This window comes from Lactuca serriola, chromosome 5 (assembly GCF_051521515.1).
Source record: "Lactuca serriola cultivar US96UC23 chromosome 5, Lser_US96UC23_V15, whole genome shotgun sequence".
NCBI classification, from domain to species: Eukaryota; Viridiplantae; Streptophyta; class Magnoliopsida; order Asterales; family Asteraceae; genus Lactuca; species Lactuca serriola.
In genome coordinates, this window is record NC_136412.1 from 217,642,125 (window position 1) to 217,714,213 (window position 72,089).

Sequence of the window (72,089 nt, forward strand, 5' to 3'; positions counted from 1 at the left end):
TCTCATGGTAAATCATGAGTGTATTGTTTTGTCAGAGGTTTTGTTGTCAAGCAGCGGTTACAGACTCATGGTAGCAACTTGTTAGAAACATTATACTTCGTCGCTATACAAGTATTAATGTTAAGTATAAGTTTCCCCTACTTATACCCTAGGTACTACTTGTATATTAAGTAGATAATTATACCTAACACACATACTCGTATAGAATTGAAATAGATTTATACGTAGCGGTTTTACTCGTATAGAATTGAAATAAGATTTATACGTAGCAACTCTCGTTTGTATGGAATTACAAACACTTATATTCATAGTATATGAGACTTATAGGCAAACTACTTATTTGGTAAGTAAACTTTTATACCTAGGATACATATACTAAACATTGGAGAGTCAAAATGATACTTTCAAAACTATACTTTTGAGCTTGGAAAAAGTATTATTTTTATATGGAGTCAAAACCTGTGGACTCACCAACTTTATTGTGACATCCCCAAAATCACGGTCAGAAAAGACCGATTTCATTTATGCTTTTTAAAATAATTTCAGAGTAAATCCTTTTGATTTAAAAGTGTTGCAGAATTTGTTCCCAAAACAAAACATGATAAAATAATATTTATCAAATCATTTCATCAAGAGATGCATTTCCATTATATAATCAAAACTCAGGATGTCATGTTCTGATACATACCATAAAGCATAAACGATAACATTACAAGTCATTCAACAAATATATACATATACAGACTTGTAAACAAAACAACTCAATGATTCATCCATCTTACGCCCTTGCGCCACTTCCTGTAATACAAATAAAACTGAGTGGGTCAGGCTTGGAAGCCTGGTGAGCATATAGAGTTTTCAACCCACAATAAATAAATTATATTTAATTTCACCAACCAACAATAACCCGATTACCCATTCCCGTTATCCTCACTTTACGTCCCTAAAACAACATCTATCTCAAGGGACCTAGTCTAGGATTTTCATCGGGACGGACATTACTGCTAAGGGGTTTCCTCAACAATAGATATTCCGCTGAATAACTAGATCAACAACAACAACAACATCGAGGCCTCTCATCTGTTTATTACACACCAACTATCTACCCATGTTCTACCCAACATATTAGTAGATAAAAATATATATTTTCATACATAGTTTAAAAACCTGTATAGCATGCTTTAATCAATACATATTCCACATAACAGATGAGGCATACACACATAACACGTATTTCATAGAAAATAAATCAGATATATGAGATAGAAGAGAATGAATATACATTCACACATATAACAACAAAATTATACACATAACACGTATTTCGTATAAAATACTTCATAATTATGCGTTAGAAGAAAGTAACTACACACTCACGCATATAAACAACAATATACTTAATACACTCAAATCATACTTGTATTATTATCGTGTTTATGAAAGGTAGTATACACTCACTTGATCAGAAGATGATCAGACAGCACTACGGCTTGTAGAAGTAGTATCTCTCCGCAGATCTGGAAGATCTTCACAAAAATCGAACTTCTTGCGGGCAGAGCTTCGGTTCGGGAATCACACTCTTCGGGATTCTCGGGGCTTCGGATCTTGCTTCGGGACTCGGGAATGATATCGGGGCTTCGGGGTACTTCTGGCACGCAAATCGATGCAAAACGGGAGAGAGAAGAGAGAAAAAGAGCAATTGAGTCGGCTGCCCTCGCATCCTATTTATAGGAGGCTGGAGCCTCGGAGTACGCGGGGCGTACTGGTCCGAAATCGTCATTGCTTACGTATCCGAAGTCACTTGAGTGTGAGGTGCGTCATGCTTCGCGGTACGCGGGGCGTACAGCAGTACGCTGGGCGTACTTCGGATGAGTCCGATGGCTCCTCTTCGGATAATACCAAGATTTAGAATTAAATTTAAATATTAAATATTTAATAAACTTCGGAAATTCATATCTTCTTCATACGAACTCCGTTTTCGACGTTCTTTATATCCACGCGTAGGTGAGACTACGCTCTACAACTTTCGTTTAGACTCCGTCGGCTAATTTTGACTTTATTTTTTATTAATTATTTTTAGTAGGCCGGGACAGAAAAACTTCGTTATAAATTTATAACTTCTTCGTTTGACGTCCGTTCTCGCCTAACTTTTCATCGCTTCGATACCAACAACGAGATCTTCGATTCTCGTTTAGATCGATTCGACTAAAAACCGCTCGATCTCAAATCGAGTATTTCGGGTTGCATACCGCTAAGTTGAAACTTCAATAAATCATAACTTCCTCATACGAAGTCAGATTTGGGCGTTCTATATATATCCGGAAACCTCGTTTCAACTACTACAACATTATCCAAAGATAACGAGCATATCTAATACTTTAATTTTGACGCTTATTTTTATTCTTAATTAATCGAACCACATAATTAAGCAATTAAGCACAAAACACATAATACTCAAATAATATACTTCTATTATTTCAAAACGGGTTACAAAGGTTAGCCTAGACTATTACATCAAAGATAATGCCTAGCCTGGAAACGCGGATGTTACAAGTGGGTTAGATCTGATCCCACATCGTCTGGGAAGGAGAACTAAGCATTCCTTATAAGGGGTGTGGATACCTTCCTTATCACAACGCGTTTTAAAGCCGTGAGGGCAGCAGATCCCATAAGAACTCTGCAGTTAAGCGTGCTCGAGCGGGAGTAGTACCAGGATGGGTGACCCCCTGGGAAGTCCTCGTGCCGAGTGGCCCAAAGCGGACAATATTGTGATACGTGCCAGAGGGGGATGTTACATTTATGTTGACGTATTTTAAATTGCATGTGTTTTCAGGAAGGTGATAACTATGATACAAGAAATGACGTTACACCACTTGGTGTTTCCGCCGACGGTCGGGGTGTGACAATAGATAGATAGATGTAGAGAGAGAGAGAGAGAGAGAGAGAGAGAGGACTGGAGAACAATCAAAACATTTGTGATGCAGTGAGTTTGTCTAACACGGGTTAAAGATTTCTAATGGCTCGTGGTATCAGAAGCCCTAGAGAGAAGAAAATTAGTGATATGTTTAAGGATAGTGGAGTCAAGGCACTATGCATTATGATGTTATTAGCGGGGATGGCGATGACGGTGGTGGTGGTCATAGGCAGTAACCGGTGATGATAGTAGTGATGACATGGTGGCGGTGGAAATGACAGGGTTTATGGGGTGGCTAAGGTAGAATTCGATTAGGGTTTCTTTTATAGAGGATGATGATAATAGTGTGATAATTCCTTGTCTCCTTCCATTAACAACAAATGGTATAAATATGCAAAGTGATGGGCCATCCTCAAGAGGGGCCAAATATACAACACAAGTACATAATGGGCTAGACAAGGTATAATACCTATACAATGTACACTAATATGCCCCCATAATTTGAACGGGAGGAGGATAGATGCTTAAACTGTTGTGGAAACTTCGAGAAAAGTGGAAATGGAAGCCCCTTGGTGAAGATGTATGTGTATTGAAATCGAGAGGGAACATGAAGAACACGAACGTGACCGATAGCGACTTTTTCCCGGGCAAAGTGGATTCCGAGCTCTATGTGTTTGGTACATTGATGTTGAACCGGGTTTCCATACTTGTATATGGCACTAATGTTGTCGCAGTAGACAAGTGTAGCCGAGCGCGGAGACGAGTGAAGTTCTCAGAGAAGGTTGCAGAGCCAATTCGTCTCGGCTACAACATTTGCTAGACCCTGATATTCTGCTTCGGCACTAGACCGTGATACCATGTTTTGTCACTTCGAAGACCAAGAGACTAGGTTATTACCGATAAAAACGCAGTAGCCTGATGTGGATCGACGGGTGGTAGGGCATCCATACCAATCAACATCAGAGTAAGCTGTGAGAGTAGATGCAGAAGAGGCATATAATTGTAGGTCATGATATAGAGTACCACGAAGGTAACGAAGAATGTGTTTGAGAGTGTAACATCCCGATGATGAGGTATTTTCAATTTTAACCCTATGTATGAAGGAATATTGCATTTAGACCATTGTGCTTGAGAAAGATTGCAAAAATGACCCATAGTGGCATTTTGGTGATTTAGCCAAAGTGTTAGTACGTTGGGCGTACATTGTGTAGGTTGGGTGTACTGGGGTGGACCCTAGTACGCTGCGCGTACACCGTGTACACAGGAAATACCTGATAAAACCTTAAACCCTAATTTTTAGGGTTTTGTTCCATATATAAGCAGCATTATCACCACATTTCTCATTCCCTCATCAACCTCCACCTGAAAAAAAAAAAAGAAAAAAAAACGTCCCTCTAGCTAACCCTATGTGAGAAGAGTGCATCTTGAGCTCATCTTTGTGTTTTGGTGACATTCTTGAAGAAGAAGAAGGTGGTAGGAAGACCTTGAAGCTTGGAAGCAACTTAGATCTTGGATTCTCTCCTTGCTAGCAACCTTCGGGAGGTAAAAAGCTCCTTGCTTTATCATCTTATCTTGTAGATTTAGCCATTTCTTCATTTAGGGTGTTTTTGGTCTCAACTATGTGTTGGATATAGTGTCTAAGTCCATAACTATATTTGGTGTATACTTGACCCGACCCGGCATGGTCCATTTGGGTTGCACTTCACCCGAACAATTTATGGATAATATTTGAGAATAGTACAAGTTATGATTTATTAATATATTTTAAGTTCTAATATATTAATATAAGATCATATTATTTAATTAGTAATGATCTATAATTAATCTAGGATTAATTTAGTGATCAAAGATATTACTAATTAAATATGGGCTTCTATATTTATATAGTGTTTATGCTTATTTGGAATGGGCTAGGCTTGGATGGAGAAGTCCATGGATACTCCATGGAGCTTTGACCCATGGATCTCATGGAAATGAAGAGACATGGGTATTAGGGTTTACATGGATGTAACCCTAATCCACCACCCTATATAAAGGAGGCTTTGGCTCTTGAAATCATGCTAGTTGACACATGTTGAGGTGAGGGCCGATTTCAAGAGAAGTGTGACTATTCTCTCAAAGTTCCAAGTTTGTGGTGATTTGTGACTTTCATTTGAGACATCCACATTATTGGTGCTAGGCTCTAAAACTCCAAGGAATCAACTACAACTACAAGGTAAGTGTTTCTACTAGCTTTATTTGATTCAAGTTCCCCATGCCATGCTAGTTAGGATATAAGCCTTGGAAAAATAATTATTTGCATGTATCTTAGACAAACATAGATCCAAGGTTTATTAGGGTTGCATGTACACTTAGGAAGTGTTAGAATGCTCAAAACCCTTCACTATGATGATTCTTGAGCATGGCATGCTCTTAATCGAATAAGTCGTCCTTTCAAACCTAATGAGGGGTCTCGAGTCATAAAAATGTGGTCTTGATGCTTAGTTTTTCCCTACGTATGCTTTAGAAGGTCTTAAGTGATGGGTTTTTAGCATTACAACATTCCTATGGTGCACATGCAACCCTAATGCTTTGGATCTAGGTTTTTCTCAAGTTATACATGCAAATCAATTATCCAAAGCAAAACCCTAGATCTAGCATACATAATTTCGAAATTCATAAATATAAAAGGGTTGGAAGATTACCTCACTTGTTATATTGTAATAACAAGAGCAATCATTGACTCTTGAAAGCTTAGTGCCCCAGGTGTTGCACCTCTAATGGAGTCACAAACACTCAACACAACAAGGATGACTTGGAAAGATGATGAAGTCGACCAGGTCCTCTTAGAATCACATGGGGGCTGAAATCCTTAGGGTTCAGGAGGTTTATATTTGGCTAGATTGCTTAACCTTTAAGCTGGACTTGAGTAAGGAAACCCTAGTTCCTAACTTAAACCCAATGCAACCCATAGACCTCCTTGGTAGGGATGAGCATATGGACCGGGAAACCGGTCTCGGAACTAGAACTCGATGGAACCGGTCGGGCCAGGACCGATACTATAATTTCGTCAATTTTTGGAACCGGGACTCGGTAAGAACCGGTCGTTGGAACCGGCCGAAAATCGGGAACCGAACCGGATAACTCACTCAAATTTTGAAAGTTGCATAACTCATTCAATTTAACTTTTATTGACCTGAATCTTTTTCCTACATGTAGATTATGATTTTTAGTTAATTTTAGACTATAAACACGCTTGATTTGGTTAAAAATTGAATGAGTTACAAGCCACACAAGGAAGGGTGTCAAATCAATTTTTTTTTTTATGTTTCAGCAATTAAATGTAATCTGACTTTGTTGTTAAAATGTGCATAATTAATTCAATTTAACTTGTTTTGGCCTAAATCTTTTTCCTACATGTATATTAGGATTTGTAGTTAAGTTTAGACTATAAAAACGCTTGATTTGGTTAAAAATTGAATGAGTTACAAGCCCCGCAAGGAAGGGTGTCAAATCAGAATTTTTTTATGTTACAACAATTAAACGTAATCTGACTTTGTTGTTCAAATGTGCATAAGTCATTCAATTTAAGTTTCTTTGACCTGAATCTTTTTCCTACACTTATTTTAGGTTTTATAGTTTAGTTTAGACTATAAAAACGGTTGATTTGGTTAAAAATTGAATGAGTTACAACCCCGCATGGAAGCGTGTCAAATCAGACCGGTTCCAAAATCAAAAACCCAGCAAAAACCGGACCCGAAACCGGAACTAGAAGAACTGGAACCGGTAGAACCGTCGGGCCGGTTTGGTTCTTGATTTTGGCCGAAGCCGGTTCCCGGGTCGGGTCCAAGTCGGGCCGGTTCGGTCCGTTTGCTCATGCCTACTCCTTGGTAAGCCCTTGGACAAAATCTTATGGGGTTATCCATAAATTTCGTCCAGTCCACTTACAAGCAGTCCTAAGCCCAGGTTCACAACTATCAATGATTTGCAAAACTGATGGGTTTTAGCCATAAGAACTTTCCTATGTGCGCATGCAAAACCCTAATGCTCGGATCTAGGCTTTCTAATTAAACATGCTTTGAATCCAAGACTTCTAATGACTAAATGGGAATAAGAACAATACTAAATCAGATCTAGAATCATACCTTTGAATCTCTTGTTTGATCTTGTTGTCTTGGAGCTCTAGAGTCACAATTGTCACTCCTCTAATGGCTTACAAACACCAAATAGCAAGGAGGATGATTTGGGAGAGAGGAGAGGGGAGGGAATTCGGCCAGGGGTTCTCTACTTTAGATGAAGTGCCGATTTCCCTTTGCCATAGGGTCTATTTATACTTGTAGACTCCTTAAGGGTTACAGCTTAAACCCTAATTGGATAATCTTCTCTTAAAGCAATCTAAATCCATTCCTTAGATAACCTTGGACGATTTGAAGCTATCCATAGCTTCTAGAATCCGTCCACTATCTATCCAATATGGATTTACAGTCTAAAGTTTAACTATCAAACAATTGACAGTTTATACCCTCTTATTTAATTAATATCTTTAAGTCACCAAATTAATACTAATTAATTTATGACTTATATTAATCAAATAACAATATTATTATTCTTTATATTAATAATATTTATTCTCTCTTAATAAATCATCATATCAAGTTGCTATGGTGAAGGCAACTCAAAAGGACCATGCACAATCGGGTCAAATACTTGCCTAATATAGTTGCAGCCTTAGACACTATTCCAACAAAAACAACCCCTCCATTATTAATCAATTCATTTTAATCCCAAAATTAACATCAAATTAATTTCTGATTAATTACTAATTAATAATATGATTTCCAAATAATATATTAATCTTATAATATATTAATAAAATCATTATGAGTACCAATTTATTATTCATATAATAAATCATACTCTCTATCTCTCATCAAATCAAGTATACACCAAATATAATTATGGGTTTAGACACCTAATCCAACATTAAGGTGTTAAAAAGTTGGGATTTTATGCATTAAGCACTTATTAGGTATGCAAAGTCATAAAGTTGGAAACTTTATGACTCTTAATGGTATTTTGGACTTGGATCTACATTTGGAAGTAATAAGTCGCAACTGCATGATCTCGGTCAAGGCTCGAGTACGCCCCGCATACGAGGCATGAGTTGATTCGTTGACTTTGACCTTTGACCAGAGTTTGACCAAGTTGACCTAGGGGTATTTTGGGTATTTGAGTTGTTAATTAAAGATTAGGTTCTTGGTTTTTTGTGACATCCCCAATTTCACGGCTAGAAAAGACCGATTTGTTTATGCTTTGTTTTTAAAATCAGAGTAATCGTTTAAAGAAAACTGTTGCGGAATTTGTTTCCAAAAACAAAATTATGATAACCATTTATCCAAACATTTCTCAAAGAGAATGTATTTTCATTAAATAATAAAACCTTGGGATGTCATGTTCGATACAGACCAAAAGCATAAACAATATAAAATAGACCTTATAATAGTTATTTATAACTACTGATCTATAATCCAAAATCTCTCGTCAAGTCCACCAACTTATACCCTTGTGCCATTACCTGTAATGAAAAGAAAACTGAGTGGGTCAGGCTTGGGAGCCTGGTGAGCATATAGGGTTTTCAACCCACAATAATATAATTATTATATTTAATCAGCAAACAATCAACCCAATTACCCATCCCCATTATCTTCTTAAGGTTTTACCCTAAGAATCAACTATCCTTCATTCATTTATTCCTAAGGAATTGGCACGAAATCCATTGCTGCCAAAGTTTATTTATCAAGTACTAAATCCATAGCTATCAGGCTCTAACTCCATAGTCACCAAGGTTCACTTAACAACCGCTAACTCCATAGTCGCCAAGGCTTACTCAACAAGCGCTAACTCCATAGTCACCAAGGTTTACTCAACGTGCGCTAACTCCATAGTCGCCAAGGTTCATCAAATAGGCACGAAGTCACATCGTCGCCAAGGTTTATACAATAGGCGCTAACTCCATAGTCACCAACTATCCCATCTACCCAAGTTCTACCCAACATTTTCGTAGATATAAATACTTACACAGTTTAAATCATTTAACACTTGTATAAAACATCCATCCCACGCCCATCTCAAATAGACAAATAATATATAAACACATAGCACGTATTTCATAGCAAATACTTTATATTTATGTGTTAGAAGAAAGTAACTGCACACTCACTTGATTAGAAGATGATCGGACAACACTACGACTTGTAGAAGTAGTATTCTTCGGTAGATCTGGAAGATCTTCACAAAAACCGGGCTCCTCGCGGGCAGAGCTTCGGCTCGGGAATTTCACTTCTCGGGATCTTCGGGGTCTCGGGACTTGCTTCGGGGCTCGGGAATGATACCGGGGTTTGGGGATATTTCTTGCACGAAAAACGATGCAAAAACGCGAGAGAAAGAAGAGAAATGAGCAAATGAATCGAATGCACTAGACTCCCTTTTATAGGGTCTGGAACTTCGAATTACGTTGGGCGTAATCTTATGTTACGCTGGGCGTAACCTGGATAAGCCCGGTGACTCCCCCCTTGGATAATATCGAAAATTTATATTTAAATTTAATTTCGAAAATATTTAATAAACTTCAAAAATTCATATCTTCCTCATACGAACTCCGTTTTCGACGTTCTTTATATCCCCGCGTAGGTGAGACTACGATATACAACTTTTGTTTAGACTCCGTCGGCTAATTTTGACTTTATTTTTATTATTTATTTTTAGTAGGTCGGGACAAGAAAACTCCGTTATAAAATCATAACTTCTTCATCCGACGTCCGTTTTCGCCTATCTTTTTATCGTTATACTACAATTAATGAGATCTTCGATTCTCATTTAGATTGTTTCGGCTAAAACCGCTCGGTCTCAAATCGAGTATTCGGGCTGCATACCGCTAAGTCGAAACTTCAAAAAATCGTAACTTCCTCATACGAAGTCAGATTTGGGCGTTCTTTTTATGCACGCTCATGGTTTAACGAACTCTACGACTTTTGTTTAGATTGCTAAGGCTAAATATCACTCTAAAGTAAATTCACTTTTTACGTCATTCAGCGTCGTATCGGTTCTGTCGCGAAACTTCAACAAGTCATAACTTCTTCGTGATAACTCGGATTTCGGCGTTCTTTATATGTACAGAATCCTTGTAACATATACTAAAACTTAGTTAAGATTATTCATCCTAAATAATCTTCTATTAAAAAGTCATTTTTGACGCTTATCGTCTCTAAATTGACTAACCCTGATCTACGGGGGTTACATTTTTGTTAGGTGATTGTTGAGCCGATTTTTAGAGCAAAGTTTTATTTAGTTTGCATTCTGACTGAGAGACGAGTTTCCTTACTGTTCTTATGGGTCGAAGGCACCAATTACGGCCCCTTTAATTATGTATCATGGTATATAGGATATTATTATACGTTAGTGATTTTTTAGATCTGTACGCTAGTTTGTTAACTTGTTATATGATTATCTGTTTCTAGATATATGTTAATCGTTATGTATATGTCGACATGGTATGGTGGGGTTAAGACTATACTGCATTGTGCTATCAATCAACAGACCAGGGCATTCCAACAGAAAGGTTGTGGGCCAGGGCATTCCAACCGAAAGGTTTTTGGCTGGGGGTGATCCAACCAGGAGGTTTTGGACCTGTTATGTATGGGACAAGCCAAAGGAAAGGTTGTGGGTTGGGACATTCCAACTGAAAGGTTGTGGACCGGGGGTAATCCAACCAGGAGGCTGTGGACCCGTTATTGTGACATCCCCATTTTCACGGCCAGAAAAGACCGATTTTGTTTATGCTTTATAAAAATCAGAGTATCTCTTTTAATAAAAAGGTTGCAGAACTTGTTCCCAGTAAAACATTATAAATACGTTATCAAAGCATTTCCGAAGAAAAGTATTTTTATTTATTTTAAAACATTTGGGATGTCATTGTGAATACAGAAACATAAGCATAAACAGAACTTACATTTATTATCACTAGTGATTTATATCTCCTTGATCTCTCAGTGTAATGTGACTTCATATCGACACCTGTGATATAAATAAATTGAGTGGGTCAGGTTGGGAAACCTGGTGAGTACATAGGGTTTTCAACCCACAGTAATATAATTATTATGGTTAAACGTCAAACAATCAACCCAATTACCCATCCTCATTATCTTCTTTACTCTTAAGGGTCTACCCTAAGAATCAACTATTCCTCGTTCATTCATTCCGAAGGATCATCCTAAGGAATCAGCATGAAGTCCATCGTTGCCATGGTTTACACAACGGGCACTAAGTCTGCATAGTCGCCAGGGTTTAGGCATCAAGTCTGCATGACCACCAAGGTTTAGGCATCAAGTCTGCATGATCACCAGGGTTTAGGCATCAAGTCTGCATGATCACCAGGGTTTAGGCATCAAGTTTGCATGATCACCAAGGTTTAGAGTACACAGGGTGAACACATCGTTCATAACACTTACAGGTTGTGAGCCTGCTAGTGTTCCACTGGACTGTCTAGAATAGTCCGTGGTTATCATCCATACTCTGCTGAATGACGGGGCCATCGTTTGGGAAAAGGCTTCTCACATCGTCCACCTTTCACCCTCACCTCGTGGTCTATAACACCTCTCAACTCATCATCCAACTCATATTACATCTACCCATGTTTTACCCCAACATTATCGTAGATATAAAATACATATACAGTTTAAATCATTTAAAACATGTATAAAATCGTTCATCCAACATAGACAGCAAGTATTCAGATAATATGCACAAATAGCACGTAGTTTATATAAAATACTTCATATCTATGTGTAAGATGAAGTAACCATGCACTCACTTGATACAGTGGTGACTCGGTCCTCGGACAGTACTTCGTAACTCTTAAAACAATTTTCCTCGGCAAAAACCTAGTACCATTACCACTAGGGTTTAGTTTAATATTCACCGAGACTAATTTAATAGTCTAGCTATTATTATTATTATTATATAAGCATTAAACAACACTATATAACTCATAATAATAGCTCAAATAATTATTTTAAGGACCTAATAACATTACTATAATTATTCGAAAGCTATATTAAAAATTGCGTAAGCGTAACTCACTTACAGCGGGTTTTAAAGAAAACCGGGCTTCGCTTCGAGCAGCGTATCGAAACCGAAAGACCCTTTTTCTTGGGACTCCGGGAGCCTCGGGGCTTCCCTCAGGTGCTAGGGGGTTTATCTAGGGTTTAGGGGGGTTAGGAGCCTTAGAGAGAGAAACTAGTGAGAGAAAGAAGTGAGAATGGAGTGATTTCCTCGGCAACCTACGTAGCCCTTTTATAGGCGCAAGCCTCAGACTACGTTGCGCGTTCGGAAGGGCTACGCTGGGCGTAGTTTCGGATAGGATGCGAGGTGTCGATCTCCGGGTGGTGCGACGTGGAGCTTGCTGGGCCGAGGAGTGCGAGGCATATGCGGCGTGTTCTGAGCTTTATACACAGGGCGTAATGCGAGGACATGTGTCTCCATCCGAAGCGACTCCGTGTTCAGCAAGCGACGACCCTGATTGAGCCACATCATCACTTTGCAACAGATTTCGCAAATTCACACTCCGACTTCTAAAAATCATAACTTTCACATATAAGCTCTGTTTTTGACGTTCTTTATATCCACGCGTAGGCGGGAACGTACTCTACAACTTTTGTTTAGACTTCGTCGGTTAATTTTTACTTTATTTTAAAAGTTATATTATTTAACAGGCCGGGACAAGATTAGTCCGTTAAAAATCCATAACTCCTTCATCCGACGTCCGTTTTCGTCCATATTTTTATCGTTACACTACTTTTAACGAGATCTTCGATTCTTGTTTAGGTTATGTCGGCTAAAAACCGCTCGATCTAATATTCGAACTTCGGGTTGTACACTGCTAAACCGAAACTTCGAAAAATCATAACTTCCTCATACAAAGTCAGATTTGGGCGTTCTTTTTATGGATGCTCTCGGTTTAACGTTTTCTACGACTTTTGTTTAGATAACTAAGGTTAAAACTTGCTCTATCGTAAATTCACTATTTACGCTTCCCGGTGTCGTGTCGGTTTTTCCGTAAAACTTCGGCGGGTCATAACTTCTTTATTATAACTCGGATTTCGGCGTTCTTTATATGTACGGAAACCTTGTGACATATTCTACAACTTGGTTAAGATTATTTATTCTAAATAATCTTTCGTCAAAAAGTAGTTTTCGACCCCTATTATCTCTAAATTGACTAGCCCGAATCTACGGGCGTTACAGTTATCTGTTTGATTATATTTTTGTGTGGTGGTACTTTGGGGAAAATCACTCAGATTTGGCTTATAGTTTTAGTTTATGGTTTCAGGTACTTCCAGGGATCATGGGAAGGCGAAGGCGTGATCGTATATAGCTTCTTATTTTTATGTCTTTGGGTCTTGGGAAAACTCTTAATTGAAATAATGTTTTTGACACAATGACTCTTTTTGTAAACAATAAAGATTCAAGGTTGGTTTTGAAAATTTTAAATTTATGGTGATTTTAATTTTTGGGATGTTACAAGTTGGTATCAGAGCCTTGGTTTGAGAGAATTGGATGAACATTCGTGTGAATCCATACTCAAACTAGGGAACTGCAAAAGTTTTTAAACTGATTTTCAAAAAAAAATTGTTGTTTTCAAAAGTAAACAAGGAAGGATGCGATGTGTACGATTATGGGAGCAAGAAAGTATACCCCAAATTACCCACACTGTTATTCATTATTATGTTTATGATAGAACAACATGCTAGTGATAGGCTAGGGATCTTCAGGAAATGCATGATAGAATTGTCTGATAATTGATGCTTGATAGCCAAGGGTTTCTTTCTTGTATGGAATCGACATCATTACTATAGTTTCTTAGTGCATGCATCATAGTTGTACATAACTAAGAATCTATATCCTGAGAATGTTTGGTTTAGCCTTATTTTATGTTCTTGTTTTAGGAAGGGCTTAGGGTTGAATCGGGTATTCAAATGTCTATAGGATCTAGTGTTATTGTAACATACATGTTTTGAAATCGTGTTTTGTAATGAATAAAATTGTGAAATACTATGTGAAATTGAGTGTTGAGTTCTAACAGATAGTTTTTACTAGAAATGAAGTAAAACTATGTTTAGAATCACTCAGAAAATATTGGAAGTCTTATGAGATTCCAATTAAAAGTCAAATAATGAAATTTAGCGAAAATATAAAATTTGAAATAAGTAAAATTTTATTATTGAAAGTTGTAAATAATCTCGTTAGAAACTTGTAGGCGAAAACCTCGTCGAAATCCGAGTTATAACGAAGAAGTTATGACGAATCGAAGATTCGCGACAAAACCGACACGGCGCCGAATGACGTAAAAAGTGAGTTTTTGATAAACTACTTTTTAGCCTTAGTGGTCTAAATGAAAGTCGTAGTATTCGTTAAACCGAGAAGTTCGATAAAAAGAACGCCAAAATCTGACTTCGTATGAGCAATTATGATTTTTCAAAGTTTCAGCTTAGCAGTAAACAGCTAAAAACTCGAATTTTAGATCGAGTGATTTTTAGCCAACACAACCTAAACGAGAATTGAAGGTCTCGTCATTAGTAGTACAACGGTAAAAAGTCTGACAAAAACAGACGTCGGATGAAGAAGTTATGAATTTTTAACGGATTTTCCTGTCCCGGTCTGTTAAAAATAATAATTTAAAAATTAAAGTCAAAATTAGCCGACAAAGTCTAACCGAAAGATGTAGAACGTAATTTTACCTATGCGTGCATATAAAGAACGTCAAAAACGGAGCCCGTATGTGAAAGTTATGGATTTTAGAAGATTTTAGTTCAAAAACCGAGAAATAAGTGGATAATATCGGAAATGTTTGCATGATCAGCACTCAGCCACGTCACCTCGCATAAACAGTAGCCGCTCTACCCGGATTCGACGCGTGTTGCCTTCCGATTCGTCTGAAGCCGCGGCCCAACCAGCTTCCGACGCGCCTCGCATTCGTGTCACCCTTCCAAGCCTTGCACCTGGCCGCCTCGCATGCTCGACGTCTGGCCTCCGAACCGAGCTCTTGTTGCCGCGTGGCCTTCGCAGCTGCTGACTCCTCCAGCCTCGGATCTGACCCTCGCAATTTTCACCCTATAAATAGAGGGCTGCGAACCCTCCCAAGGAAAATGGGAAATTAACCATTTCACCCTCCTTTTTCATATTTTTGCTATTTTGACATCCTCCGAAGCCCCGATATTAATTTTAGCACCCGAAATACGTCCCGAAGTTCCCGTGAAGCCCGGAAAATTTATCTTTTCAGTTTTGAATCCCTACCTTCGCAGAGCATGGTTTTCAATTAAGCTCCCGGTTTTCAACATAGAAAGTCATATTTAAAGCCGAAGTGCTGCCCAAATTACTATTTTGACCCCCGGTTAATTCAAGGTGAGTTCAATATATAGGAACAATTATATGTTATGTGCTATATGTGCTATGTGCTTTTCAGTGTTATTATTCCGAGTTATTTTCCCGTGTTATTTTATTCGCTATTTTTATAGCAAAAATAATACCTTTGACCATGTGATCAATGAAAGGACTTAGATTCACATTGGTACTGGTACGTAGCCTCTGGCCATGTAGAGCATGTCTCCGTAAGAGAATGACTTCTATTCTATGGCATTGACAAATGGTTAGACAGGGCTATAAGCCTGAAATATACCAAGATGTTAATCAGAAATCTTATGTCTTCTATGTCATTTGGGCTGAAGCTTTATTGATGTATATCAAGTATGGAAATTGTTATTTCTCATTGATTGTATACCTTTGAATCAAGTCATTGTTTGATATGGAAAGCTTAACACATGATTCACAATGCCTTTGTTGCTCCTTGATTCTCTTTGCTTCTGCCATATTGAAGTAGATATGTATGACATAACATTATATTGTATCTATTATTGAACTCACTAAGCGTCGCCGCTTACCCTATCAATGTTTAACAATTGCAGGTGATAACTAACCAGTATAATTATATATTGTTGAAAGAATTAGAATAGTTTGTAATAATACTTTTGTACTTCAGTTCATGTTTGTATAAATTACAATATCCTGGGTAGTTATGTAATATATAACACTTTGTAATAGTCGGTTTGTATCCAGTAGTTTGTAACCTCTTTATCAATGTAAAATATTGCTTTTATGAATATGCAAGTAGCATGTTTTGGAGTAATAGTATTGTGAAGTATGAAAGTTTGGGTCTTTCAGAAATACAAAAGTTGGGGTCTTTCAGTTATGTATGATTAGCATACACGAGTGTTTCAGGATTGGTGCTAGGGTTTAATTATCAAACACAAGAAGCATCAATATCTAATATCCATAAATCGAAATCGACACTATAAGATCAGGTTCATCTTCATCAAACAGAAGTATAAAGTTTTTAGCCTCTCATAGTAACAGAAAAACACACAAAATCCATGCAAATTAGACTAGACATAAGTATATTTAGCAAACCTAATGTTCAGATATTTATAGTTGCCATTTATCCGATCACCACGTCGTGGTTGAAAGGCACCACGTCGTGGTCTTTATGCATATCCAATATTCTCCAAGTCAGCTCTTTGGTCGAGAATCTTTCGTTTACCACGTCGTCGTGGATGATCACTACGTCGTGGTCCTCTGTCTTCAAGTCTATCTTTTTTCTTCTTTTTGTTCTAGCTCCCGTTTTCCTGCTTCCAGCTCCTTGTTTGCTTCCATTTTGTCTCGAGCATGTCTTTGCAACTACAAAACAAATTTCAAACATAATAAATACCTTTTGTCCAAAACTAAGCATGATTGTAGCTAAAAGTATTAGAAATATGCAGGAAATACATGATTAAATATGCACATATCAGTAAAATTGAAATAAAAATTGTTATTTTTAATTAAATTTAACATGTGTATTACAAATCAATTTGCTATTCAATATTCAATAGTTAACTGTAATAGGTACCTACAAATCATATATATATATGCAAAATCTAATGTAACATGTGTATTCAACACAAAACAAAATAGAATGGTAAATGGTCATTTCCAACACTCAACACAACCAGTCAGATACGTAATCAAATAACATAGTTTCAGTCAGAGCAAGATGCAACCAGAGCTTCAAACCCAATCAGACATGACTAATTCATATCTTATTCAGTCAAAAATTATTAAACAACCCCTTACTAATTTAGTATGAAATTAATTTATCAATTTTTGACACCCCCCCCCCCCCCCCCACACACACACACACACACACACACACACACACACACACACACACACACACACACACACACACACACACACATATATATATATATATATATATCGGATCAACCACTATAATTAGTCTCTTATAATCATTTCAACTGAAACGTTATTAATAGTGAAATTAAAAATAATAATCATAATAAAGTGGGATGGGTACTCACTACCAAAATGAGTGGAAGGTGAGTTTCTTTGGCGAACAAAAAATTGTCTATGAAGCAACCACAATCTATACATCTAAGCAACCCCATATATAATATATTACATCTTGTCTTTCCTAACTATTTTTCCATATTAAATAAAAAACGATCTGATCTTAGTACTTTATATATATATATATATATATATATATATATATATATATATATATATATATATATATATATATATATATATATATATATATATATATATACTTTTACATGCTACATTTAGTAAATTTTAATTTTGAATAGAAACAACTAAATTGGTATGATTGAATTTAACATGACAATATTGATCCATGAAGATAAATTTAGAATAAAGATAGAAAAGAACATGTCTTCGCAGTTGAAAGACTTAAACACGGTTTATTAGTTGTGTTTACTTTTTATACATGTGTTGATAATGTGATACTAGTTGATAACGTGATACTAGTTTTTAAAATTCCCATATGTTTTCAAACAATGTTAGATGCAAATAATGATAATAATAACAATAATAATAATAATTTATTTTCATTTCTATTTTTGTTTTTTAACGGCAATGTTAGCGGTTAGAAATTAGTGTTACGAAATCTTCAAAACTTGAAACCTCCAATTTAAGAGGTAAAATCTCTACCAAGTGGGCTAGTCTCATATATATATATATATATATATATATATATATATATATATATATATATATATATATATATATATATATATATATATATATATATATATATATATATATATATATATATATATATAGGTTATAATGTGGATGGACAATTATTGTACGGACGTGTGGACAGTGTTATTCTATGAAAATTACTAAGAGAATAAATTGTTTAGTAATGCGAACACGTTCAACCTTACAAAAATATCGTCATTTTTATGCATTCACACTAATTTTTATTTATTTTTGTTTTCATATATCGTTTTTCATTCATTTTTTATTCTGACAGAATACGACTCAATTAACATTCTATAAACATTCTGACAGAATAAGAAGAATAATAAAAAGTCTATAATAACCTTATATACAATTTAATTCGTGAAAATATGTGATAATGACAATAGTCATGTAAGATTAAACATATTCATATTATCAAACAATATATTTTCTTTGTCATTCTCATAGAATAACATTGTCCACATGTCCACAAAATAGATGTCAATCCACATTTGAACCTAGTTCTCTCTCTCTTTCTCTCTTTCTCTCTTTCTCTCTCTCTCTCTCTCTCTCTCTCTATATATATATATATATATATATATATATATATATATATATATATATATATATATATATATATATATATATATATATATATACTATTAATGTTTGAGGGTACTATAGTTTGAAAAGTGGGGGGAAAATAGGCTAATTTAGTTATTATTTTTCAATTAATGCTAAAAATTAGTTAAATGTCTAAATTGTACTCTTTAAAAGTATCCCGGTATTTTGGGTAAACTAACGAAAAGTCCTAAAAATTCTAAATATAAAAAAGACAAAATTGCAAAAATGGTCCTTGTGGTATGTATTTTTTGGGGGTTTTAATTCAAACCAAGATTTTTTTTGGATTGATGGTCATTTTGAGGTAGTTTCGTTGCGTTTTTGGTCCCTCAGAATAGTGAAATGACTGTAATACCATTGAGTTTTTTATTGTTCATTTTTATTTCATTTCTTTTTAAATATAATACTAATATGTTTATTATAAATAAGAAGGATCCCACCTTCTCTCTCTCTCCATTTACCCTTAACCCCAAATTGAAACTCGATATTTGATGATTCTTTTGTTACAAATCCTATCTCATCCACAACAATTTGATATCTTGGCATCCCAATTTGTTGGGAGAAATTCCCCATAATCCCAAAAAAGAACGTGCATAAGAAGAGCAATTTGTCTCAGCATCTCCTCGCCCTGCCACCATCCGTCATGCGACCCATCAGTCACCGACAACGAAGAAGAAAAGTAGCCGTCGGAATTTCAGAAAAAAAAAACCCATCTTTTCTAGTTGGTAGACTTGAAGCAGATGAGGTTTATAGAAATCCGAACTTAGCATGAGATGTTTATCGATTTCTTTTCACATTGGGTAAAATCGGATAAACCTTGAAGATAATATGTTTTTACACAATTTAAACCTGTTTTTTTGCAATATGTTTTTCGAAGATTTTTAACAAAAAAAATTTTATATATATATATATATATATATATATATATATATATATATATATATATATATATACACACCCACACGTGTGTGTGTGTTAATTTTTGCAAATTACATCTTGAAAATTAAGACTTTTACATGGCAAATCTGTAAAAATCATTGATTTTATTTTTATTTTTTATTTTTATTTATTTATTTATTTAATATTTATAGGTTAAAACTACAATAGAAAACATCTTTTTGTAGTAAAATTATGTCTTTAGTTGTACACAATCACAATTATCTTTTTTATTTTTCTGCTTAAGATGTTTTCTGTAACACTCTAAATTTTAAAATAAAATTTTCATTTTTAAATCCATACAAAACACAGTTTAACACTTCTCGTACTCAATTTATAAAATTGTTTCAAACACAAGACATAAGATTGTTTGTCAAATATCTCATAATCTTCAAATTACAAATCAACTAGATGGCGTGTAAAATCAAGTTGGTGCCTACCTGGGATCCTGAGAGGTACCTGAAACACATTTTACACAACACTGTAAACACAAAGCTTAGTGAGTTCCTCAAAATACCATACACAATAATTAGCTTATCGTGGTTATATCTCGATAAAGAATCTTCGGTCATGTGTCTCAGTGAAGACCCTCTGGTCTCACAACTCAGTTGGACCCTCTGGTCCTATCTCAATAAATGCACAAAATAATATACAACATAAATCACAAAGATAGAAAGCATAATATCACATGTCTCAATATAAGCACATAAGACCCTATGGTCGATAACATAAATAAGTCCCTCCAGTCGCTCAGTGATTACCACTCAGATAACTATAGTGAGAAGACTCGCCTCGTAAGTAAAACAAGTATGTCTCGTACTCCAGCTATCGATCTAGAATCCGCTTACATATATCACAGCCATCTCTAATTAATAAGTCGACTTCAAAGATGTTAAGCTAATTCCTCTACTAAATCTCAGAAAGGGTGAAAGACCATTTTACCCCTCCATGCTCTCCAAAGTCCACAACTTGACCAAAACCTAAAAGTCAACAGAAGTCAACACTCAAGTCAACAGTCTATGTTGAGTCAACTCGTCGAGTGCATCTATGTGATTCATCGAGTTCCTTCTGTTCTCAAAAAATCTGGAAGATTCGAGTCAACTCGCCGAGTTGTCTCTCCAACTCATCGAGTTTGTATAGTGTCCAGAATATCGAGGGAAAACCCTAACCAACTCGTCGAGTTCCTTCAGACCTTTCTTTCATTCAGACGCTTTTAAGCAAGAATAAGGCCCCAAACTCTAGATCTAGCCTTCTAGGGATGAGATACAACGTAAAGCTGCAAGCTTTACATCCATGCATGGCATTTAGGGGCTAACTTTGTCAATATAAGGCTCAACAAGGGGCTTAAGGCATGGAGATTGGCCAAAGATTGATAAAGGTTGAGTCTTTAGGCTTAAAGGGCCTAATAATGTCCAAATCTGAGGTCTTAGCTTCAAAGCATGCTCCAAACCAATAATAGCTCAAGAAGAAGCTAGAAATGGCCATAAACTCTCTAATGGAGAGATCTAACAAACAAGTGATCAAAGTTATGACTTTTTACCTCCAAATGGCTGCTATAATTGAATGGATGCCAGATCCAAAGACTCCTTCTTGTTCCAACCCCCTTTACTCTTCAAATTTCTTAAAGGAATGCACCAAAACACACACTCTCAGCCTTACACACTCTCAAAATGGAAAATAGCTTGATTAGGGTTTGTCTCTGGGTGATAAGGTGATGAGGGAGGCATGGTAAATGACTTAAGGTCCTTTAAATAGCGTGTAAACCCTAAAAATTAGGGTTTTCACACTCAGATCCAACTCGTCGAGTTGGGTCCTCCAACTTGTCGAGTTGATTCCAAAGTCTACGCGACCATCTCAATCTCTACTCGACGGGTTGGGGCCTCCAACTCTTCGGGTTGCCCTGTCAAAATGAATATAAAACACTTTAAATTTATACATGGGAGTCGGGATGTTACATTTTCATTCTTATTTTTTCTGTTTGTAGCAACAATGATTATGTTTCATACTTAAGAAGTTAAAAGTTAATTTCATCATTGATGTCTCGATCAACACCAAGTTATAATATTACATTTTACAGAAAGACCATGCAAAACAAATTTGAAAATTAGTTTATATTACAGATGAACATGGTATGCCACCATTTATTTTTCCCCATACCGAATACCATACAAACTATAGTTGATACATATTTTTGCTACAAGAGTACCATAGAAACTATAGTTGGTACATATTTTTGTTACAAGTACCATACCAAGTAAATTTGGTATCAACTTATTTGGCTATCAATAATTTTGGTTGATACAAGTTAGTAGTTATTTATACCATCTTTGTTTTACTTATTTATTATAAGATTTAAGAACCAACAAGCACATCGGGTAATCTTGAATTCAGTAAATGAAATTAATTTAATTATATTTTTGATTTACTAAAGAATTTAATTGAAGTAACTTTCACCCAACTTTTTAATTTTTTAATTTAAAGTGGTAATAATTGTCGACTAATGTGGCTAAATGATTTATACTTGTGCTTTTAGAATTGAAATATACGATTTTATGTGTTTATCTGTGTAACTATGTGTGTGTGTGTCTATATATATATATATATATATATATATATATATATATATATATATATATATATATATATATATAGGCTTAGGTTATTGTATTCTAATTAATTATTATGCGGATGTAGGAATGAATGTAGACCAATGGTTTTAGTTATATTAAGTAATGAATTACCTATCTTTAAATTAGGAAACACATGTTTAATTGATGAAAATTTCGGGTTTTAAGGGATATTGATTCTTTTAATTTTAAATTCTGATTTTTTTAATTAATTCATTTTTAATTTTAACATAATTTTTAATTTTACTCAATTTTATTCTTTTATAATGTAATTATGTTAGAACGATATTCTATAAAAATGCAAAAATATATTTTGATATAGTACATATTTTGATTGAAGTAACTTCTTGTGGAAAAACAACATTCTTGAACCTTCAGTTGAAATATAACATGATCATTATATATTCAAACATTATAATGCAAACATATATTCATACACATTTTTACAAAATAATAGTCCAAATAACATCCTTAAATATATAATTTTTGAACAAATAGATTTGATTACTAAAATTATTTAATAGATAACATTAAAAATTTGCCTTATTTAATTAATTCTTAAACTATCTTGCCCAAATTAAAAGGATTAATTAAATATTTATTTAATTACTAAAATTAATTAATAGATAACATTAAAAATTTACCTGATTTAGGTTTTGAAATGATTGACTCACATTGATCCATACATCCACACAATAATTAGTTAGAATATTTGAACCTAGCGCTGTCTCTCTCTTCATATATATATATATATATATATATATATATATATATATATATGTATGTATATATATATATATATATATATAACTTGGTTGGTACAATAGTATTCTAGTATTTAAACTTTTGCACAATTACTGTACCAAGTTTAATTAATTGGTATGACACTTCCTGCAAAACAAGTTGGTTACCAACTTTCTTAGATTGTCATTTTAACATTTATTTGGCTAATTACTAAATTTTATAAATAGTTAATATATGACAAGATTATAAAAAGCTCGTCATGGTTCCATGACTTGTATTACTGTCACACTTTAATAAAATGTTGTCTTAAATCATATATGTATATATAAATGAACGATATTATATATATATATATATATATATATATATATATATATATATAGCTATTAATTATATACAAAATTATTGACTTAAGTCACGTCTTACAAACGACATGATTCGCCACAACTCGTAATTCGTAAAAGTTTGTGGTTTGATATTGTCATTAAATCACACCTAACGTTATTTAAATCTTTGATATATAGAATACGTTTAGGTGCTTTTCGATAAATTTGACATTAAAAGATACTTTTTTTTTTTTTTTTTTTTTTGTATAAATAGAAATTGCAATTCATATATGTATGTATTCTCTTAACTTTTTTTATACGTCTAAAATTTGTTTTTAAATAACATTTGAGTATAGACTAGAAGAGACGGTGGATGATATCCATTTAAGGTAAAATGATCAAACGGCTGAAATGCGTTTGATCATCTCCACTCTCTACTCATCTTCTTGATCCCCAATTGGGTGCAGGTTTTTGCCATTAAAACCAAACTCTCACATTACACACTGTTAGAAGAGAATTTGAGAGATTCGGCTACGGATCTGAAAACCCAGATCTCAAAATCTTTCATTTCTCCTTTCCGATCATATGGCTAATCGATCGCATCTAGGGTTTCACGTATGGATCTGCGTTCTTCTTCTTTTATCCATCCATGGATACTCCTTCTACCTCCCTGGTGTCGCACCCCAGGATTTCTATAAGGCAAGAAATTCCGATTTACCTCAATGTGGTTCTGGTGTTTCAATGTTTGATGATATTGCTAGTTAGGGTTATTGTTATTGCTCATCAAATATGATTTAAATAGATCGTTACAGTTACCTTGTGTTTTCATTGATTTCGGAAGAATCTAGTATGCCGGCATGTTCTTTTCCAAGATCCATTGTTAGCTTCCATGTTCGTATGTATTAGCTTCTGTTTCTTGATTAATCATAAAAATCAGGAACTTTTTCCCCAATTTGTTTACTCGGTGTAGTGATCTTAGACTTAGATGACAGGGCATTGGTTCCTGTTGTCGATCTTGCTTCATTTGGATCATTGTCTTCTGAGATCTCAGCTTCTAATCATTATCATATCCTTACACTCTAATCTAATGGTTTAGTCTTTTTATTACGTAGCTGTCAACAATCTAACTATGAGTTGTGTATGTTATGATGACTATAGGTCCCCTAGAACTCAACTTGTGTCCATGAAAATGATCTGATTTGAAAATTAATAAATTGAGATTATTAGCTTTTGGGCCCTACACACTGGTAATAGTGCTTAAGGAGTGGATCTTCCCACATACAAGCCCTTGTATTGTATCCACCAAATGGGGCCTTCCTGTTGTGTGGAAAATCTCTTACAAGCTATCAAGCTATTAAGGATACCTCAAATACTACTAGTGTCTATGTGTATATGTATAATGTATGCACACATACAACAACTGTATTATACTATTATTATAAAATTAAAATAAAGACAATGGGCTTCTTTGTTTATAATATCATGAAAGTCTTCTTTCTTGACTTTTTGTATTAAGTCGTTCATTCTGCATTAAGTCGAAAAGAAACATCCACCCATTTAGTAACGTGTATAAATATTTTCATTTTGTGATTATAGGGAGATGTTTTGAGGGTAAAAGTGAACAAATTGGCTTCTACAAAGACTCAACTTCCATATTCTTACTACTCTGTCCCTTATTGTCGCCCAAATAAAATAGTTGACAGTGCTGAAAATCTTGGGGAAGTTCTTCGTGGTGATCGTATAGAAAATTCTCCTTATGAGGTATAAAACTACAGTTTTTGGATCAATTATGTTCTTTTTACACTATGTTCTATAGGTTTCTAATGAAAATTTGGTTGCAGTTTCAAATGCGAGTGCCACAAATGTGCAATGTTGTATGCCGAAGAGTATTAAATGAGAAAACTGCCAAAGAATTTAAGGAAAAGATTGATGATGAGTATAGAGTTAACATGTAAGACACTTGACATCAAAACTTTTGAATTTCACTATTATGTAGGCCTAGACAAGGATGAGACATGAAAAGACAGGACCTGACATGACATGACAGGATAGGTTGTATTGTGTTTAGTGTGCATTGGAATTGGATTGAGACTGATGTTAATGGGACAAAGAATGAAACTTTTGTCCCACCCAAAAAAAGTGGGACAAGGACTTGCTTTTGATCTTTTGTCTGTGCAAAAGACACGAATACCCTTTTCATCATCATCTTGATCTCTTGTTGGTGCAAAAGACATGAATACCCTTGTGTTGTTATTGATTTGCAAGCTTTTGTTGACAGGATATTGGACAATCTACCTTTGGTTGTTCCCATGACAAGGCTGGAAAAGGATTCACCTGTTATATATCAGCATGGATATTTTGTGGGACGCAAAGTACAGTATGCAGGAGTAAGACCCTTTTTTTATTATTATTATTATTTATTATTTATTTATTTATCAAGTGTTGTATATAGCATGCTTGGGGAATTGGAAGGAAAAGAAAAAAAAAGAGTGAAATTTTGTAAAAAGTTTGGATGTAATGGGGATCTTAAGCCGCTCTTTTTGCATTAAGTAAAAAAGTAACACTTGTATATAGCAAGTCCTGTGTGGAAAAAGTGTCTGAATGAGACTAAATGCCCATTTTACCCTTACATTCCAAAAAACAAATTTCACAATATTCACAACTTTTAACAACATTCATCTATAGCTGTCCAGATTAAGTTCTTAACCGATTGAGCTTATTAATTCAAAAAGAAACAGACACTTATTATATTTTTTCTAACTTGTAATTACCTGCAGACAAAAGAAGAAAAGTATTTTATCAACAACCATTTGACATTCACTGTGAAGTTTCACAAGGATGTGCAAACTGATTCTGCAAGAATTGTAGGATTTGAAGTTAACGCATTCAGGTAACAACACAATCAAAGCTTTTTATTATGACTTAATCACTTAATAGAAAAAACCCTCAAATTCATTTCCCTGACTTTCTGAATTAAGTCGTTCTTTCTGAATTAAGTCTTGTTTCCATTGATTGTGTACAGTGTTAAGCATCAATATGATGGTGAATTCAATGCAAAAACCACCCGCCTATCAACATGTGATGCTCACGCAAAACGCATGGTCACAAGCTCCGATCCTCCACAAGAAGTCGAAGACAAAAAAGAAATCATTTTCACTTACGACATTGATTTCCAAGTAAGTTAAGTTGTGGGTCCCACCATGGTTTTCTTTTTATCAAATCAATTAACATTTTTTTTTAAAAACAGGAAAGCGATATCAAATGGGCATCAAGATGGGACACGTATCTTCTAATGGCAGACGATCAAGTCCACTGGTTTTCAATCGTGAATTCCCTCATGATTGTTCTATTCCTTTCCGGGATGGTAGCCATGATCATGTTAAGAACACTTTACCGCGATATCTCAAAATACAACCAATTGGAAACACAAGAAGAAGCGCAAGAAGAAACCGGATGGAAACTCGTACACGGTGACGTATTCCGCCCGCCATCCAATTCCGACCTCCTCTGTGTCTACGTCGGAACCGGAGTCCAATTCCTGGGAATGATACTAATTGCCATGATCTTCGCCGTCCTTGGATTCCTTTCCCCATCGAACCGCGGTGGTCTCATGACCGCCCTTCTCCTCCTCTGGGTCCTCATGGGTATCTTCGGCGGGTACGCGTCGGCGCGTCTTTACAAAACTTTCAAAGGAACGGAATGGAAAGCGATTACCCTCAAGACCGCGTTTATGTTCCCCGGAATCGCGTTTTCCGTCTTCTTTGTGCTTAATGGTTTGATATGGGGGGAAAAGTCATCCGGAGCGGTTCCGTTCGGGACGATGTTTGCGTTGGTGTTTTTATGGTTCGGAATCTCGGTTCCGTTGGTTTTCGTTGGGAGTTACATTGGATTCAAGAAGCCCGGAATTGAAGATCCGGTGAAAACGAATAAAATCCCGAGGCAAATCCCGGAACAAGCTTGGTACATGAGCTCGATTTTCTCGATTTTAATCGGTGGGATTTTGCCATTTGGTGCGGTTTTTATCGAGTTGTTTTTTATCCTAACATCCATCTGGTTGCAGCAGTTTTATTATATTTTCGGGTTTCTTTTTATTGTGTTTTTGATCTTGATTGTGACGTGTGCGGAGATCACGATTGTTTTGTGCTACTTCCAGCTTTGTAGTGAGGATTATCTTTGGTGGTGGAGGGCGTATTTGACATCGGGTTCATCGGCTTTATATCTGTTTTTGTATTCGGTTTTCTATTTCTTCACAAAGCTTAATATCACCAAGGGCGTTTCGGGGATTTTGTACTTTGGGTATATGCTGATTGCTTCGTATGCGTTCTTCGTGTTGACCGGGACGATTGGGTTCTATGCGTGTTTCTGGTTCACCAGGCTGATTTACTCTTCGGTCAAGATTGATTGATTGATTATGTAGTTTTCTTGATGATTTATAGGGAGATTAGGGGTGCTTTATTGATATGTTTAGTTATACGAATTGTTTTTGGGTAATTGGATTTGGTATTTGATGAATTTTTTTTTTGGATAATTTGTATGTAGAGATTTGAGGGGATTATTAAGGCATCTTTTCGTTCTTGTTTATGATAATTTGTATCTTCATTCTCAAGTATTATTATGCTTCGTGTGCTTCTTGGGAGTGCTCCTGCTACTTTATCATGCAATATTAGTTTTATGATTGCAATATTGAGTTTGACTTCGTTTCGTTTCGTTTCGTTTGGTTTGGTTTTAACAACTAAAAGACATGGCAGAAGTTGATCGGCATCAAATATTTTCTTTATCATTATTAAATCATATTATTCCAAAACTGAATAAAAGAATATCATTTGGTGAAACATTAACCCAATTTGAGAGTTGACCAACTAGGCAACTATATTTGTTAATTTTCAAACAATTATCTATTATGCTCAAAAAAAGGCATGATTATCACAATATATATATATATATATATATATATATATATATATATATATATATATATATATATATATATATATATATATATATATATATATATATATATATATATATATATATAAACACATCATTTTGAAAACAAAAAGAATCTATAAGAAAACAACACATTTATTTGCGGTATTAATAATTACTTATGTAATAGTATATCTATATATCGTGTCAATAATAAAGAATAATTTGTAATTTTAAGCATGTATACATATTTTATGGAATTAAAGAAGAAATTGTAGTTTTTTAATTATGTTATTATTGATTGGTCGTGGTAAAGTGTAAAGAGTTGAAATGATTTAAAAGAGTTTTACTTATGTAAGAGTGGAAAAGACTTATGGTAAAGAGTTAAAATGATTTAAAAGAGTTTTAACATGAACATATATGCATTTATGTAAAATTGAAAAAAGACTTATGTGTCCCTCTAAAGTCCATAGAAAACCAAAACAAATAGTGTGTGCTAAACATATCTCACATGTACTTGAGGCTGACTACCTCAAGTATGGGACCAGGTGATTGATAACATACTCGTATACTCCCATAGAAAGGCCAAAAAAAAAGTCGTGTTATAGTGGATTTTATAGTGTCCATTGCTAAAAAAAAAATAGAAGATATAGTAAGGTTTTGTGCTAGCTACTTCAAATATTATTTTAATAAATTTTATAATCACATGCTACTCATCCAAATACCACGACTCCCCCTTTTTCATCTCACCCAATTTCTACCCCCTATATAAAGGCACCATCCGCTACAAATGGCAGCAGCAACCGCCATTAGAGTTGCAGCACATTCTTCTCTCACTCTTCTCGCGTCATCCCCATCTTCATCTTTCTCCATTATCAAAAACTTTAGATCCATATCCCATCTGGGTATCATTTCATTTTCTGCAAACCCCTTGTTGTTTTCTTCTCCAAGAAGCAAACGTATGGCTCACGTTGTCGCTAAGGCCACTCTTGGCCTCACTCATCCTGCCCAAATCGACCATCCCAAGGTTTATTTTTATCATAATTTCGATCATTTTTCTTGATTCATGTTCTGTTATTACTATTTTTTTTATAATCGTTCATCGTACCCGCTAAACTAGCTGTGAAATCATTTGATCTGTGCTAAAATTGTTATATCCATTAGTTTATGTGTAATCTAGGACGTAGGTATGACGTTAATTCATACATATAATCGGATACTTGAACTGTACTAAAGAAGTAAATGGTGCTATTATAATAAAAAGTCAACTATTAATTGAAAGATTTAAAAAGTCTTCCAATTCAAGAAGGGTATGATTTTTGTCAAGCTTTTGATCTCCAAAAGGTTACCAATTTTTCTAAACACAAGTAGCTCTTATTCAAGTTTGAAGTTAAAAGATAAAGTAATCAAAATAGATTGTTTTTATCAATATAGATCCACATAGTATATGATTCATGAAGCAAATGATGCAAACCCCGATTCTCTCTTTATCTTTTTCTAATTGCACTGAAAACATATCTATACAACTTACCCATATTTATTGCTCCATTCTAAGACCCAAAACATGTTTGTACCCAAATGAATCTAAAGATCTTTCTATTAGCATTTCAAGAACTTGTAACAAATGATAAATGCAACAAGACCCCATTCTAAATCGTTCTTCTTTCTTTTTGAAACATGCAAGATTTCTTTTGCTGCTAAAGAGACCAATTTGATAGAATGGAAAGGAGATATACTCGCAGTGGGTGTCACAGAAAAAGACATGGCAAAAGACCAAAACTCAAAATTCCAAAACCCGATTTTAAACAAGTTAGATTCCCAATTGAGTGGATTATTGTCAGAAGTATCTAGTGAGGAAGATTTCACAGGAAAAGCTGGACAATCAACTGTTATTAGATTTGCGGGTCTTGGATCCAAACGGGTCAGCTTAATTGGGCTTGGAAAGGGTCCTACAGGCCCATCTTATCGTAGTCTTGGTGAGTCTGTTGCATCAGTTGCAAAGTCTTCTCAAGCAAAAAGTGTTGCCATTGCTCTTGCTTCTTCAGAAGGGTTAACTACTGAATCAAAGCTTGCTACTGCTTCAGCAATAGCAAAAGGCAAGTTTTTATTTTTTCTTATCTTTTATTAGGTAGGTTGCACCTTGAATTTTTTTAGATAATTAATACATGGAATAGGATTACTAAATGTTGAGTTATTTTCTTTGGTTTATGATAGGCACATTATTGGGTACTTATGAAGATAACAGATTCAAATCCGAGTCAAAGAAATCCACTCTTAACTCTGTTGACCTTTTTGGCCTTGGATCTGGACCCGAGCTAGAAAAGAAACTTAAGTACACACAAGAAATTTGCTCAGGGGTAATTTTGGGAAAAGAGCTTGTAAATGCCCCTGCTAATGTCCTCACTCCTGGTTAGTCATCCTTTTTTTTGCTAACTTTTTACCCTTTTTGGTCCCATTTGTTACATGTTTATGTTTATGTTTCAGGGGTATTAGCGGAAGAAGCTGAAAAGATTGCTGCAGCATACAGTGATGTAATTACAGCAAAAATATTGGATACAGAACAATGCAAAGAATTGAAAATGGGTTCATATCTTGGTGTGGCTGCTGCTTCTACAAATCCTCCAAAGTTTATCCATTTATGTTATAAACCTCCAAGTGGTTCGATTAAAACCAAGCTTGCTTTAGTAGGAAAGGGGTTGACTTTTGACAGGTGATAATGATATTCTCTTATTTTGTTTTCAAATTTGTTATTAGTTAGAGAATGTATATTTCATATTTTCTTTCAAATGTGACATTTTTTGTTGTTTTTTCTGTTTCCAGTGGTGGCTACAACATCAAGACAGGACCTGGTTGTTCAATTGAGCTGATGAAGTTTGATATGGGCGGCTCTGCAGCGGTTTTAGGTGCTGCAAAAGCCCTTGGTCAAATTAAACCGCTTGGTGTAGAGGTGAAATGATATGTTCTAATGAAATTTTATAAAAAACTTACCTGATAAGGGAAAAGTTTCTTCCTTTTTATACACAAAGTCTGTTTCTTTTTTTGGATTGGATGAAGTGTCTGAATGTGAATCCATTAAGTAAAAAAAGTAATAAAACCTTTTTATACTTTTGATATATGACTTTTGTTTATAAACTATGCTATTACAGGTTCATTTTATAGTAGCAGCTTGTGAGAACATGATAAGTGGAACTGGTATGAGGCCTGGAGATATATTGACAGCCTCAAATGGAAAGACAATTGAGGTACAGATTTACAAAAAATCATGAAAATTTGATAAATCATAACAAATTAGAAGTGTATTCAGAAGGCATTTTCTGTAAATACAATTATGAAGTTTGAATTCCCATCTTGTATATATAATTGAAGAATTCTATTGAATCTTTAATGTTAATGTAGGTCAACAACACTGATGCTGAAGGCAGACTTACACTTGCTGATGCTTTGGTGTATGCTTGTAATCAAGGAGTAGACAAGGTAACTTTTGCTATTATTTGGTAGATTTTTTTTTAAAGAAAATGCCTTAATAAGAAAAAAATTATGTGGAATTACAATATTGTAATAGTAAAAAAATGAAAGTTGAATGCTAACATACACAAATCAATGAAAAGTACATTGCTGTTTCTTGCATTTAGCTTTTTTAGTTGTTAAAGAATTGGTGACATGGCATATTCCATAATTTCTTCAGATAGTTGATTTGGCAACTTTGACTGGAGCTTGTGTGGTTGCTCTTGGGCCCTCAATTGCAGGTATACACAAATACATTAATAAGATAAAAAAAAGGATATATAAAAATAGTCAATTGACATTTTGCTTAAATGATAAAACAGGCATTTTCACACCGAGTGATGAGCTGTCAAAGGAGGTGGTTGCCGCCTCGGAAGTCGCCGGAGAAAAGCTTTGGAGGTTGCCAATGGAGGAAAGTTACTGGGAGTCGATGAAATCTGGGGTGGCTGATATGGTCAACACTGGTGGTCGTCAGGGTGGTTCTATTACTGCAGCTCTTTTCTTGAAACAGGTATCTGTGTTTTCTCCAAAGAATTTAAGGTTAATTGCAAAATTACATTTTTACCCTTTCTGCTCATCACAGAGAACAAGTAATTTCATATTAGATATTTGATTATTGGTCAAACCTTTTGTCCCCACCCAAAAGATGGGACAGGGGTCGTCTGTGTGCAAAAGACATAAATGCCCTCTCCTCATTATCATGATATAAGAACAATTAGTGGGGGGTATATAAAGAAACATATTGATGAAGATTGTGGTGAATTATTGCAGTTTGTGGATGAGAAGGTAGAATGGTTGCATATTGACATGGCGGGACCCGTTTGGAGTGACAAGAAGAAAGCAGCAACAGGATTTGCAATCCCAACTTTGGTGGAATGGGTCGTGTCCAACTCTTCATCTTAAAGGCTTTAATCAGTTTGGCGGGTTGACCCGTGGGTCTTCTTAAATTCTCTAGTGGACTAGTGGAGTGGAGGGAGGTTCAAATGTGAGAGTGAGTGTTGCTGAATCTTAATGAATAAAAGGATGATGTCCATTTAAGGAAAAAAAATTGGATCTCTGTGTTTGGGTCTCCCAGTTTATGCATATGCAATTTGGTTATGGTTTTCACTGATTTTCTTTTGGGATTGTGTGTTGCATTTTGCATTGTTGCTTCTCAAAGGTTTTATTATTCGTATTCGTTTAAATTCTACCACTTCATATTTTAATGATGGAGGTGACACAATAATGAATGTTTCCAACTGTAAAAAACAAATACTACAATTTAAATAACTATATGGTTGAGAAAATTACTCCATAAAAAGTTTAATAGACTAATCTAAAATAATAACTTTATCAAGGTTTGACCTAGTCTCATCTTCAAGAGTTCTATTTGATATCACTTTAAGTTTTAATATCTTCCCTAGCCTCTTTAAGTTCGACTTAGGATTTGGTGGATGTGGATTTCTTTTTGTTTCCACAACTGCTCATTCTCTATAAATAAAAATTTATCTAATATTATATAATAAAATGTGGTTATAACAGATTGATATAACTGATAACTCGCAAAAAATGAGTTGTATTAATTATGAAAGTTTTAGGAGGTGAGCTATTATCCTCGTGAATGTAACCTACTTTTACGAGAAACATTCATGCAAAATGATCAGAAAATACTTCATTATGTAATGCCACAAATTCCTGTTTTGATTATCGATTCCGGTATGGGACTAATTCCACATATTTGATTGTATCAAAATCACTAATACCTATATAAAAACAACATTTAACTACAAAACAAACCGTAATAAAGAAACCAAATTTGGAACTGTTCTTTGGATTTCAAATTACAGTTTATGTTTCGACAATGTAATTTGCATTTCTAGGTTCTTTAAGTTAATTATAAATTGTTGTAGACACTGCTAAACAAGATAATACCCAAAAGACAACAACAACCCAACTAAAGATGACCTATTTAATCCGCACAAATTAAACACATTAATATGGATTAGTTCTTTGGATTCCAGAATTGTTCTTCACAATAGGGAGATTACTTTTAGTCTACTCGGTATGTGCAACGCCATAAGGCGTTATGCTGATTTGGCAGCTCCCATAACAGTGCCATAACACCGGAACACCACCTCCTTCTCATGTTATTTGATGTTATGTTAAGAAATGTTATCATGGCCATATGAAGTAACGTGAGAATCAACCAATCAGAAGCCATTATCTCACTCTCTCTCTCTCTCTAATTCTCTTTGTATCTCTTAACATGTTATAACACTTGCATACCATTTCCTACATAAATCAAATAGTGTTAAAGATGACATGACATATGAATTGACAAATTTTGGGTATGATAACATATCTTAACATGTTGCCCACACCCACCAGTCTTACTATCTAACTACAAATCTTGGAAATAAAAACCATAAAACTAACCTAGTTCACCATATGATGCTCAATCGAGTGCAAATGAATGCTTCATCTTGTAGAATTTTTTTTCCAGATAATATGAAACGCCACATCATAGTGTGGTGGGTACCATATACCAGACCACATAAAGGGTATGATCTGACTTTTTTCATATGTGAAATGAGTTATTCCGGCAAAATATTATTGTAAAATGCAAAGAGGTTGGCTAAAAAGACACCAAATTTTACCATATAGACATCCTAATTTAATTTTGAAATATTTTTATTGGTTGAAATTACATTGTTTTCTGAAAAAAAATGATTATAAGTAGTTAACTATAGGTTGACTTTTTAAAAAATGGTCAATGAGGTGTCTAAAAGGTGTCTTATTAGCAACACTTTTTGCGGGGTGAAAAAAGTAGTCGTTTTTTTTAATATCTCTATAAATTTTATATTAATTTCTTTTAATATAAATATAAACTTGTTTATCCTCGCCGGTATTTTTTTTTTTTTTTTTGACATTTTCACAAAAAACGATCATTTGTTTAAACGAAAAGTAAAAAAGACACAAAAAACGAACATTCATTTCATTACGATATACAACTTTTACATCCACGAGTTAACACCATATTTTCTCTTTAGGCTTTTGTTGATTTCTTTCATAAAAAGTAAAAACCATGAATACATATTTCGGCGCCTAAAACTCGTCATCTAACGACAAAACAAGTAACATGAAACCCACATGCAAAAAACCAACTTCAAGTTTCTTCACTTCGGTTCAATATCCTTAAGAAGTCCAACAACTTGTTGCATGCTTGGCCGCTTCGCCGGAACATCCGCCGTGCACAGATACCCAATCTTTAACCCCTCCACCATCTGGCCCTCATCCCCGACGCCTCGCATCTTGGGATCTATGGCTATCGAACCATGGTTCATCCTCACAAGTCCTCTGACCCAATCAACTAATCCTGTTGCTTTCAAGTTATCTTCATCTGGATATTCATCCCCCACAGGCTTCTTCCCCGTGATTAACTCAAGAAGAATCACCCCAAATCCATACACATCGGATTTTGGACTGACGGTGGCCTCCGGCGGCGAGTATCCGGTAGACTCACGACCGGTTTCATCAGAAACACCGTTGCCGAAGATTTTAGCGAGCCCAAAGTCCGATAATCTGGGTTCAAGATTATAATCGAGATACACACTACTCGCTTTCACGTCTCGATGAATAATCGGCGGTGAGCATCCGTGGTGGAGGAACGCCAAGGCACGGGCGGTGCCTAGGGCGATCTTGTGCCGGAACCGCCATGTGATCAACAGCGCTTCCGAACCCACGTTTTGGATCCCGTTTTCATCGGTTTCTGTTTCTTCCCATGTATCTGTACTCCAATCTTCAGTCACTTGAACTCCAAGAGGAAGATCGTAAAGCAAATTATGCAAGTTTCCGTTCTCCATGTAATCATAAATCGCGATTCGTTGTTCTCCGGCCAAACAGTATCCCATCAAAGGAACAAGATTCGGGTGTTTGATTCGTCCGAGATACTCGAGCTCTGTTGCAGCTTCTTGGTCAGTCATGGTGGAACCATGGACTAAAACCTTAATCGCGACATGAACCCCACCTCCCAAAACCCCTCTATAAACCGGTCCGAATTGCCCTTCGGCCAAAAGGGTATCCCTGTCGAAATTTGAAGTAGCTGATAAAAGATCCGAGAATGTAAAATTCAACAATGGTTTCTCGAAGATCACAACAGGGACTAAAGATGCAATCTTTACATCTGCTACCCAAGTGGTTGAATCCGTTCTGAATGAAAATGGCCCAGAAATTGCACATTTTTCGGTGTAAGATTCTTGTTTAACATCCCACATTCGCGTTTTTTTCCGACAACCGAAAGCACAGAGTAGCAAACCGACGAGCAAGCAGATTAAAGTGATGGCTAAACCCAAGGCGAGCTTGAGTCCTCTATGTCTATGGATTTTTCTTCTGAAAAGGGTCGGATTTGCAGCGATTGGGCAACCATTTGATGACCCGATGAACGCTGTTTGAAGGGTTTCGAGTGAAAACTCTGAATCACAAAGGGTTAAGTTGTTGTAAGAGAAGTTGAATCTTTCCATCCATGGAAGTTTTTGCAAGAGAGATAACGGTATGTCTCCCGTTAAGTTATTGTTTGAGAGATCGAGATTTTGCAGGGTTTTGAAGCTTAGAAGTGGGAGTTTACCAGAAAGATGATTACTTGAAAGATCGAGCGTTTTTAAATGATTCAACTTCGAAATCCCATCACCAATTCGATTGATTAAATTGGTTTTTGACAAGTTAAGGTACTCTAAATTATGGAGTTCATCGATGTGGATGAAACTTTGTTTCGAAAATCTGTTCTTCGCGAGATTAAGGTGTTTGAGATTATGAGCTTGACTTAAATTACTGAAAAACATTCCGCTAATCTGGTTATCGGACAAATCAAGATGAACTAAACGAGACCAATCGAAGGAAGAACTGAAATTTACCTGAGAAATATGACCTTCGAAATGATTACTACTTAAATCAACCACCTCTAATGGCCCTTTAAAGATTTCAACAACAGCACCCGTTAAAAGATTCTTGGAAATATTCAAATAAGTTAAAGAAACCATCTTTGAAAAATCCGAACCCCTTCCTCTGATTCCATTTCCAGCAAGATTCAAGCTTTTGAGCTTCGGAAATGCAGTGTCAAAACCATCAGGAAGACTCCCATGGAAACTATTCATAGAAAAGTCGATAGATATCAACGAGTGGCAACGTATGATCCCTAATGGAACGATTGATTCGAACTGATTTCGATTGAGATTAAGAACTTGTAAACTGGGAAGAGAATCGAAAGAATCAGGGAGACTCCCGGAGAAATTGTTGAAAGAAAGGTCAAGTTTTTCGAGAGATTCAAAGTTGTCAATGTTAGATGGGAGATTAACGGAGAATTTGTTGTTTGAAAGATTGAGCGTTTTGAGTGAAATCAAACTCCAAAAATCGGATGAGAAATCAGTGATTTGATTACTGTTTAAATCGAGAATTTGAAGGTTTTTGAGTTTGCCAATGGTGTTATCGGGAATTGGACCAGTGAGTCCCAAATTAGGAGCAACAAGACCAATGACATTTTGTTGTTTGGCGTCACAAAACACAAACTGCCATGAACAAACAGATGAAGATAGATTGAAAACATGAGAAGATGAAGAATTTCTACCCATTTTTTCAAAGAAACTAGAGATGAAGAACTCATCTGTATTGGGTATTAACTGTTCTTGTTGTTGGCCAAGGTTTGACTTCAAGAAAAGTGTTAGAATCAAAATGGAACCCAACAAAGCAAAACCCATTTCTGAAATCAGCTAAACAAAGAGAGGAAGAGTCAATTCTTTTTATCACCCTTCCAAGCACCTTTTCACCTCATTAATGTTTATCACATTAACTGCAAAACCAACCCACCTGCCACCTGCCACCACCACCACCGCAATCTGCTATCCTGAAGATTCGGGTGTTTCAAGGAAAATACTCATCTGATCGAAGAAGCCAAAAGAGAAAACAGGGAAATTTAAAAACTTTTTGTCTTTGTGTTAAAAGGGCATGCGAAAAGGGTTCAAACTTTGGATGAAAAAGAAGAAAAGGGAGGGAGAGATGTTGGGAATGGAGATTTTGGCAGTTTTTTTAGTGAAAAGAGTGAGTGGAGAGATTGTGGAGACCGGAGGGAGTTCATAAATGTGCCAAGGGTTGGTGAACGTATCAGATAAAGCTATTATGGTATTCAATGATGCAATACTGTGTGCGTTTTGAGTGTGTTTTGGTGTGTGTGTGTGGTAGACATCATTTTTACTCAAGTTGTTTATGTTTTTTTTAATCATCAAATTTGGAAGTAATAATGGGTAGAAATTCACCTTTTTAGAAAGCAAAAAGGAAAAGGTTGATATGATATTAAGAGGTAAAATTTATATAAAATAATACAATATATTTTTTGGTGTATACGATCTCTTAATAGTTATTTATTTATTTATTTTGTATATGTATTACTAACTTTGGATTTTATATAAAATAATTCAACTTTTTTTTTTTTTTTTGTAAAAACGAAAAAATTATTAATATTGTAACTAGGTTATACTTAAAGGTTTTTATGGTTTAATCCGATAGCCGCAATGAAACTATTCACCGAAATAAATTAATCATCGTCCGGACACTATTTTTCGCGGCCGTTTTGCGCGTGCACACGTCTAGTGTGTGTGTGTGTATGTATATATATATATATATATATATATATATATATATATATATATATATATATATATATATATATATATATATATATATGTAACATCCGGATATCCAGGTATGAGAATTTGAGTATTTTATATTGGGAAATGAGGAGACCCGGCGAGTTGACGCCTCAACTCGTCGAGTAGGATCGTGTTTTGGGGACCAGTTTAATGAAGGGACTCGACGAGTCGGGTATTTGGACTCGCTGAGTCGGCGCTGTCAAGGAAAACCCTAATTGTCCAGGTTTGGGACCTATTTAAAGGCCCTTATGGCCTTCAGTGGCGGCCACCTACACCTTTGAGAGACTCCTATCGAAGCAGAGAGCTGAGAGAGTGAAGAAGAGCCATTTTGGAGCATTCTTGAGGTGGTTGTGCAATGGAGTAGTCATTTCCAGAAAAGGGAGGTCAAGGGGGGTGTCGATTCAGATCTTCTGAGCTTGCATCTTCACCATAGAGGTATCAAATCGTTCTCCCTTTTCTGTTTTGGGTAAGATTGGTGATTTTAGGGTTTTCTAGCTTCTTTTATGGCTTGATTTGTGGAGTATAGTGTCCCATTGAGTGTGAAGCCATATATCTGGACCCAAAGAGGTCTAGAGAGTCCCTTCCATCCTGCTTTATGCATTCTATTTGGAGTTTTGAGCTAGGGTTGTTATGTAATGAAGGGTTTCACCCAAATGAGCTTGTAGAACCTTGCATGAGTGCCCAAGGTTCGACCTTTTCGTGGTTATTGGCTTTGAGGGAGTTAGATCTATGGTTTGGTGAAGCAGATCTGACCTCAGAAGGTCAGATGAGGGTTGTCATGGGAGCAACTCGCCGAGTCCATAGGCAGACTCGACGAGTCGAGTCGGGGTTGCCCCGTGTTTTGTTGCCGAGTAACTCGACGAGTGGAGAGGGAACTCGTCGTGTCTAAGAGGTTTAAAAAGGATTTAGAGAACCCGCATGGACTCGCCGAGTCACTCTTGTGTACTCGCCGAGTCTGGTCAGTGTTGACCGTTGACTTGAGTTGTCTTATGTTGACTTTGGGAGTTTTGGTCAACAGAGGTAATAGAGGTCAGGGATGGGTAAAATGGTCTTTTACCCATTACATGACTAGAGAGGGAAAGATTAACCGCCGTTTAATTAGAGTTGGGACTTCGAGTATTAATTAGAGATATTTGCCTTATGTGTTAGGCGGTGGCGAGTCCGAGGTTCGCATGTGCAGATAATTGCTTTCTGATTGCCAGGTGAGTCTTCTCACTATACTTTACCTTGAGTAGGTAACCAGAGTTATGTGACAGAGTATTTGTATGCTGTGTATGTTATGTGTTGTACTGCATTATTTCTATGTGATTTATGCTGTGCATGTTTACAGAGTTAGAACCGGAAGGTTCCCAAAGTTAGAACCGGAAGGTTCACAGAGTAGGGTCCACGGACCCACAGAGTTATAGCCTCGAGTGGCTAATATGTGTTATGTGTGGTATTTTGGGGAACTCACTAAGCTTCGTGATTACAGTGTTTTGTGTTATGTGTTTCAGGTTTCTCTCAGGATCACGGGACGGCACCGGCTCGATTGTACACACCGGAGAAAGAGTCATGTTTTGAGGATCCTGGTTTATTATGCAAGTGAAAATGGAGTTATGTTTTGTAATTCGATTATGAATGAGATTTTAAGCAAAGTGTTTTTAAGAATTAAACGATTATTTTTAAATGAAAAATTATTTTGAAATTTTCGGTGTTACAAGTTGGTATCAGAGCCTTGTTTTGAGGGATTCGTATGCGCCTTCGGGGAAATCTGGACTCAACTGAGGAAGTAAGAAAAGTTTTCAAAGAAATAATTTTCTAAAGCAAATAAGAGTTCAAAGAGAAAGCGAGAAAGAGCAGTGTGTACAATCAGTCAGATCCCGAACAGTGATTTCCCAAAATACCCTTACTTTTGTGTTATGAGATATTTATGATGCACTTTATGAGAAATTATTGCATGCTAGAGACAGGCTAGGTATTCCATATCTTAGGACTAGAGTGGCCTGATTTGTGATGCCTTAGCCTAGGAATTGTTGTTATATGCAATGTGCTTTTGAGTATGTGATGAGTGAGAATATTTAGTTGGAATCCTTTAGGGGATTTGAGTAGAGGAGTAATCTAGGGGAGATACCTAGATAAGTACCGTGGTACTTAGCGAAAGAATAGTTAGAACCCGCGAGGGGAAGAGTTGCAGAGTTTGGTGGTACTTTCGAGGATGAGCAGAGCAAGCGGAGTTATCACCCAGAGTGAGTCATATATATTCTTCGATGCTCGAATGCTGCTTGCTTCGTGCTTTGTGGAACTCTCGATGATGGGAGTCAGCTACCAAGCGAATATGACGATATTTAGGAGGTAGATGGCTGGCATCATTAGGAGCTCTTCAGCAGCTGATGGCAGAGAAGTGTGGGAATCTAGGAAGAGCCTAGGGAGTAACCTTAGCCAGATGAGTGCGTTAGCAGAGTAGAGAATTTCGCTGAGGAGCGAGCGCGCGACGGAATTGGTGAACGAAAAGGTCGAGCAGCTACTTAGGAGCTCCGGGATAGTCCGTGTGGAAAGTATGGGTAGATGTGGCAGGTAGTATGGGCCCGTACTACTGAAAGCAGAGGACCCATACTTGATACAGGGAGTATTCTGAAGGTTCTAATGAGCGGATGGAGGAGTGATGTTATGGTTCGAGTACCATACATCGGAGCGTATTGAGGAGTGATGTTATGGTTCGAGTACCATACATCGGAGCAGATTGAGGAGTGATGTTATGGTTCGGGTACCATACATCGGAGCGGATGGAGGAGTGATGTTATGGTTCGAGTACCATACATCTGAGCGTATTGAGGAGTGATGTTATGGTTCGAGTACCATACATCGGAGCGGATTGAGGAGTGATGTTATGGTTCGAGTACCATACATCGGAGCGGATTGAGGAGTGATGTTGTGGTTCGAGTACCATACATCGGAGCGGATTGAGGAGTGATGTTATGGTTCGAGTACCATACATCGGAGCGGATTGAGGAGTGATGTTATGGTTCGAGTACCATACATCGGAGCGGATTGAGGAGTGATGTTATGGTTCGAATACCATACATCGGAGCGGATCGAGGAGTGAAGTTATGGTTCGAGTACCATACACCGGAGCATATTGAGAAGAGATGTCATGGTATGAGTACCATGGTTTGTAGTGAATGATGCTTGTGGTTCTTCGGTTATCCGGTCACGATTGATGAGGTAGAGATTGGACGCTATGGGTTTTAGGCATGTGGGCCATGATTGAGTTCGAAGAGGCGTCCCTTAAGAGGGAGGTCGAGAGCCTTTCAGAGTATTTTGGTAAGGAGTCAGAGGGAGGGGAGAATTTCGGTCTGAGTTGAGCAATCAGTCGATAGAGGAGATGTCACCTTCTATGACCTGGGTGGTGCTATTTATGTTCGTGCACGGAACATGAGAGGAATAATGTTTAAGTTTTGGGTTGGGGGTAAACCCTACAGGTTGCCATTGATGATGATTTTCCATCAGAGTATCAGGTAGCATGTGTGCCGCGAGGCAGTGATTTACCATGAGCGGATAGTCAGTTGGGACTGAGATAGTCGAGGACCACGTTACACCTATTTGAGTATAGTAGGGCGTATTGTAGAGGTATCAGTGGGGAGTCCAGTCGAGTTAATTAGTGCAATGGTTTTTCTATCTATGTTGGGTATTGAATATGGGAGTGGGTCCCTGTTCTTAGGATGACCCATGTGTTGGAACTTCGGTTGATGAGTCGAGGTGGGGGAGTATGATGATTTCGTGGTCCAGTCTATGAGTCAGTGATGTTATTGGACAGTTGAGTCCAATAACACTAGACAACTATTTGGTCGTAAATAAAACCATAAGTTGTGTCCCTGGAATACCATCCAGTAAGTAGGTAGGTAGTTTTATTACATAAATAAAACTATAGAAGAAAGAAAGAAATCCGTGAACAAAGTTAGTTTATACGTATTGTGAGTCGTATAACCATACTGATTTGACCCGTGACCTCCTTGACGTTCTTCAGGCGTCGTACGATTTCCAAAATTTGTCACCCCAGACGTGCCCGCCTAACTGTAGCTAGCAGTTTAGGTGTGGGATTGTCAGTCCCGAATAGATCCATCCACAAATTTCACGTTCTCCCTCCAAGAGACTCTAGTTATACTACCGGAGAGGATTTATTGGTACCCCGAAGGGTATAATGAAGATAAGTCTCACAAGATAGTATTAACTAATTCACGGGATAATTGGTTGTTATCGAGTTTCGAAATCGTTTGGAACAAAGTAGAGTATAAATAATTAAACACAAGGTGATTATTTAGTATGATACTCTAGATTAATAATGGATAAACTAAATCAGACATAGTTTATATATTGACTTTGCATGAAGTTCGAATCTGTAAAACAAGTAATGAAAATCCCAAATTATTCCCATAATAATTTGAATGGTTTGATAAGTTACCACGCTATGTTGAAAGCTATGTAATTATATTTAGAAAGCGTCCCTTATGCTCCACATGTTACAAAAGGGATAAAGGTATCTAAAAGTTTGATAGAAAATCGATATAATTACATCAGTTTTTAAATTACGAAATCCTTTATATTTTGCTTGTATTCCCCCCTGAAAACATGAAAAACTCAGAAAAGTGTAGGGGTATGAACTCACCTGCAGTGAATGGATGAAAGTGTCGGGTAGGAATGTTAGGTGTTAAGTGAGGACTTGAACACACGCGGGGATCCTATGTAACATGAAGTGATACATAATTGTATCTAATTAGTTATTTAATCACTAATTAAGTAAGTAAATACACTCTAATGCACGAAAACACTTTATTTCAAGTGTCAGGAATGATACGGGTTGCATCTAAGGAGTGTATGGCCTCGTTATGGAGTTTACTCTTCAAGTGGTGACCTTAGGGGGTGTTTACGGTTTTAAGACCATATCCCCCATGAGTTTACGGCTGTAAACTCATGGGAATGATGGGTTTGGGTGCTCTAAGGTCTTATACTACTCAAGGATCTATGCTAGACTCGAATCAAGGGCTATGGAAGTGATTGGGGCTTGAAATGGACCTTATATGGAGTTTACGGTTTCTGAGTCCCTCCTTGGGGAGTTTACGGTCATAAACACATGATTTTACGGCTGTAAACTCATGTTTTTCACTTTCTTTCATGGTTTGGTGCTTCTAGGGTAAGCATGCAAGGTTCTAGCCACTCATTCAAGTCATAGAAGGTGTTTAAGGGCACTTTAACACCCTAAAAAGGTGTTTACAGTTTTGGGATATTCCCCAACCGTAAACTCATGTTTACTCCTCTATTATTATGTTTTGGGGTTCTAAGATCATTCCTGCAAGCTTCTAGGACACTAGCCAAGCATTTTAAGGGTTTTGGGGCATCAAAACCCCCTTTTAGGGTGTTTACGGTTTTAGGATGCTCCCAAACCGTAAACCCATGTTCTTGGGGGGTTTTTGGGTGGTTAAACCACGAATTTGCAAGTATACTAAGCAAAACAATAAGCTAGGAGGGTTTACTTACTGTTGTGAAGCTTGAAAGGGGTGATTCTTGATCAAATTCCAACTTTGTAGAGAGAGAGTAGAGAAAGAAAGTTCTAGGGTGTGAAAAGGTTGAAATGAAAGGCCACTCAACCCTTATATAGGGTTGAGTTTACGGTGGGGGTCCACCCAACACCAACCGCAAACAGGGTTTTTGCGTGATTTATCGTTTTCCGACACGTATGAAATTACGAACATAACCCTAATTGATTTACTTAACTTAAAAATTAACAAAAAAATTTAATAATAAAATAAATTTTATTAACGGAAGTGGGTTTTAGTGACATAATAAATTTCGGGTTGTCACATCATCCCCCCGTTAGAGGAAATTTCATCCCGAAATTTAGAATTGAATTACAAATCATGGATTTGGAAAGAGATGCAGATATTTCTGTTTCATTGAATCTTCGCGCTCCCAAGTGAATTCAGGTCCTCGTTTGGCATTCCAGCGAACCTTCACTACCGGGATGCGGCTTTGCTCTGTACGTTTGATCTCTCGATCCATGATTTCGATTGGTTCTTCCATGAAGTTTAGGTTTTCGTTGATTTCGATCTCATCAAGAGGGATCATAAGGGTTTCATCTGATAGGCAATTCTTAAGATTAGAGATGTGGAAGACAGGGTGGATATTGCTAAGCTCATGAGGTAATCGGAGTTTATAGGCTACGGGACCGATTCTAGCGATGATCTCGAAAGGTCCGATGTACCTTGGGTTTAATTTCCCGTGCTTCCCAAATCATATCATGCCTTTCCAGGGCGAGACCTTCAACAGGACACGAACTCCAACCTGGAATTCCAGAGGTTTTCGTCGTTTATCGGGGTAACTCTTTTGTCTGTCTCTAGAAGCTTTCAATCATTCTCGGATTTGGATGATCTTTTCGGTGGTTTCACGGATGATTTCAGGGCCAGTGAGAGCACTGTTGGGGACTCGACCCTTGACTAGTTGCGTGTCCCCTACCTAGGCCCAGCACAGAGGGGATCTGCACTTTCGACCGTAGAGGGCTTCGAATGGGGCAGCCTTGATACTGGTGTGGTAACTGTTGTTATATGAGAACTCGACCAAGGGTAAATGAGTGTCCCACGACTTTCCAAAATCAATGACACATGCTCTCAACATGTCTTCCAAAGTCTGGATAGTTCTCTCATTCTGCTCATCTGTCTGAGGATGATAAGCCGTGCTCATGTCTAACTTAGTTCCAAGAGCCTTTTGTAGGATTGCCAAAATCTCGAGGTAAACCTGCTATCTCGATCGGAGATAATGGACACAGGCACACCGTGCAGTCGGACTATCTCTTGGGTGTAGATTCGCGTGAGTCTTTCCATCTTGAACGTTTCCTTGATCGGTAGGAAGTGAGCGGATTTTGTCAGTCGATCGACAATTACCCAAATGGTATCATACCCACTCGGAGATTTGGGTAATTTGGTAATGAATCCATAGAAATAATCTCCTATTTCCACTCAGGTATTTTGGGCTGCTGGAGTAGACCTGAGGGCTTCTGATATTCGACTTTTACCTTGGCGCAAGTCAGACACTTGCCCACGAAGGTAGCGATTTCGGCTTTCATGTTTGGCCACCAGTATAGCTTCTTGAGATCCAAGTACATCTTATCCGAACCTGGGTGCACGGAGTATCTAGTCTTGTGAGCTTCGTTCATGACAATCTCCCTGAAACCTCCGAGCTTTGGGATCCAGATTCGATCCATGAAACAATAGACTCCGTTACCTCTGATCTTAAGATTCTTATCCATTCCCCTCAAGGCTTCATTTATCATGTTCTCTGATTTTAGGGCTTCTAACTGAGCCTCTCGGATTTGTGCGGATAAGTGGGAATGGAGGGTCATTGTCAGTGTCTTTACCTTGCGGTCGAAATTTTCCTTACGACTAAGGGCATTTGCCACCACACTGGCCTTGCCGGGATGGTAGCGGATTTCGCACTCATAGTCACTGAGTAGCTCTACCTATCGTCGTTGTCTCATGTTTAAGTCCTTCTGATTGAAGATGTGTTGTAGGCTTTTATGGTCCGTGAAGATCATGCACTTGGTCCCGTAGAGATAATGTCTCCAAATCTTCAGTACGAAGACCACTACCCCTAACTCCAGGTCGTGAGTTGTATAGTCGACTTCACGTGATTTCAGCTGTCTCGAGGCATAAGCAATAACCTTTCCTCGCTTCATAAGCACACAGCCTAAGCCTTGATTGGACGCATCGCAGTAGACAACGAAGTCCTCCGTCCCTTCGGGCAGGGATAGAATAGGTGCGCTACACAAGGCTCGCTTCAACGTTTGGAATGCAGCGTCTTGCTTTTCACTCCAACAAAAGGGTACACCTTTCTGTGTCAAAGTAGTTAAGGGTTTGGCAATTCTAGAAAAATTCTGGATGAATCTACGATAATAGCCGGCAAGACCCAAGAATTGACGGATTTCTGTGGGTGTCTCCGGTGCCGACCAATTCTCTATCGCCTTGATTTTGGAAGGGTCCACGTGTATGCCTTCCTCGCTTACCACATGACCTAGAAAAGTTACCTTCCGAATCCAGAATTCACACTTGGAGAATTTTGCGTACAGCTTCTCCGATCTAAGTGTTTCCAGTACTAATCTCAAGTGTTGTTTGTGATCTTCCTCACTTTTGGAATAGACAAGTATATCGTCAATGAACACGATAACAAACGTTTCCAAAAAGGGACGACACACCCGGTTCATCAGGTCCATGAACACTGCCGGTGCGTTGGTTAGACCAAAGGACATCACTATAAACTCGTAGTGTCCATATCGAGTCCTGAATGCTGTCTTGGAAACATCACTCTCATGAACTCGCAGCTGATGGTACCCTGATCTAAGGTCTATTTTCGAGAAGTAACTGGCTCCTTGAAGTTGGTTGAAAAGGTCATCTATAAGAAGAAGAGGATAACGGTTTTTGACGGTCAGCTTGTTCAATTCCCGGTAATCTATATACATTCGAAAGGATCCATCCTTCTTTTTCACGAATAATACCGGGGCTCCCTAGTGTGAGGAACTCGGTCTGATGAACCCTTTGCTGAGTAGCTCATTAAGCTAACTGGATAACTCTTGCATTTCTGCTGGCGCTAAGTGATACGGAGACTTGGCTACGGGGGTAGCTCCGGGGATTAGGTCGATGCGAAACTCAACTTGGCGTTCGGGAGGAATTCCTGGGAGCTCTTCGGGAAAAACATCAGGAAAGTTGCAGACTTCGGGGATGCTCTCGAGGTCTTTAGCTTCCTGTTTCTCGTTTATCACATGGGCTAGGAATGCATGGCACACCTTTCGCAGAAGCTTTTGGGCTTTGATGCATGAAATGATGCGAAGATTGGAACTAAGTTTTATCGTCGTAGATCATGAGAGTATGGCCAGAGGGAAGATTGAGACAAATAGCTTTTTCGTAACAAAGAATATCAGCATGATTGGGGCTCAACCAATCCATGCCAATGATAACATCGAAGCTCTTTATAGAGACTGGCATAAGGTCGATGGGAAAATAATGGTCGTTGAGGGTAAGGGTGCAGCCTACATATATATCATTAGCGTTCTCTTTCTCACCATTAGCCATCTCGACAGTGAACGTTTCGGTTAGCGTTTGAAGATTATGTTTAAGAAGAGGCTTGAATGCATGACTAACAAAACTTCTTTCAACACTAGAATAAAAAAGGATGCATGCATAAGAGTTGTCGAGAAGGAACGTACCCGTGAAAACGGGGGGATCGGCGACTGCCTCCTCTTGCCCCATCGTTAGAACTCTCCCAGTGTTGTTGGTCGTTGTTGCTTTTGGGCAGTTCCTCTTGTAATACCCAGCCTCACCACAACCATAGCAGGCTTGACTGACACTTGCTCCGGATGCTTGATTGGTTGGTTGGGTTGGTGTTATGCAGTTCTGAGAAAGGTGACCCTTCTTGCCACAGTTGTTGCAGAGCATTTCACGAAATAGACCAGGGATACGATGGTGGTAACTACACTTGTTGCACCACGGGAGGGTACCAGTATATACACTGGTAGGTGCTTGAGTTGTAGGAGCGGCGACAGGAGTAGTAGCAGCGTGGACTGCCACAGTTTGTTGCTTCTTGGAGGATCCTTGCGAACCCTGACCCTTCCGTTTGTTCTAGAATTTCTTTTTATTCTCCCCACTCTCCTTTGCTGGTTCCGAAGTGGTTGTTACTTTATCCAGGTTGACCCCATGATCTATAAGGGTCTGCGCCAGGCACTTGGCGCTATCTAAAGCGTTTGGCCTAGCAGCCAAGACATTTCCTTGGGTTGGGGGTGTCAATCCCCAAATGTACCTTTCTATCTTCTTGCTTTCCATGGTGACCATCCCCGGGAAAAGGAGTGCTAGGTCTTCAAACCTAGAAGTGTAGGTAGCAACATCGGAACCCTTCATCTTTAGGTTCCATAGTTCGTGCTCCAGCTTCTGCATTTCGCCCCGTGGGCAGTACTCGACAAGCATGAGCTCTTTCAAGCTCTCCCAACCTATAGCATTTTCTACTGGCAGGGTTAAGGATTTGACTCGGCCATTCCACCAAGTCAATGCTTTATCAGTGAAAGTGCAGGCGGCGAATCTCACTTTGTTAGCTTCCGAACAGGAACAGATTTCGAAGATAGACTCGATCTTCTCAAACCATCGAGTCAGGGCAGTAACACCTCCAATGCCATTGAAATATGTGGGTTTCGCATTCATAAAGTCTTTATAGGAAGACTCCTTCTGGTGTCCCTGACCACCTTCCAGATTCTGGGGATGTATACCACCTCCCTGTCCACCAGCTCCGCCAGGATTCATCTGTGACATCGCGGCATCCACAACAGTAGTAACAACTGCTTTGAACATGACAGGATCGATTTGAGGAGGAGGTGGTGGTGGAGGATTGTTGTTCTTTGAGCTGGGTCTTTTCTTTGGAGGCATCTTGATCTAAAATGATCAGGGAAAGAGAGAGGATGGTAAGTCCTCTGCATTGAATCAAGAGATATCTCATTATGGCAGATAAAGTGTTCTACTATGCGATAATATATAGGAAAACTACCAATACAAGAGAATTATCACTAAAGGGAATGAGTAGCAACACTTAGATGAGAATCTTTATAACGAATTTGATTCTAGAAAATACTCCTATAGTATTTTATGTTTTGTTGTAACGATGACTCGTTGTTTTGATATTTGGTAAGTTTTAGGCCTGCTGTACACCACAGTCACTCCCAAGCACATGTTGGCCGTGTCTCGAATGAATATGGTTGATCAGGCTATATTGACCCTAGACACGACTACATAACTGCCCAGGTTTAACCGCAATGCCCAACATCCAATTACTTTTGTTTTGTTCTACTCGTGGTTACTGTTTCTGATATTTAGGTATTCTTGTATACTTTTGTAAAAATACTTGTATTTTAAAGTATACTTTTAGTTCAGAGCGCTCCGGCCCCTTAGCGTTTATAGTTGTATACCATGTGAGGTTCGGTATACTTAGTTCACTATAAACAAAGGCTCTGATACCAATCTGTCACACCCCGAAACCGACGGCGGAAACGTTCCGGGACGGAGGACGTCATGCATAGTATCACAACCATTGTACATGGTAAGCATAGTAAACACAACCATTACATTACATAAGAATATTTGCATTTGTTTGAAAGTGAAGATTGTACATATATTAAGTATATCAGTGTAAACAAAAGTAAAGACGAGACTTCTATACTCCGTCTTCTCCAAAAGTAAGCGAGATACCTGTCTAACGTGATCCTGAGAATACAAGCAGTTTTAGAAATATTAGCATAAAGCCGGTGAGTTCATAAGCATGTTTTGTAAGGAAAAACTGGTTACTAAATCTTGTGAAAATACTTCAGTTCCATTGATAAAGAATTCAGTAATATCGAAAACCATTAATACTGAGTTATGAAATACATATGCATGTTTTCCAAGAAAATCCCATATTTTCTAACATGTTTGTCGATTTCCATATGATAAGAAAACCCTGGTTACCACTAGTAAGTATAGTAGTTTTACTACTTAAGATAAAACCATAAGTTGTGTCCCTGGAATACCATCCAGTAAGTAGGTAGGTAGTTTTATTACATAAATAAAACTATAGAAGAAAGAAAGAAATCCGTGAACAAAGTTAGTTTATACGTATTGTGAGTCGTATAACCATACTGATTTGACCCGTGACCTCCTTGACGTTCTTCAGGCGTCGTACGATTTCCAAAATTTGTCACCCCAGGCGTGCCCGCCTAACTGTAGCTAGCAGTTTAGGTGTGGGATTGTCAGTCCCGAATAGATCCATCCACAAATTTCACGTTCTCCCTCCAAGAGACTCTAGTTATACTACCGGAGAGGATTTATTGGTACCCCGAAGGGTATAATGAAGATAAGTCTCACAAGATAGTATTAACTAATTCACGGGATAATTGGTTGTTATCGAGTTTCGAAATCGTTTGGAACAAAGTAGAGTATAAATAATTAAACACAAGGTGATTATTTAGTATGATACTCTAGATTAATAATGGATAAACTAAATCAGACATAGTTTATATATTGACTTTGCATGAAGTTCGAATCCGTAAAACAAGTAATGAAAATCCCAAATTATTCCCATAATAATTTGAATGGTTTGATAAGTTACCACGCTATGTTGAAAGCTATGTAATTATATTTAGAAAGCGTCCCTTATGCTCCACATGTTACAAAAGGGATAAAGGTATCTAAAAGTTTGATAGAAAATCGATATAATTACATCAGTTTTTAAATTACGAAATCCTTTATATTTTGCTTGTATTCCCCCCTGAAAACATGAAAAACTCAGAAAAGTGTAGGGGTATGAACTCACCTGCAGTGAATGGATGAAAGTGCCGGGTAGGAATGTTAGGTGTTAAGTGAGGACTTGAACACACGCGGGGATCCTATGTAACATGAAGTGATACATAATTGTATCTAATTAGTTATTTAATCACTAATTAAGTAAGTAAATACACTCTAATGCACGAAAACACTTTATTTCAAGTGTCAGGAATGATACGGGTTGCATCTAAGGAGTGTATGGCCTCGTTATGGAGTTTACTCTTCAAGTGGTGACCTTAGGGGGTGTTTACGGTTTTAAGACCATATCCCCCATGAGTTTACGGCTGTAAACTCATGGGAATGATGGGTTTGGGTGCTCTAAGGTCTTATACTACTCAAGGATCTATGCTAGACTCGAATCAAGGGCTATGGAAGTGATTGGGGCTTGAAATGGACCTTATATGGAGTTTACGGTTTCTGAGTCCCTCCTTGGGGAGTTTACGGTCATAAACACATGATTTTACGGCTGTAAACTCATGTTTTTCACTTTCTTTCATGGTTTGGTGCTTCTAGGGTAAGCATGCAAGGTTCTGGCCACTCATTCAAGTCATAGAAGGTGTTTAAGGGCACTTTAACACCCTAAAAAGGTGTTTACAGTTTTGGGATATTCCCCAACCGTAAACTCATGTTTACTCCTCTATTATTATGTTTTGGGGTTCTAAGATCATTCCTGCAAGTTTCTAGGACACTAGCCAAGCATTTTAAGGGTTTTGGGGCATCAAAACCCCCTTTTAGGGTGTTTACGGTTTTAGGATGCTCCCAAACCGTAAACCCATGTTCTTAGGGGGTTTTTGGGTGGTTAAACCACGAATTTGCAAGTATACTAAGCAAAACAATAAGCTAGGAGGGTTTACTTACTGTTGTGAAGCTTGAAAGGGGTGATTCTTGATCAAATTCCAACTTTGTAGAGAGAGAGTAGAGAAAGAAAGTTCTAGGGTGTGAAAAGGTTGAAATGAAAGGCCACTCAACCCTTATATAGGGTTGAGTTTACGGTGGGGGTCCACCCAACACCAACCGCAAACGGGGTTTTCGCGTGATTTATCGTTTTCCGACACGTATGAAATTACGAACATAACCCTAATTGATTTACTTAACTTAAAAATTATTGGAAAACTTTAATAATAAAATAAATTTTATTAACGGAAGTGGGCTACAGTGACAGAATAAATTTCGGGTTGTCACAACGGTGGTTCACGTCTTCAACAGAGTGGCACAACGGTAGCTTGGTGGTCGGAGAAGCAAGGGGGTAGGGTGGCGGCCGGTGAGGGAGGCATAAGGGGGAGGTGACGACTGTTTGATCCTGCTTGGGTTAGGGTTTCGGGAGGATTATATACCTGCCTCCATTCTAAATGTTTTGCCTAGGGATGAGCATATGACCCGTTGGACCGGACCGGACCGGAAAAAAACCGGGACCGGACCCGGACCGGACCGGATATACATATTAATGGGCCGGTTTTCGGGTTTTGTTTTTACCACTAATCGGGTTTCGGGTTTGGACCGGACCGTACCTGGAATACGGGATTTAACCCGGACCGGACCGAAATTTTTTTTCTCCTTAAATATATAGATAAGGATATTGAATTATTAGTTAATGTTATATATAACATTATCTATAAAACTTGATGTTTTTATTGTAACATTATTTATAAATCTTGATCAACGTTTGTTCCTATCACTTTATAAGAAAAAATGTATCTAGCATGCTATTTTTTGTTCAAACATGCAATTTTTTTTTATAAAAACATGCAAATTTTTTTATAAAAACATGCAGTTTTTTATAAATAATGTTGTTTTTGTTGTTTTTTACACAAAAAAGTTGTTAAAATGCAGTTTTTTTTATTAACAATGTTGTTTCTTTTTTGTTAAAACATGCATTTTTTTTTTTTTTATAAAAAGTGTACTTTTTGTGCTAAATAGTGTAATTTTTATTTGCTCAAAATATTAATAAGGTTTGTATTTTTTTTGTAGACACCTCATTTGTACGTGATCTAAGTAAAGTCCCGCATTGTACAAATTTCAAAGCCTAGTTCGGTCCAAAACCCGAAACCCGGTTTAGTACCCGAGACTGGACCGGACCGAACCCGAACCCGATACATCCAAAAACGGTCCGGTTTTCAGGTAAGAAAATTCACGATTTTCGGTCTTCGGGTCGGTCTGGTCCGGGTTTGGCCCGTTGCTCATCCCTAGTTTTGCCATAATGGCAACAATAGTCCCTCCCTTCCCTTTTTCTTTTAATCTTAGCCCATAATTTACCATTTAAACCCCACTTTCTAAAATTCCTTACAAATCAAGTCCGAAATTTACCAAGCAGCCCCTCCTGCTACAAATTGTTTTCAATTGAAGTACTTATGTTACCATTCAAACCCTAAGCCTCCAAAATCTCTTCAAATTAAGTCCCAATAATTTACCATGTAGTCGCTGCCTTCATAATTATTTAGGAAACCAATATGAAACTTACACTTTGAATCCCAAATCTCTAAAATTATGACAATTAGCTCCTCGAGACCAACACCTCTCTATATATAATTATTGGTTTTAGGGCTACTATAGATTCATTAATTTATGTATTTATTTATTTAATTAACGAGGTGTTACAACTCTCCCCCACTTAAATTAGATTTCGTCCTTTAAATCATTCCTTAACATTCCTTACTCGCCCAACCAATCTAGTAACATGGTCACCATCCTGGGCACACCTTAGCCTTCCCAGGGTTGCCGTGCCCAATCTTCGCAAAGCCCTAAAATCTGCAGGTGAATGAATTCCTCACAACAAGATCACATCCACTCTGTCAGAAATCTGCTGTCTTGAGATGGTCTGATTCCCTGACAGACCAGTCATACTGAATCATTATCGTTGAATCCAATCCACTTATCTCTCAGTTGACTACTCAACTTCTGATAATTCGAGGTTCCCACTATAAAACATGATCAAAAACCCAATTATCTTTGTAGATCACTTATACTTGGCCAAGGCTCAGATAATACCGTTGTGAGTGACTTAGCACAACCCAAGAAATATGTTAATCTGTCCATACTTGCAACCCAAAACACAAATACTAATACTGCCCAAAACACTGAAACTACCCGAAACACCGAGCCGCCTAAAATAGCATGTTGCCACATGGCTGCTTTCCAAAATCTACCGAGACCTCCCTGGTCTCAATTCATTCGCAAATCATTTGAAATATCGGGTTCCGGCCCGGCTGCGGAGCTAAAGGATTCCTAATAGTCATCTCACATGACTTCTGAACGAAATCCTTCTCTAGAACTAGTTGCCACTAGTTATCATGTAGTTGTGGCACTAACAACCTCCTGATCCAATTGATCGGATCCTTGTGTCGAATCCTGACATCACCCAAATCCAAGGCTAAGAGTGATTGCTACCTGACCAATGGTAGCCTTATATCACAAACGACTTTAAGCAGTCCATTGCTTCCTTGATCTCGTAACTGTAGTGGTGTCCCTACAGTCTTATCATTGGCTCAACCAGATCTAATTCATCTGGGTAATTCCAAAATCCAATTCGTGGATTTCCATATCCTCACTGTTGCACCCGAACTGGTGGGTACTACTGTGCTCCTCGTGATCTAACATCCCTACTACCTGTAAACGTAGTGAAAGCTACGTCAACCCTCGTAGGCTTACAACACTCTAACGCTATCTAACAACTTGGTGAATGCTAGGCCTACAACCGCAGACTTACAATAGTTCCAACACTATCTGACCACCTTGTGAATGCTACGGCTACACCCGCAAACTTACAACACTTCTATCACTATCTGATAACCTGGTGAATGCTACGGCTACACCCGCAGACTTACAACACTTCTAGCACTATCTTTTGCGAGTGAATGTTGCGGCTACCCCCATAGTCTTACAACACTTTCCATGCTAACTGACTGTTAGTGAAAGCTATGGCTACCCCCGTAGTCTTACAACACTTTCCATACTATCTGACTGTTAGTGAATGCTACGGCTACCCCCGTATTCTTACAACATTGCCCAAACCGGGTCGAGCACACACTTGACCTAACACTCAACTGAACTTAAGTCCTAACTGAAGCTCTAACCTGGTTCCTGAATCCTGCTATCTGTTTCCAAGGAAAACACGAACCAAAAGTTGGAACATTTTCTATACTCCTAACTCACCCAATCCTCAACCTAGACGACCACTCGTCCGCCCTCCTTCCTGACGAGGATATGAAACTCATCCTAGTTTCACACCTATTATGGCTCCTAAGTAGCGATGAGATTTAGAACCGGAAAACCGGACTGGAAACGGAATCGGACCGGAACCGGAACCGTTAGAACCGGAATATGTAGAACCGGGTCCGGTTCCGGGTTTAAAAATTGGCTTTATCCGGGTTCCGGGTAATCCGGGTTTGGGTCCATCGGGTCCGGGTAAACTGGGTCTAAAAACCGGAACCACTTTTAGGGTCGGAACCGGTTTTTGTGAAACGTTTAAAAGATGCATATCTTATTCGTTTCAACTCCAATTGACATACGATTTTTTCCAAAATGTAGTTTAGAGTTTGTACATGATTTTAGACTATAAATTTGTCATTTTTAGTTTTATATTCATTGACTTACAGTCCTCCAAAGTCGAGATATCAAAGCTGGAAGTTTTTAGTTTTTCAGTTTTTTTGTATTCGGTGAAAGTTTTAAAACATGCATATCTAATTCGTTTGAAGTCGGATTGACATGTGGTTTTTTGCAACTTATTATTTTCAGTTTTTACATGAGTTCATACTATAATTTTGTCATTTTTGGTTTAACATTCAATGATTTACAGTCCTCCGAAGTCGGGATATCAAAACTGAAATTTTTGAACTTTTCAGCTATTTGTTTTTGTACTTTGTATTCTGTGAAAATATTAACACAAGCATATCTTATTCGTTTAAAGTCGGATTGACATGCGGGTTTTTCTAGAGTGTATTTTAGAGTTTGTACATGATTTTAGACTATATTTTTGTTAATTTTGGTTTCGTATTCAATGAGTTACAGTCCCCCAAAGTCGGGATATCAATATGGAAATTTTCAAAGTTCAACCCATTAAGTAGTAAGTAATTACCAAAAAATTCCGGTTTTTTCAGGTTTTCCGGTTCTAAACCCACTTTATCTAGTTCCAACCTACCCACTTTGATTTTTCCGGGTTTTCCGGGTCTAGGACTACTTTACCCGGAACCATACCCGGAACTGAACCGGAATCGGTTCCTATATACCGGTCCGGTTTCCGGTTCTATACAATCCCGTTAACCGGTTCCGGTTTGTCCGGGTCCGGGTCCATCCGGTCCGGGTTTGGACCCACTTTCATCCCTACTCCTAAGTACCTTATTGATTCTCCCCAACTTAGCTTCAGCTAAGTCTTCATGGATCATGAGAATTGAAGGATTCCCAGTCCTTCTTGCTTCCTAATAATCCACTGATGGCAACCTGTGCTTACCGATGCTAATGATCAATTACCATTCAAACCTCAAGATCGCCCATTCTCTGAAGACTTGAAGAGTACTCTTGAAATCTGGTCCAGTTCGACACCTCAATCCACTCCTCAGGCTACTATACCAACTCCTTAAGTTCCCATGTTGGTGACTAGAAACCTTAACCTTTACTCTAGTTGACGAATCCTTGCAGAACCACTAAACTCTAATCAAACACGACCCATGCAAAAAATACAATTCCCTTAAACATCCAATGCCCCAATACTCATGCATCTAACACTCACAACTAACTCCACTATCTTCATGCTACCAGTCCTTTCCTAGCAATAGTAGTGCCTTGAACTCCAAAGTTCTTCCATAGACAACTGTCGACCATACCCAAACAAGGATAGGACCACTGAACTCGGACTTCACTGGAGAACTATTGCTCTAATCCTTACCTAATATCCTCTGAATAATACTCCTAAACTGATCCCGACAAATATTGGGAATGATAACAGTACACACGGAACCCACTCCGCAAGATGCGTCCCTCTGTGGGTTCATCAAGGACCTTTCGGCATGCAGGATGGCATATATGATCCTTGTTAACCCATACACTAGCAAAAAACCGACCCGAGATCTGACTCATCCAAACTCACTCACAATTCCAAAGCGATATATATTCCCAACATCCACCTAGTAGCAGTAAAAGATGACATACCCGCAACCTTTAGAGGAATCCTAATCACCTTTTGATGACATGACCAACCCCGCTACCCTCTAGCAGCCTAAACCCTTGGAGCGACAAACTCCCTTGTGCACTTTCCCGTACGTGCTGCACTGACTCCGACCCTGTTGGCCTTTCACCCGATGATCAAAAGTCATGGATTTCTTCCCGGGACCCTTTACTATACGCACATGGCACAACCCTCTCTTCCCAGGGTGCTCCAAATCGATCTTGCATCTGAAACTCTTGGAAATCATATCATTCAGGGTCTAACGCCCTGTCACACTCACTAGCTCACTTTTCAATGGCTAAGCTGCAACAACTGGAACATCCTTTGTCCCCAAACCGGTTCACAAAATCCTCCCAGAAGCTTCTCAAATTCTCTAAGACTCTCAATGATTCGAGTATGCATCTTGTGCTTTCAGTAGTACGGGCCTAATACTACCTTCCACACCTATCCATACTTTCCTCAGCAATCCTCCCGAATCCTCCAAGTCACTTTCTTAAACTGATACACCCAGTCTCACTAAACCTCACTACTAACCCACTAAAACATATCCTAGGCTTTCCTAGGTTCCCGAACTCACCTAGTCCTCAGCTGCTGAAAGATTCACAATAATTTCAACTAGCTACCTCATGAATATAGCCACATGTAACAGAGATAAGATAATCCTTCAATTAAAAGACCCATCCTTAGAATGGTTGGACTCAAACAAGAGCCACACAATAGGGTCAAATCTATCACTCTGAGATTATCCAGCCTGTGCCACATGTGAATTAGCATATTCACTTAATAGCTAGCTCACATTACTAAGAGTCCCACAAAGCACAAAGTAAACAGCATTCAAACAATGGAAAACCTAACCATCATATTCCAATCAAACCATTCTATCCTCTAATTAGGAATCTGTACATGCAATTCAAAGGCTCATACAATCAGGCATAACCTAAACATGCTATCCTATCATTGACTGATCAGTTCTAGCATGCAAGTCTACAAGCACATACAATAGGCATATAAGGCATCCTTCCTAGATCCTTAGCCATAATCTAGCATGCAGTTCTCATAATCATATCATAACATAACATATCATATTATAACTGTTGGATAAGGTGTCTAAGTCCATAACTTATTTGGTATATACTTGACCCGACCCGACATGGTCCATTTGGGTTGCATTTCACCCGAACAATTTATGGATAATTTTATGAGAGTTCTACACATATGTTTATTAATATATTATAAGTTATAATATATTAATATGAGGTTATGTTATTTAATTAGTCTTAGTCTTAAATTAATTATGAATTAATTTAGAGATTAAAAGGAAGACTAATTAGATTATGGGCTATTGGTTTTATATGGTGTGGGCTAACACTCATTTGTTAATGGGTTAGGCTTGGATGGAAGTCCATGGATGATCCATGGAGCTTTTAACCCATGGATCCTTGGAAAAGGAAAGGTCATGGGTTATTAGGGTTTCACCCTAACCATGTACACTATATAAGCATGCTTATGGTGCATGAAATGGCAACTAGTGAACTAGTGTGTGTGCTTGTGTGTGGCCGAAAATTGCAAGTGTGTATACTCTCTCAAAGTTTTCCAAGTGTTTGTGGTGATTTGTGATTCCATTTGAGGCATTCACACTATTGGTGCTTGGCCCTCAAACTCCTCAAGAATCAAACTCATCAAAAGGTATGTAATCTCTTCTAACTCTTTTATGTTGAAATGTTCCCCATGCCATGTTAGATAGGTTATGAATCTTGGAAAATTATTATTTTGCATGTATTTAGACAAACATAGATCCAAGGTTTATTAGGGTTGCATGCACACTTAGGAAGTGTTAGATTGCTCAAAACCTAATAGTGGTATCAGAGCCTAGGCTTGCTTGTTTGATACTTGATGCAAAATAGTTGAAAAAGTCGAAAAACTTGCTGTCTGCCTGATGAACTCGCCGAGTCCATGTGTATCTTCAACCTACTCGCCGAGTAGGTTCATGCACTCGACGAGTAGGAGCCACAGAGTGCAGATTTTCGACTTTTGCTGCTGGAAATGGACTAGAAACATTACCCTAAACTGTTTTGGTGTTTTAAAACTTGTTTTAGTTGGTGTAATGGTTGTTCTAATCCATTTACAATAGCATATATCAAAATTCCATGATTTTTTATGTGTTCATATAATTCTTGAAATTTTGATGATCATGTTCATGTTCTTATGAATTTAGAAGATGATAGGAATTATTTGTTGAATTGTTTAGAATTAATTCTTGATCATTTATGTGTTTTAATGGAGTCCATAATTTTTCCTCAAGTTATGGATATCCAAAGGTCGCTTTCTTTAACACACACATTTAAACACATAAGTTACATGAAAATGAAGAGTCTTCATTTTTATGAACCTTTAATTCATGAGTTATGAAATGAAAAGTTTTGGATAGTTACAAAACTTGTCCTCAAGTTTTGGAATTTGTAAAGTTTCACACACTTTAATAAACTTTAATTCCAACCCTTAGAGTTTTAATAGTTAAAATTCAACCCTTATACTATTTATAACATTAATGGTTAATTATTATATATATATATAAGAATAAGTCGTTTTACCGTTAGTAGGTCTCATTCACGAAGCCGGTCTATAAGGTGGGTATAAGGTTGTTGCCTATAAAATGGCAACTTAATGGGTGTCCACTCTCACCCACCGCTTGCTTGACTGGTGGAGGGTCGTTAGCCGAACGAGTAGGACAATGACTTTAAATCCTCATTAAAAGTATAATGATTATTATAAAGTAACTAAACCTTTTAATTCCCAATCTTAGTTATTTTAGGAAAAATGTGAACATGGTGCTAGTCCATGGAATTCACACTTTGTACCTTACCAAGTCGTTGGTGGAGCGTATGTGGTTAACCGACACACTAACTTGGACTAGTAAGGATCACGAAGGGTGACTTAATGTTTGTCATGGATCAATGGAGCGTGTGTGGTTAACCAGCACATTGATTAGGTGATAATATTAAGGGTACCAAGTGAATTATCATGGTTATTCACACCTTGTTTTGTGATCCTCGGCATCCCAGTCACAAAACTTGAAGGGCACAATCGAGATTGAAACATGCCATTGAAAAGTTCAATGAATCTCAAAAGAATCTAGGAATTTCAAATCCAATTAAAACCTAATAATTCATTTTGTTTTTCATGGTGGAAATTGGTGAATCGTCATTCACCTACCTTTCAAATATATTATTGCTTAGATTACGACATCCCTCTTCTAAGTATAATATATTGTGATTGGGTCCTAGCCTTAATATTACATTTGGGTGTCTTATTAAGGATTCTATATATCTAATCTAAACTTGCCTTCTTCTTTCAGATGTCTTCCAACACTAATGCTTCAGGCTCTAACCCAACTGGTTCTTTCTCTCTCATGAATCTTTGTGGGAGGGTCATCTTTGATGGTTACAACCTCATGGATTGGATTAGGAACATCAGGATGGTTACTCGTTATGAGGACAAGGAATATGTCCTCGATAAGGAGTTAAAAGAACTTGATGAGTCTACTGCTACTCCTGAGGAGATCGTTGAATTCAGGACACATGAGAGAGATGCTACTAAGGTGGCATGTATCATGATGGCCACGATGACAGCCGAGCTCCAAAAGTCATATGAAGATTTCTACCCTTTTGAGATGCACCAAGACCTGATGGAAAGGTACCATCAGAGTGCTCGTCAGGAGCGGTATGAAATAATCTCCTCCATAATAACTACCCGCATGAAGGACGGTGATTCCGTCACGGCTCACATGCAAAAGATGCAAAGGTATGTGGACCGTTTGCTGAAGCTGAATGTGAACATCCCTGAGGAGTTGGAAATTGACATCATTTTGCACTCCTTACCTTCTTGTTATGACCAATTTCGTATGACATATCATATGAACAAGGAGGAAGCTACCCTCAGCAAGCTTCAAGGACTCTTGAAGACCGCGGAAACCGGTCTTAAGGGCAAGGCGGTTGTTACCTCTACTACTCCTACTCCAACATCTACCCCTGTTTTGGCTATCGGGCAAGGCAAAGGGAAAAAGAGGAAGCACCCTTCGAAGGGTACCAAGGGAAAGTCTCTTAAAGGCTCCTCATCGAAGACCAAGAGCGGTTCTGTCACTCCTTCTGCCATTCCCAAGGATGCTGAATGCTTCTATTGCCATGAAAAGGCACACTGGAAGCGAAACTGCCCTAAGTACTTGCAGGATCTAAAGGATGGGAAAGTGAAACTCACCCATGCAGGTATTTACACTATATTGTCTAATTATTCATCATATTCTAACTCTTGGGTGCTTGATACATGATGTGGTATTCACATATGTTCTGATATGCAGGGCCTAAGAAGAAGTGAGGATGTGGAGCACGGGAAGATAAACTTGATCATGGGGAATAGGAAGGCTTCACCTGTTTCCAAGATTGGAGTTTATACTTTGTTGCTTAATAATGGGTTAAAATTAGATTTGAATAAATGTGTGTACTCGTCTGAAATGGCGAGGAATATTATTTCTTTTCATGCTTTGTACAAACAAGGTTTTACCTTTTCGTTTGATAATGAATGTGGTGGTATTAATGCTTTCTTTAAAAATGTGTTTTATTTTAAAGCATTACCTTGTGATGGTGTGTATGAAACTGTGTCGATTGTAGACAACTTAGGAAATAATGTGTTGTATATTGATTCTTCTACTAGCCTAGATAAATCATCATTGTGGCATTGTCGTCTTGGACATGTAAACAAGAAACGCATAGGTCAACTCCAAAAGAGTGGAGTTTTGGAATCATTCGATCTTAAATCGGATGATAGTTGTGAATCGTGTCTACTTGGAAAGATGACAAAATCACCCTTCACTGGAACTTGTGAAAGGGGTGAGGGTTTGTTGGACCTAATACATACTAATGTATGTGGGCCATTCAAAACCGCCATAAGGGATGCTAATCGGTATTATGTGACTTTTATTGATGATTTTAGTAGATATGGGTATGTCTACTTAATCAAACATAAGTCAGAAACCTTTGAAAGGTTTAAGGAATTCAAACAGGAAGTAGAAAATCAATTGGGCAGGAACATTAAGATGCTTCGATCCGATCGAGGTGGTGAGTATCTTAGTACCGAGTTCCTTGATTATCTTAAGGAGTGTGGGATTGTCTCACAATTGACTCCTCCCAGGACACCACAGCTGAATGGTGTAGCTGAGAGGCATAATCGAACCTTGTTGGACATGGTTCGCTCTATGATGAGTCGAGTTTCGCTACCAATCTCTTTTTGGGGGTATGCCTTAGAGACTGCCGCCCATATCCTTAATCTAGTCCCTACAAAGAAGGTTACCAAAACACCTCATGAGATGAGGACTGGGAAGGTTCCCAATTTGAACCACATCAAGATTTGGGGTTGCGAGGCTTTCGTGAGGCGTGAGACTCATGATAAGCTCGAACCCCGAAGTGAAAGGTGTATTTTCATCGGCTACCCACAGAAATCCTTCGGTTACCTCTTCTACAGACCCAGTGAGAATGTGGTCTTTGTAGCAAGAAGAGGGGTCTTTCGTGAGAGAGAATTTATAAGCCAAGGAGACAGTGGGAGGCAAATTGATCTTGAAGAAATTCAAGAAGAAATTGGTGAAGGAACCTCAGACACTAGCAATCAACCTGAGGAGGAAACTCCTGTTGAGCAAGCTGACATGTCTGTACCTCCGAGGCGTTCCACACGGGTTAGGAACACACCTTCGTTTTATTATGGCTTTCATATTACTACGGAAGGTGATACGTTTATCAGCGATAGTACAATGGTAAATTTGGATGAACCTAGCAGTGTTAAGGAAGCCATGGCAGGCCCGGAGTCTGCTAAATGGAAGGAGGCTATGGACAGCGAGATACATTCCATGTATGACAATCAAGTTTGGAACTTGGTTGACAATGTACCAGGCCGTAAAACAGTCGGGTGCAAATGGATCTTCAAGAAGAAGATCGACATGGAAGGAAAGGTGCATACTTATAAGGCTCGACTGGTTGCGAAGGGTTTTACTCAGACTCAGGGTATTGATTATGATGAAACCTTCTCGCCGGTAGCAAAGATTAAGTCAATTAGGGTTATGCTAGCCATTGCAGCATTTCATGATTATGAGATATGGAAAATGGATGTCAAAACCGCTTTCCTTAATGGAAAGTTGGCTGAGGATGTGTACATGAATAAGCCAGAGGGTTTTGTCAATACAGAGTACCCTAATAGAGTATGCAAGCTTGAGAAATCCATTTATGGATTAAAACAAGCATCTCGTAGCTGGAATCTTTGTTTTGATGAGAAGGTCAAAGAGTTTGGCTTCTCGAGAAGTGAAGATGAGTCTTGCGTGTATGTCAGAGCTAGTGGGAGTATAGTTAGCTTCTTGGTACTGTATGTGGATGACATACTACTTATAGGAAATGACATCCCAACCTTGCAGGGGGTTAAGTCCTGGCTTGGGAAGTGCTTTGCTATGAAGGACCTAGGGGAGGCTACCTATATCCTAGGGATAAGGATATTAAGAGAAAGGAGTAAAAGACTAATTGGACTTAGTCAGACTACCTACTTGGATAAGGTGTTGAAAAGGTTCAACATGCAGAATTCCAAGAAAGGAGATTTACCGATCCAAAGCAATGCCAAACTAAGTAAGACTCAGAATCCGAGTACAGAGGCAGAGATAGCTGAGATGAGCCAACTACCGTATGCTTCCGCTGTTGGCTCGATCATGTATGCAATGACTTGTACCCGCCCTGATGTGGCATTTGCTTTGTGCATGGTCAGCAGGTATCAGGGGAACCCTGGCAAGGCTCATTGGACCGCGGTAAAGAACATTCTCAAGTATCTGCGGAGGACTAAGGATTGGATCCTTACCCTTGGTGGGAGTGATGACTTGAGAGTATTAGGGTATAATGATGTTGGTTTTCAGACTGATAGGGATAACTTCCGCTCTCAGTCGGACTGGGTCTTTACCTTAAATGGAGGGGCAATTTCTTGGAAGAGTTCCAAGCAGGAGACGGTGGCTGATTCGACTTGTGAATCAGAGTATATAGCAGCGAGTGAAGCAGCGAAGGAGGCGATATGGCTAAAGAACTTCATCGGAGACCTTGGAGTTGTACCAGCTATTAAGGAACCTATGGAGATTTTCTGTGACAACAATAGTGCGGTTGCCTTAGCCAAGGAACCAAGAGATCATGGCAGATCCCGACACATTGACAGAAAATATCACTTCATAAGACACAAGATTGAAGAAGGACTCCTCGTGACAAGGAGGATATCGTCGGATGAGAATCCTGCAGATCCCCTTACGAAGGGACTGACGAGGGTTAAGCATTTTCAGCATGCGAGGCACATCGGGCTGAGGGACGATATTAGTTTTACAGATTAGATAGTTTTCCTGAAACTTGTAAAATGTAATCGACGTTTGATGATGAATAAAATTTATGATTTATTTATGAGTAAAGTGTTACTATCATTGTCAATTATTTACTATTGTTTCAGTTTTGTATGTTTTGACTTCCAGAATAATTAATTTATTCAAACCTCCACAATCGGTCATACGTCGGAAGTAGGTATGAATCAAGATTGTCATGAATTGGGTTTGTAGATGGCTAAAGGTGTTTAGACATTGTAATGGTTGCTGCAACATTCATGAGTACTCATAAATTATGAGTATTGGTATAAACCCACGCTCACTTGTATCACTTCATGGAATTTATCTCGAGTGATCGTGAGACGATAATATCATATAAGTCTTCAAACCTAGAGATATGAGTTGTTACCTATGAGTTGGTTGTGCATTGATTGCACGAAAACGCATCAGTAACTTGATGTTATAAAACGTGCCTTCGTGTACAATTCAACAAGTAGTAGAACAAGCATATGAGTCGAAGTTTATCTGTTCCTTCTAGAAATAGAAGCGATATCTGGGCCCGTCGATGATTTTGTGTTGACCCATGTACCGGGCCCGGTCAGAACTAAACTGATGTGTTCAGTAAAGTTCTCTGTCAAACAAATCGGAAATCGAGAAACAACTGCCAGACAATAAGCAAGACATAGTTCCATGTGTTTGTCCGGCTGATATCATGAGAACAGAGGATTATATGATCACTTGTCTTAAAATGGCGCTTCATAGTTCAACAGAGTTTTCGAGAGCTACGATTGCTGGTTGGTTCCTGAAGTTATATAGGCAAATAGAGTTATTAGACTTATCCAAGTGGGAGTCTGTTGGATAAGGTGTCTAAGTCCATAACTTATATGGTATATACTTGACCCGACCCGGCATGGTCCATTTGGGTTGCATTTCATCCGAACAATTTATGGATAATTTTATGAGAGTTATACACATATGTTTATTAATATATTATAAGTTATAATATATTAATATGAGGTTATGTTATTTAATTAGTCTTAGTCTTAAATTAATTATGAATTAATTTAGAGATTAAAAGGAAGACTAATTAGATTATGGGCTATTGGTTTTATATGGTGTGGGCTAACACTCATTTGTTAATGGGCTAGGCTTCGATGGAAGTCCATGGATGATCCATGGATCTTTTAACCCATGGATCCTTGGAAAAGGAAAGGTCATGGGTTATTAGGGTTTCACCCTAACCATGTACACTATATAAGCATGCTTATGGTGCATGAAATGGCAACTAGTGAACTAGTGTGTGTGCTTGTGTGTGGCCGAAAATTGCAAGTGTGTATACTCTCTCAAAGTTTTCCAAGTGTTTGTGGTGATTTGTGATTCCATTTGAGGCATTCACACTATTGGTGCTTGGCCCTCAAACTCCTAAAGAATCAAACTCATCAAAAGGTATGTAATCTCTTCTAACTCTTTTATGTTGAAATGTTCCCCATGCCATGTTAGATAGGTTATGAACCTTGGAAAATTATTATTTTGCATGTATTTAGACAAACATAGATCCAAGGTTTATTAGGGTTCCATGCACACTTAGGAAGTGTTAGATTGCTAAAAACCCAACAATAACATGTATGGGTATCTTGGGGAAAACTTACTTGAGCTCGGCTGATTGCACGCATCACACACCTTGTTCTTTTCAAAGTTCTTTTCTCTTTACAAACTTCTTTTTATAAAATGATTTTACTTTTGAAAATTTTTCATACCAAGTCCTTAGTTTGAGTCCATACACACCCGAAAGTATGTCCGAATCCCTCAAACCAATGTTCTGATACCAACTCGTAACATCCCAAAATTCAAGACCAAAAATTTCGTTTTTAATTAAGTTATTATAAAACCAACAATATAAAAACATTCATAATAACATCACATGTCAAGACCCAAGTGTCAGTAATCAAAACATGTTATCATAAAACAATATCAGAGTGTAATCCCAAGGATCTCATGTGTGGAAAATCATAGTGTGATGCGCTGCAATCAAGCCGGCTCCATTCCCTTGAAAACGAATACCTGAAACCAAAACTATAAACCGTAAGCACGAAGCTTAGTGAGTTCCCCCATCATACCACATACCATATAACAAACATACTGCCAGGAAATTCTGGGGTGCCCGACCTACCCATGTCAAGCAATTCTGGGGTGCTTGACCTACCCTACCAGGAAATTCTCGGGTGCTTGACCTACCCATGTCAAGCAATTTTGGGGTGCTTGACCTACCCTCCGGTTTATCTCAACCGGTTACGGGGACTATTTCACCCCTACCACTACCACATAACAACATAACAAAAAGATATTGTCAGGCATATCTGGGGTGCCTGACCTACCCTTTGGTCCTTACGACCGTACTCGGGGACTATTCCCCCTACTACCTACTATCACATAACATCATATCATGCTAGCACATAAACATATAAGGTAGTAGCAAACCTAGATGATTATCAAAAAGACAATCATCTATCAAACAACTCTACTAGTGGGCAAGCATTGTGGCCTTAGACCCACTTCTACTAGAAGGTAACTCACCTCACTCTGCTAAAGTCCCGCAGACGAAACTCTGGCTGCTGGATGACAGCTTCCCTAACTGTCAATATCAAAACAACACCCAATTAATAATTAGTTTCCAACACAAAAATCATAAGTCCATGCTTGGGTAAAGATTGCTTTACCCCTATGTTAGTTGATTCAACTCAATGCCCAATCCAAAGGCCCAAGAGTTAAACTATGAATCAAGGCCCAACATATGGCCTAATTTTCCAAATTGGGCCCAAACCTTTACATGGTCTTATTCTAAGGCCCAACCATTTAGTCCACTCCAAACATTTGGCAATTCTAATGGCCCAATATCTCATAATCACGGAGGCCCAACTATGGCCCACCTATCGCCTAATTTTCAAAATTGGGCGCAAACCCTCATATGGGCCTTACCCTAAAGCCCATTCATATATTCTTAGTCCATATGATTGTTCTTGGATGGCCCATTATTGGCCCAAACACCAAAGCCCAATAGAAAGGTCCAACATAAAGCCTAAGTGAAATTAGGGTTTTCACATAAAATGACGATGAAACACTTAACCCATTAAGGACTTAATCCATTAAGTCCATCAATCTTTTGGGTCAATCATGTAGTGTGGCCGAGCTTAATATACAATCCCAATGCAGTCATCCAAAATGCATGTCCCGACAGTCCAAAACCCATATGTCCAATATTAGGGTTTTCTAAACCCTAATTAGGGTTTCCAACCCAACCATAGCCCAATAGGCCCAATAGCTAGGTCTTTTGATCAATTAGGGTTCATTAGGCCCATTAGGGTTTCACTAGGCCCATTAGAGTTTTGCTAGTCAGGCACCACCCACTACCATCTCGGGTAGTGGTGGTCAACAGCGGCTCACGGTGTGACGGTGGCGACCACCACCTTACGGTGGTGGTTAGGGTTTCTAGTCTGTTTTTGTCCAAGCATCCAAAAAGCAACTACATGCAAGAAAAAGCACACCATCACCCAACACAACGGTTGGTGGCGGTAGGAGGCGGCAGCCACTACCTCACGATGGTGGTTTTGAGTTTATTATTATTATTATTTTGTTACAGATTACAACAAACAAAGCAAAATCCCAATAACACACACACACACACACTAAGCTACACACACACACGGCCACCCTTATGGTGGCCGGCGGTGGTAGATGGAGGCAGCCACCAGCTCACGGTGGGGGTGGTGGCCTTTTTCTCGATTTTTCCGGCCAAACAAACCACACACAACACACACTACAACAGGAAACCCACCCACACACTTGTTTTGCCCGGAACAGAATCCACCCTTCCGGTGACATTTGGCGATGGCAGAACCATGGAGAGGAGACAACGGTGGTGATTTTGCGATGACAGCCACCACCTCACAGTGGTGGCGAAGGCTCCTCTTGATCTTATACCCATCAACAAGTCGACACACGTACATATGAGACACACACGAACCACTGACGGCATTGTCTTCAACGGAAACGGGCGACGACGGAGAGAAGATGAGATTGTGGTGGTGATCACCCTACCAAGGCAACGGCTAGAGGGTAACGGTGGTTCACGTCTTTAGCGGAGTGGCACATCGCTGACTCGGTGCTCGGAGAAGCAAGGGGGTAGGGTGGTGGTCGGTGAGGGAGGCATAAGTGGGAGGTGACAGCTGTTTCACCCTCCTAGGGTTAGGTTGTCGGGAGGATTATATACCCGCCTCCATTCTAAACATTTTGGCATAATGACATCAATAGTCCTTCCCTTCCTCTTTTTTTTCAATCTTAGCCCATAATTTACCATTTAAACCCCACCTTTTAAAATTCCTTACAAATCAAGTCCAAAATTTACCAAGCAGCCCCCTCCTTCTACAAATTGTTTTCAATTGAAGTCCTTATGTTACCATTCAGCCCCTAAGCCTCCAAAATCTCTTCAAATTAAGTCCCAATAATTTACCATGTAGTGCCTGCCTTCATAATTATTTACGAAACCAATCCGAAACTTAAACTTTTAACACCCAATCTCTAAAATTATGACAATCAGATCCTCGTTACCAACACCTTACTATATATAATTATTGATTTTAGGGCTACTATATATTTATTTATTTAATTAACGGGGTGTTATAATATATACACCTAAATTTTTAGTTTTTGGGAAATATAACTGATTTTTTTCTTATATATTGGAAGACGTTATCATGTATTTTTATCATAGATTGACAAATATTTACATATTTAGTCTATTATATTTGATGTTCGTCATGTTTGTGGTTGACGATTGATGGCGGGTTTTGCAATTGTCACAACCCTGTTTAGATAATACCATCATAATTTAGTATATATCTTTAACACAGAATATCATATATTTAATATACATTAATCTTTTTAAGTAGTAATATTTCCCTTAATATTTTCATGTAATAATACCATATATACACTTTATACATATATAACAATATCTGGTTCACACAATGTATGTTATCAAATATATATTTAACATATATTCCAGATCATAGGCATTTAATTCTCATATAAACTTTCAACTGATATTTAATACTTTTAATAAATACTTTTATTAAAATCATGTTCATAAAAATAACTATGCACTCACCTTATTGAAGTGGAAGACTTACGGGAAAGTCCGCTCCATGTAACACTTCAATTTTCCCTTTGAACGACCTAATTACTAATATTACTAAGTCTTAATATTTTTTTTTCATATTTATAAAGTTATACTAATCATTACCAAATTCTTCAATAATCCTAAAGAAATACCGAGTTCTATAAGAACATGAATGACAAATGACATGTAAGATCTCTTTGGAGGTAGGATCCGTTTGGTAAAAAGATGTACTATTTTGAAAAAGACATTTTCAACACCTTACCGATTTAGCCTAGACATCATTCTCGTAAATAGATCGATCAGTATAACGATTGATATTACTAATAAATCTTATTTATAAGTTCATACTGACGACTATGACCATAAATATAAGTTATACGTAAAGCATAGGAAGTATAAAATCAACTAACAAGTTTTCTAGTGAAAAACCAAAAATTGCACGGGCAACACTTCGATATCGAAAGCTCTATTTCGTCGGGCTCTCTGATGCTCCATAGCTTTGCTACTAACACTTGAAAACTCCTAAAATCGGGCCTCGGGTTGCAGGAAATTAGTGAGAGAAAACTAAAGAGAATTGTGGGGTAAAATGCTCAAAAACTGAAGTATATACAGACTCTTCAGAATGACGTGTCACGCCTAGGCACTTCGCACCCTACCTACGTGGTTGATTCTCCTTGCGAAACGTCGACAATTCCGGTTGGTGGCTTATTTGGCTCTCCTACTAACGCATGTCATTCTCCTATTGTGCCACATCATCGATGTGTAGGGGAAGGGTCTTTCTGGTTGCTCCACATGTCGGCCGTCCGGTAGGGCCATGTGTCTCGCCGGGTGTGGAGCCATTATTGGGTATTTTTCGCATTCATTAAAAAATCATAACTCTCACATATAAGATTCGTTTTCGACCTTATTTATATCCCCTGTTCCGTATCGATGAGTAATACAACTTTCATTTAGACATCGTCAGCTAATTTGCACTCTGTTTTTAATTTTACAGTCCGTGAAGGTTACACTGTAAAATACTCTATGAAATTCATAACTTCTATATATGAACTCCGTTCTCGGCGTTTTTTATATTGGCGGATTCGTATTTATGATGACATCAACTTTCTTTTAGATTGGTTTGTCAAACGCTCAACCTATTTTCATTTTATAATTTATGACACATATGTGTATCGTGTCGAACACGAAACTTCGAAAAATCATAACTTCTTCATATGAAGCCATATTTCGTCGTTTTTATACTTACATATTCATAATTATGATTACTACGACTTTTATTTGGATTATCTATTCAAAATAATGTTTTATCTAAAATGTTATTTTATCGTTCTTAAACGTCTAGCCTAAATTTGCGGGCGTTACATGTTAATTCAACTATCACTACTAGAAACCCTTACAGTTGTTCGGTTACATACTCCCTGCCCGCTTATCTCACACTCCTAAAGCATATATTTATTTCACATTTCATTTTTCTTCGCCCCCTTTCAATCGCCCTTAGACTAGTTACGTTGTTCAACTAAACTCATTGTCTCCCCGCTCTATTAGGTCGGAATCCGGTCGTCGAAAACCTTTTCTCATATATTCTGTTCACCAGTCATCGCCAACAATATACTATTATCCCTTGGTGTCAAAGGTGAATTCCTTTATTGTTTTGCCCAAAAACTTTATTTATTCTCATTGGAGAAAGACTTTCCTCTATTTTCTTTGATATGGGCAGAGAATACTACACTATCAATAACAAGAAAAAATAGCAATCATGTTTCAAATGGTTTGAGCTTCGAAGTAACCTGATATCTATCGAAAGGTGAGAACATGTTGGTATTGGTTGTTTTGCCTATTGATGCATTATGTTCGGCTTGGAAATATCAACAGAAGACTATCATCTCTATCCGACAACGATCATAACATAACTTCATTCATTCGTAGAAGCTTTGGGATAATCATTAGCATCGAGGTTAATCACCACCCCACCTCTTTCATACATATGAAATTACACAATGCGAGAGTGCATGTCCAACACATATCGAAAGCGATTATGCTCCGTTTGCGGTTTCAACCACAACCTAACTTGCACGAGATTCATGATGGAATCCTCCAATAAAAGTTAACAGTGTTAAACAAGCTAGTCATTGGTCCGGAGAAAGAAGATGATTGTCTTTAAATGAAAAAAGAAAAAAGGAATTTGCTTAAATCGTTCGACATTCGGAACAAACACAATTTTATTCATGCTTTAGACGATTTGGCTAATTATATAGACTTCTATACTAATTATGTCGTTTTTGAATTTATTACCGGAAATTCTAACGGTATATTTTCTGTTTTTTTTAAAAGAAAACAAAAATTCCCACGGATTAAACTAGAAACAAAAAATCCATGGTTAAAACAAAAAATTTCAAACTACATGAAAATTCAACTAGTAGTAACTACAAGATTTGAAACTAAAAAGCTCATACAACCATTTGAAAAAAAAATCATCTGATCCATACAAAAAATGTGGCATTCACATTAGAAGAAAAATGTGCATTGATGTCCATGTCAACATATAATTGTTCAATATGTCATTTTCAAATAAATAAAACCGACCAAAAAGTCTTAACAAA

The 72,089-nt window shown here is 37.7% G+C and overlaps 2 protein-coding genes and 1 pseudogene across 2 annotated transcripts; 2 read left to right on the forward strand and 1 right to left on the reverse strand.

The window, feature by feature from the left end:
* The first annotated feature begins 23,765 nt into the window (after positions 1-23,765).
* LOC145053585 (transmembrane 9 superfamily member 8-like) lies at positions 23,766-27,890 on the forward strand. Its single transcript, XM_079001651.1, has 7 exons — positions 23,766-24,008; positions 24,906-25,070; positions 25,151-25,260; positions 25,588-25,696; positions 26,087-26,199; positions 26,332-26,485; positions 26,557-27,890. The coding sequence occupies exons 1-7, from the start codon at positions 23,895-23,897 to the stop codon at positions 27,712-27,714; spliced, it is 1,923 nt and encodes a 640-aa protein (XP_078857777.1). The 5' UTR covers positions 23,766-23,894; the 3' UTR covers positions 27,715-27,890.
* A 1,053-nt stretch (positions 27,891-28,943) lies between these two features.
* LOC145053586 (leucine aminopeptidase 1-like) lies at positions 28,944-32,846 on the forward strand. The gene is made up of 10 exons (XM_079001652.1): positions 28,944-29,262; positions 29,920-30,331; positions 30,450-30,644; positions 30,720-30,945; positions 31,056-31,182; positions 31,382-31,477; positions 31,632-31,709; positions 31,921-31,981; positions 32,063-32,250; positions 32,511-32,846. The coding sequence occupies exons 1-10, from the start codon at positions 29,026-29,028 to the stop codon at positions 32,640-32,642; spliced, it is 1,752 nt and encodes a 583-aa protein (XP_078857778.1). The 5' UTR covers positions 28,944-29,025; the 3' UTR covers positions 32,643-32,846.
* Positions 32,847-34,690: 1,844 nt separating this feature from the next.
* Positions 34,691-37,856, reverse strand: LOC145053587 (putative LRR receptor-like serine/threonine-protein kinase At2g24230 pseudogene; annotated as a pseudogene).
* Positions 37,857-72,089: the final 34,233 nt, after the last annotated feature.

What these genes read in the sequence shown, in the direction of transcription:
- LOC145053585 (XM_079001651.1), top strand. Translation starts at nt 23,895, where the DNA reads ATGGCTAATCGATCGCATCTAGGGTTTCACGTATGGATCTGCGTTCTT. An exon ending in TAGAAAATTCTCCTTATGAG is followed by an intron (nt 25,071 to 25,150) that starts GTATAAAACTAC and finishes ATTTGGTTGCAG; the next exon opens with TTTCAAATGCGAGTGCCACA. An exon ending in GATGAGTATAGAGTTAACAT is followed by an intron (nt 25,261 to 25,587) that starts GTAAGACACTTG and finishes TTTTGTTGACAG; the next exon opens with GATATTGGACAATCTACCTT.
- LOC145053586 (XM_079001652.1), top strand. Translation starts at nt 29,026, where the DNA reads ATGGCAGCAGCAACCGCCATTAGAGTTGCAGCACATTCTTCTCTCACT. An exon ending in TGCTAATGTCCTCACTCCTG is followed by an intron (nt 30,645 to 30,719) that starts GTTAGTCATCCT and finishes TTTATGTTTCAG; the next exon opens with GGGTATTAGCGGAAGAAGCT. An exon ending in GTAATCAAGGAGTAGACAAG is followed by an intron (nt 31,710 to 31,920) that starts GTAACTTTTGCT and finishes TAATTTCTTCAG; the next exon opens with ATAGTTGATTTGGCAACTTT.